Here is a 72,089-nt window from a genome sequence, read left to right on the forward strand (position 1 = left end):
CCATCAATCTTGGCGAGGGTTGGGCAGAAGGAGATGAGTTAGCTGTGGCAGTGGAGGTGTGGTTGGAGAAGGTGGTTGATTTGATGGGTGAGGAGGTGGCGGTGAGGTTTAGGGTTTTGACTGGTGGCTGCTTTGGGTGGCGTTGGGTTGGGTGGTGGTTGTGGTCTGATGGTGAAGTTAGGGGAAGGAGAGGGCGTAGAGAGACTCAGAGAGACGAAGAAGAAGATTTTTTTTTAAAATTAAATTTTCCATTTAAATTTCATTTAATTAAACAGTAATTACATTATTTTTATTTTTATTAATATGTTATTTCACTTCAACAAAAAAAGTGGGCCATATACATGACACATCATCACTTGCGGTAAAAATACAAAAATAGTCTTGCCACGTCATCAAAATTGACTGAGTTATGAATGGAATAACAGACAAAAGTGGAACACAAAACCATGGTTAAGTGGACTTTGACCAAAGTTTTAAGGAGCGTTACAGTAAATAAGCCTAAATATTACAAGATGAAGATATAAACACAAACTCAGCCGTAGTGAGTTGGATAAAGCGCTGTGGTTGATTGAGAAAGGGAGGGGTTCGAATCCCTTTGTGCACAAGAGCGAGACTTTTCAACATTTTTCATGTATTTTTCAGTTTCATATCGCGAGATTATCGATAATATCGCCATATATTGCCCAAATACTTATTCTTTAAAGCAATGGAACTTCTTATTCTTTGTTTCTATGACAACTACTGAAATTTTATGGTTGTCTACATTGAAAAAGAACTTGCTGATAGTATCAATTCATATATAATAACAAAAGATTTCAATTCTCTTAAGGATCGCTGGGCACAACTTCAATAAGTACACTTTTAATTATGTTGTTGAACATATTATTAATACATACTTTGCATGGTTTATACTTTTATTTTATTTAATGCATACTTTACATATGATTTAAAGCAAAGTTTTATTTTAGTTAAAAAATTTAACTAGCCCACCAGTTGAAAAATTCTTAATTCCGCCCTTGGGTGCGAGCTAATCTGCTCTTTTCTTTTTGGATTGTCAGGATCAAGAACTTCGAGTCTGGCGTCTTTCTAGGCCTCCATTCTTTTTTAAGAGAAGCCTCAAGGCGAACTTGTTCTTCTTGATATTGGTTCAACAATTGTGATTGAGAAGTGGCTGATTCTTTTCCCTTATGGTCTGCTCGACTTACGGGAATGAACTCCACCATCTCCTCAACCTATTCTTTTCCCTTCTGGTCTGCTCGTTTCTCTAGAGTTTTTCGGATTACTTCATGTGTGGTGTGTACCTAAACCAAGGAGATTTGCTGGGAATCAGATCCTTGGTTTAGGGAGATATTTCTATCACAATCAAAGATAATTGGTTAATGAAATCGAGTTTAATTAACACAATTATTTAATCTAAAGAGTCTTCCTCTATTCACGTGTCACCTTGTGATTAGTTGCCAAAATTCATGTTCCCACAACAACCATGTTGTTAGTCTGGTTTTGAAATTATGTTGTTTTGTAAACTTAACCAAAGGTTAAGACCGAATCGATTGTAACCTTGAGTGTGCCTTTTATGCTTTACTAATAAATTACTAATCTAACTCGTATCTAATTAAGAAATAATAAATAAATAAAACTTATTTTAAGGAATGTGGGAATACAATGCTATGACAATTTTAAGGAACGTGTTGCCTTTGTGGAATCCTTAGATTGTTGCTATTATGTATCCGGATTTTAGGGGTTGATATAATGTAAATATTATTTTTATACCATTTATAAATGTTGTATGTGTGTAAGAGGAATTTGAGCTTTCCATGTATTGAAACACATTTACTTATTATAAAAGATCAAATTTTAAAATAAGAATTATATAAATAAATAAAATCAAGCTGTTAAAAATGAAATTTGATCTTGTCTAAAGTATTTTTTTTGGCCATCTTGTCTAAAGTCTTAAAATAATCCAATAATAATCCCATCCCATGCTTGTCTAATGTAAATTAAAGTTATAGTTAACCTTAAAAAAATTTACCAAAAAAAACTTTGAAAAAAAGCTCCCATATTACAGTCTGAATACGATCCAAATTTAAAATCCAGATTCGGAATTTTATTAGGCTTAATCCCATCTGTTTATAGGTGTCACACACCCATGTCAGGATTGACCAATTGGTCTAAGGGAGAGAGGAGAGAGGAGAGAGGAGTTATGGAAATTAGAATTAAATTTTTACTTTATTTTTATAGAAGATGGAAATAATGTTAGGTCTAAATGGAGGAAAAAAAATCATGTTTTCACGTGTACCATTCATGTCTCATCCCTGAGAGAAATTATAGAATGATACGGTAGTATTACGTCAGTGTATAGTACTTCTATTCAAATATAGCCATATGTCCATTTTAAAAAAGAAATTAATTATCATTTCACAGCTGGACTTTTTAGTTTAATTCTTAACTTTTGAAATAAAATTAGAAAAATAAAAATAAAAAAAAGAATTTCCTAACAGCCAACTATCTCCTAACCCAACCCTTAACCCAACTACTTGCTATGACGTCCACCCATCTCCTTCCACTATCTTCACCCCTGATACTAATTGTAGACAGGGGGTTTTAGAGGAAGGAGGATTAAACTGGTATTGATAATGATGAAATGGAGTAGTCTTGATAATTAAAAATTGGTTTGTTCTTGAGGGTCTAGATCTGGGTCTGAAAATATTCCAAGGTGGCAGTGGGTTGAAGCTGGTGGTGGAATTAACATTGTGTATAGTGTCATGAGCGAATTCAGGAAAAAATAAATATACGGGAATTAAGGAAGATGATGATATTATTGTGTTTGGATGTTGATGGTCTTCATGAGAAGCGGCGATGGCAGTGGTTTATAGAAAGAGAGAGGGGAGGAAGAGGAAGAGAGAAGGGTGGCTGCCATGATTGACTTCGTTTAAGTTTTCTTTTTTCTAATTTTATTTCAAAACTTAAGAATTAATAAAGTAAAAAGTCTTGCTGTAAACTAATAATTAATTTCTTTTATAAAATGGACACATGGCCATATTTGAGTGGGAGTACTATATACTGACGTGGTAGTACTCTATTATTCTATAATTTCTCGTGATCATCCAAATTGTAACTACTTTGGTCTGGGCCCTAATTTATATCCGTGGGTCCCTTCAAGATTGTACGAGGGCTAAGGACTTACTCTAATTAAATTCTTATTTCATTATAATATTTAGGGATGGTTGCGGTTTGGTAATCGTGAATTTTTCCCTAAACCGCAAACCAACCGACTATTTGCGGTAAGGTGATTTTTGAAACCACAAACCGACCGCTTTTTGCGGTTTACCGCAATAGTTGGTTACCGAACCAATTTGAATATTTTGGGCCTAAATTAGACAATTTTAGATTTTTAAGTGTGATCTTTTTGTGTCATAAAAATTCAATCTTCCACACTTTTAAGCCTAGGTTTGATGCTTCTTTGAAGTTTTTTGAATTCAAACATACTTTAACTAAAAAATATAAATTTACAGCCTAAAGAAATAAATTCACAACCTCAACTTCTCAAGCATATATAAATTCACAACCTCAACCTCAACTTTTCAAGCATTCACAATCTAAAGAAAAATCCAATTCAAAGTTAATTAAATTTACAAATCAAAAGGAGAACTCAAGTGTAGGTGGTGGTGAATGGATTTTATTATAACAAGAATCCCTTTTTTATGAGTTGGAGTGGAGGTTGTGTTTCGGGTGCATCGGTTTGTGTTTGGGGGATTAGAGGCATTAGGTGTGTTAGAGTGGCTAGACTCCATCTATAACACAACACAACACAAAAGCAACAACATAAAAGCATATTAATAATAAATTAAACTCAATCAAATTAAAACACAACATTTAACTACTAAAATGCAATTTTTAAAAATATATATTTGCGGTTTGCTGTAACCGCGAGTTGCCAAAATCACATACTGCAATCGCAATTGTAATTCAGTTTCCAAAACCGCAATTTTCGGTCCATTTTTAGCTATTAAAGTTTCAATGCGGTATAATATCGGTTGATTTTTGCAGTTTTTCAGTCTAAAATGCCACCCCTAATAATATCCTTTGTGAACTACAATTTAATTATGCTTAGCAAATAGTAATACAAGTACTTTTCTTATGGCAAGTAAACAAAACCATGGTTGCAACTTGTAAATTACCATCCATGGATATACTTAACCTCACCATTCTCAAAGACTTTCTAATTTTAATTTTTTTTTAATTTGTAAAATTAATTATTATTTACGGAATTTAGGAATCCGAGGCGAATTCTTTTCGTAACGTTTTCTTTTCACATTGCCATTCAATCCAACTCATCGTAATCTCTTTCAATCATATTTCCCACGCACATGTAATCTACATGTGGCTCTTTCAATCATATTTCCCACGCACATGTAATCTACATGTGGCAGCCTATGGGTGCAATGTAATCACAAATTTGAATGTCTTATTATGTATAAGCCAAAGTTAGTTGGAAGATGGGGAGGAGCAAATCACAAAAGTACCATGACTTAGTGGAGTTGTTGCTGCACACACAGTTGTCATTATGATCATACATTTATTTCCTTCACTTCCCCACCTACCTATATGAACCAACCCAATCTCTTTTCACTTCAATTCAAACTCGAAAACACACGTACACTATACACACAAGAACTGCCCTCTCTCTCTCTCTCTCTCTCCTCATTGATTGCTCATAATCCTCCTCCAAATTCATAGCAGGGATAGCAGAGAGGCAGCATTGATAGGTAGTTGTTTGGTGTCTGTTCAACCATATTACATGGACATATGTCAAAGATATTTTCCTTCTTAATGTGATCTCCTTTTCTTTTTGTTTTGGGTTTGTGAGGCCTTAAGCTAAAAGGTAGCTGCAACAGAACAAATAGAAATAGAAATAGAAAATGGAGATAGAGGGAGCAAGCGGTGGGCATATTGGTGGTGGAGAAGGAAGTGGAAGAGGTGCATATTTGGTGTGGGAAGATCTAAGTGCGGTTCTACCAAACTTCAGTAAAGGATCACCCACAAGAAGGCTGCTCAATGGGCTCAGTGGGTATGCTGAGCCTGGTAGGATCATGGCTATTATGGGTCCTTCTGGCTCTGGCAAATCAACCCTCCTTGATACTTTAGCAGGTACTCTCTCTCTCTCTATCTCTCTCTCTCTCTCTCTCTCTCTCTCTCTCTCTCTCTCACATCATGAAACAAAAATTTGTATTTCATTTCTTTGTTTTTATCATCCCTGTTTTTGTTATATATATCAGTAGAATGTATCCTTTCTGTTTTAGATAAATCCAAGCTTTTCACTTTTGGTGCTTATTAACGGTGTACTTTTTGCATCCAAATACTCCTTTAGCTAATTTAAAGACTACCCATGATTAAGAAAAGAGAACCCATGACATGATTTGGCAGAACCCAAAAGTGAAGTAATTTGGGCAAAACTAGTTGTTTTTTGTTTGTTTACTGAGCTCCATTTGTTCTAGTTCAAATGAATCTTGTTCTTCTTCTGGTAAAAAAAGATTATAAAAAAAAAAAAAAAAAGGGTTTCCTTTGTAAAACTAATTTGGCCAGCTTTTGGAAAGTTTACCCTGAATTTGAAACTTCTATTTAGTCACTTAATTCTGCTATTTTTCTATTTGGAAAAGGACAACTCAGCTGCTCAATTTTTGGGTGTTGAGAAATTGACCAATCAAGAAGAAAAAATATTTTTTATAACTCTCTTCCCCTTCGTCTCCAGTCACCATTAATCGGCAGAAAAATATCCAATCCAAGGCTGAAATCTTGTCCCACATTTATCTTACTGCCTTTAAGAGCCACCCATCAATTAGATAGCAGTAGCCAATGAGGTATTGGACTTCAATGGAACAAGGCACAGCTTGAATGAATGGGAAAAAAAGCCATTAACAGCCACCAAACTTTTCCACAACTCTTTTATTTCTTTTGATGTGGAGGCAGAGTGACAGAACGAAAAGTAAATGGTGAATGACTGGTTTTAAAGCCTCCATAATATCAGAATTCATGGGCAGGGACCATTATAAGCATGGGCTGCTCAGGTCCAACTCAATTTTTAATGCAGAGGACCCGGCAGGTTTTGTTTATGTTTTTTTTTTTTGGGGGAGTTTCACTAAAACACCCAAAATGGAGGTTGAAATTATAAAAAAACCCAACACCCAAAACACTTTATAAACACACCCAAAACCCATCATTACACACACTCAAAACCCATTTATAAACACACCCAAAAAGTTGACTTTGGGGTTGATTTTGGGTGTGTTTCTATGTTTAAATAGTGCTTGGGTTTTTTTATAAATACATATCTAGGATTGGGTTTATTTATAAATTTGTATTAAAAATATAGTCCAAGACTTAGGGGATAAGGAGTTTTGCATGGGTATAGGCAGATAGTCAATTTAATAATTATTGCATTAACTTTGTAGCTGCTGAAAAAACATTTATCTTATTCTTCTAAATATCCTTGTTTTGGAAACAGGCAGACTCTCAAGAAATGTTGTCATGACTGGAAATATTCTGTTTAATGGAAAGAAGAAAAGACTTGCATATGGTGCTGTTGTAAGTAAAGGATTTTCTTTCAAATCAGGGGTTTGCTCATTTGTTGTGAATTATATTTCTTCTAGATTTCTTTGTGATAAATTAAATATTTATATAAAAAATAAGATAGAAAGAACTTAGAATTTAGTAAGTGGTCAAATGCTCTCGTTGAGAGTTGAACTCAAGACCTCCCGCTTACTAAACGGGTGCTCTAACCAACTGAGCTACGAGAGCCTTTATGTTCCTCTTTCTTGAAAAGAAAATTACAGAAATGCCCTCTGTATTTATCTTTTATTTAAGAAAGAATAGCATAAATGGCTCTCGTAGCTCAGTTGGTTAGAGCACCCGTTTAGTAAGCGGGAGGTCTTGAGTTCAACTCTCAACGAGAGCATTTGACCACTTACTATATTCCAAAAGTTTATTCTATTATAATTTTTTTAATAAATTATTTAAGAAATTCTAATATAAAGTCTTTTATTTTATTTTTGATATAAATATTTATCCTTAAATTTAATTGAAGCAAGAAGGATGGGATCGAAACTCCACATTGTAATCGAAATTCTGATATTGTCCATATATAGGAATTGAATTCTCAGAAACCTTTTTCTTAAAATAAACCAAATCAATTCTCACTATTTTGTTACCAAATCCTTTTCTCAAACTAGAAAGGCAAAATGGCATGTCACATTATCAAGTAAAAACACGCTGAAGAGAATTTTGTTGCCATTGCCACTTCTTTAAGCATACATGCTCCTAATTCACTATAATTGTGTGCAATTCCAGGCCTATGTCACACAAGAGGATGTATTATTGGGAACACTCACAGTCAGAGAAACTATAACATACTCGGCTCACTTGAGGCTTCCAAGTAGTTTTACAAAAGAAGAGGTTAAGAACATTGTGGAAGGAACAATTATGGAAATGGGCCTCCTGGAATGCGCCGATCGATCAATCGGAAACTGGCACTTAAGAGGTATTAGTGGTGGTGAAAAGAAAAGAGTAAGCATTGCACTTGAAATTCTAACAAGGCCTTGCATATTATTTCTTGATGAACCTACTAGTGGCCTTGATAGTGCCTCGGCTTTCTTCGTTACTCAAACTCTTCGAAGCATTGCTCGTGATGGAAGAACGGTTGTTTCATCAGTTCACCAGCCAAGTAGTGAAGTGTTTGCACTCTTTGACGACCTCTTTTTACTATCTGGCGGTGAAACAGTTTATTTTGGAGAAGCAAAGACTGCTATAGAGGTAAGCCTGGGAATCTGGTAGCTTGATTATAAGGATGGTTTTTCATTTTTGGTTTTGGAGGAAACTGAAAACTTAATCCCAATTTGCTTTAGAATTTTTATAATTCGAGGTTCTAGTTTGTTCTTATAGTGTCACTTTAGGAGATCTTTAACCTTGTTTATGAGTATTCCTAGGTCAACAATTGAATTCTTAAAGCACAATTTTGTTTTACTCTGCGACTAATGTTAGTTTTTGTTTTCACTTCTGTAGTTTTTTGCTGAAGCGGGTGTCCCATGTCCTAGTAGAAGGAATCCCTCTGATCACTTCCTTCGATGCATAAATTCAGATTTTGATATCGTGACTGCCACCCTGAAAGGATCTCAAAGAATTCGTGTGCGTATAATTCTAACTCAATTCTTTATGTGCAAAATGTTCAACACCCTTTATTCCTTTTCATGTTTCAAATGAAATACAATGCAGTACCTGCTTCTTTGAATCTCATTTGTGTCATACTTTAGAACTAATTCCTCAACTTGCGCAAACCGCCTCCTCCAAAAACACACACTTCCTTTTTCTTTCTTTATTTCATCCATTCTTTTCTCGTACTAATTCTAATTCTTTGTCTGAATTATATAGGATGTCCCAACATCATCAGACCCTCTCATGAATTTGGCAACAGCAGAGATCAAAGCCAGGCTTGTTGAGAAATACAAGCGTTCAAAGTACGCAGATAAAACGAGAGCTAGGATGCAAGCAATATTAGCAATTGTAACTTTTCCAACTTGAGCTCTGTAGTCTCATTACTTTCTGTGAAGTTAGAACAGCAAATTCTTATGCATTGACTTGGTTCTCCTATTTTTGTGTTAGCTGTTGCCTATAAGAAATCAAAGCATGATGTTACTTTGAGAATTTTCTAGATATACATGTTAACTTCTTTTCATTATGTTTGAACTTTCCTTTGAAACCTATTTGAAATTGTTTTGTTGCCATTATGTCATCTTAACAATTAATTCTTAAAGGGAAAGTCCCCTCCCTCTTTCATCTTAACAATTGACTGCATCCATAGGTTGGCAAGGATCATGTTCCTTGTCAACTAAGGTTTATGTATCGGCACAAATAATCTACCAGACATGATAACTAAGCTACGTCTGTTAATCCCTAGTCTTTGGCATGGTTGGCAAAAGGGGTGCCGGCTTAAAGTAGGACTGAGGCTTTTAAATATTTGCAATGAAAAAGGAACAAAGTAAAAGATGTGAACTATGCAGTTTTTGCAATATGTATGAAGCAGTCTTTGTTTGCAGGAAGGACATGTAATTGAAATGAAAAGTGGAAGTCAAGCAAGTTGGTGGAAGCAACTTTCAACCTTGCTGCGAAGATCATCTCTGAACATGTCTAGAGATGTGGGGTATTACTGGTTAAGGATAATCATCTATATACTTGTATCAATATGCGTTGGAACTATCTATTTTGACGTTGGCAACGGCTATACTGCAATCTTTGCCCGGGCAGCATGTGGAGCATTTATAACAGGCTTTATGACATTTATGTCTATTGGAGGTTTCCCATCTTTCATAGAAGAAATGAAGGTAAACAAATGCACACACAGAAACAAGTATACATATGTATATATTTTGTTGTGTGTGTACAAAGGGTTACACAGTAGAAATTTCTGTTAGTTATTGGCTTCTCATACTTTGTTTTCTTCTTGTAAATAGGTGTTTTATCGAGAAAGACTCAATGGGTATTATGGAGTTTCAGTGTTCATCATATCCAACTTCCTCTCTTCATTCCCATTCTTGGCTGTAGTTACTCTTACCAGTGGAACTATAACTTACTATTTGGTGAAATTTCGGACAGAATTTTCACATTATGTGTTCTTCTGTCTCAATATATTTGCCTGCATTTCTGTGATAGAGAGCCTCATGATGGTTGTAGCTTCTCTGGTTCCCAATTTCCTGATGGGCATAATTACAGGAGCTGGAATCATGGTAAGGAGATAAATTCAAATGTTTGATAAGCTTTCATTTTCTGTTTCCGTCATCAAGTCTATCCTTGCTGATATATCCTTTTCAACTAAATGTGTGTGTATGCAGGGAATCCTGATGATGACCTCTGGATTCTTCCGCTTGCTGCCAGATCTTCCCAAGCCATTCTGGCGCTACCCAGTTTCATATCTCAGTTATGGCTCATGGGGAATACAGGTAACACTTTGTTAATCATCTATATTTTTCAAGCCGCTTGTGGAAATGATTTTGTCAAATGGATTTTCCCCTCAAAATCATAAAAGTCCACTTAATTGCAAAGTATTCCTTTTCCCTAAGAACTTATGCAGTTAAAAACCTTTTCAAGATCCAACTAATGGACAAAAAGAAATTCATTTGTCTTATAATTAATCATTGCAGATGCAAAAAGAAAAAAGAAACACAGTAAAGCTTCATTGCTTTGTCAGATGAATGCATTCCCAACAACATAGAAACAGAATCATTTTAAGACATTTTAGAATCTCAACATTTTCATAGAGATGCAATTAAAGCAGCCTAACTACATTGAGTAAAACTGCTGAACATAAAGGAAGATAGTCTATATTCTGATTGAAGATATAAAAGACAAACCACCCCCCCCCCAACCCAAAAACCACAAAAGATTTTTTTTATTTATTTATTCAAAAAAAACTACTCTATATCATAGATGTAGGCAGCTTAACTTCCATAATGCCACCATGCAGGCCAGGCTAGGTTTAACATATGATGTATTAAGCACCATATGATGCTATAAATCAGGTGGTATTAATTTTTGTATCGTAATTTGACATGCAGGGCGCCTATAAGAATGATTTTCTTGGCCTTGAGTTTGATCCAATGATACCTGGTGATCAAAAACTGACGGGTGACTTCGTCATCCAACATATGTTTGGGATACCAATAGACCACTCCAAGTGGTGGGACTTGGCTGCTATTGTAGCGATTCTTGTGTCGTACCGGGTTCTCTTTTTCGTAATTCTCAAGTTCAAGGAGAACGCATTGCCATTGTTTCAGACACTCTACGCAAAGAGAACACTACAAAAGCTTGACAAGAGGCCTTCCTTCAGAAAAGTACCCTCTATTAGTTCCAAGAGGCACCAACCTCTCCACTCACTGTCTTCTCAAGAGGGCCTTAACTCTCCACTGCAGTAGAAGAAGCATTATAACTGTCATGAGGGTTTATGAGCAACCACTTTTACAGTGTAATCGCTCCATACGGTTTGTGTAATTAGTCACTTTTGCTCAGAAAAGATCAGATAGAAAAGTAGAGAGTTTCTGTTGGAATTTAAAATGCAGAAACTGTTTTAATTTATCTTTTTGTTTTTCTGATGGATATCATAAAAGGAATAACACGATACAGGGGATATTAGCTGGTTTATAGTATTTCTTTTGCCAAATCTATATGTCACTTCTCATTACATTTATGGGATTCGTTGCATACACTCTGGTTTGGGTGAAATTGCACTTTGTTACTTGACATTCAAAATGTTGTATTCTTAACATACATTTTTGCAAACATTGCAACGTCTTCCTTCCTTCAGTTTGTCAATCATTTCATAGTTTTCCCTATATTGCATTGCGATGCATTTTATAGGTCCCTTTTTTTTGTCTTTTTTTCTATACCAGTGATGGGAGGGGTATTCGAACTTAGGTGTGAGGGGGTAGATTCACTGTCATGGACAACTAGTCTATCGGTCTCATTCTTAAATGGACTTTAATATCAGCAATGTCTCCTGAGCTTTACCTAAAACTCAAATTGGTACTTATCATTTAACTTTGTTAAAACCGGTTAGGATCAACCCGTATGACAAAAAAAATCCAAGTCAAATCCGAGTCCACTCGCTAAGACACGATAAATGAGTGGGTTTCAAACCCTTTTATTAACATGCTGAACCCATTTAATAAATTATTCGTGTCAACTCGTTTACCACGTCACATTCAACAGGTTTAATTTTGTTAGCTTTAAGTCTCAGATTTAAAATTCTATGACACCTTGGCATTGTGTGTGAGAATCACACAAGTAATATTAGACGATGGAATTTTCTCATACATATACACTGTCAAGATGTCATAAGGGTTTAAACCTAAGACCACTATTCTGCATCTGCAAGTCATTAAATAAATGGATTACCTAAATCGTATTGTATTATCCGTTTGACAAATGAGTGGTATTCGGGTTGGAAACTTTTTATTTTGTACCAAGATGGTTCATCCATCAAAGTCTGTGTATTATTCTGTGAAATAGAGAGACAAAACCGTAATTTTAAATGAGTATCCTCTTGTAAAACGACCAAGCCAACGTAAGAATACATTTCCTCCCAAAAATCCTTTATGATCCACTGCCTAGACGACGGCGTTACGTCGACTTGCCTTTCGACCAATTAAAAAAACTCTATGCGACCAACACTTTCTCCTAACCCCACCGCTGTACACTCCTCACATACTTGTTCCTCCAAATTCACACTTGGAGCCTCCAAATTCGGGGTAGGTAAGGTGAAAGTCGCTCGCACCATCGTAGCCAACCACTTGGTCGTGAACCTCACGCTTGCCGTAGAAGAAGCAATCGAAGGTCAGCAGAGTCGGGAACATTGAAACGGAGAGACAGGTTTTGCTTGGATCCAACGACTAGGGGAAATTTCTTGGATAAGGGCATACGACGTCGTAGGAATTAGAGGGGGCTGGAGGCAATGGCGAAACCCATGGCAGCCATGGAAATGGGCTTGAAGGTCCTTGTTTGTTGGTGATGCAACTTTGAGTTCCCACCAGCTGCTCGACGAAAGTCCAGAAGGAGAGAAGGGTTTTTGTTGGGATCTAATGGACCAAAATCTTTGGAATTCAGCCTCTTTGTGAGGCCATCAAGTCATTGAGGATATGTGCAGGGTAAGGAAAGGGGAGGGGTTGCATTTTGGGGATGGTCGGGGAAGACTAGATTTGGGTGGGGTGGGTTATTTTTCTTTTTCTTTTTAGCTTTTTGTTATTTTATTTTTGCATTTATCTGATTTTTTAAATTAATTTAAATAATTGAGAATTTTTTATATTAATTTTTAAGTCAATCTCAACATAAAAAAAAAAAGAAAAAAAAAAGAAGAAGAAGTCATGTGACTGGTGAGTGACAGTTGGTGGTGAGATTCAAAATTTTTAATTTTCTAAGTTTTTTCTAAGTTTTATAATAGGTTTCTAATTTTTAATTATTTAGGCAATATTTTAATTTATATGGACAATTTTACCCTTTGATTTCACATAATAATACAGACTTTGAAGGATGAACCATCTTGGTACAAAATAAAAAGTTTAAGGACATTTGAAATGAAAATTTTAGTTGGTGGACTAAAATGATACTGTAGTAATAGTTGAGAGACCATTTAGGTCATTAATCCGTCCATTTTATATAGGATTTATTTATAATTTAAGCTCATATATTGAGTATAATAGTGAATCTTCTTTAATTTAACGGCTTTTGTGGCGTAACCGCGCAACACTAACTATTGGCACCACGAGGACAGGCAACCAACGAACCCCAAACATTCTAAAGACATGACGACGTCGTTTGAATCGTCTTGTCCCCTTTGTTATAATTCTCTTAAACCCTAGCAAATAAACAAAACAGACAAAACCACAGACTCTTTAACCTCTCCCCTCTCACTCACTCCTCGCTCTCTGACTCTCAAATCCTCCAATGGAGCAGAGATTAGCAAACACATGGCGCATGTCAGTGAACGAGAAGAAGTTCATCGAGACCTCTTTACTCTCCGACCTCCGAATCGATGGCCGTCGCCCCTTCGACTACCGTAACCTCACCATCAAGTTCGGCAAAGACGAGGGCTCGGCGGAGGTCCAGCTTAGCCAAACCCATGTAATGGCTTTCGTCACGGCCCAGCTTATCCAGCCTTACCGGGATAGGCCAAATGACGGCTCTCTCTCCATCTTCACCGAGTTCTCTCCAATGGCCGACCCCTCCTTTGAACCTGGCCGCCCCGGCGAGTCTGCTGTTGAGCTCGGCCGCGTAATTGACCGAGGTCTTCGGTTAGTTCCTTTTCCCGTTTCTACTACCAATTTGTTTTTACTTTTAATTTTAGTTGAACCTTGTGTGCTTTCCAAATTTGGAATTTTTTCCCGTCATTTATGCATATTTGTATAGGAAAAGTGAGAGATTCAGTACCAAATAAAGCATACTCTATGAATCCATTTTTACTTTTGTTTTAAAATTCAATTTTTTGTTATATTTAGTCATGCTCTGGATATGACGTGCATGGTTAAATTTTCACATTGTTTATAAATTTTTGGGACTAATGAGCTGAACAATATTGTCATTTGAGTAATGAGAAACAAGAAAGAAGAGATATGTGACAGGACAGTGTTGTTGTGCATTGAAATGAATTAATATGCAGGGAAAGCAGGGCGGTTGATACAGAATCGCTTTGTGTTCTTTCAGGGAAGTTAGCATGGGCTATCCGTGTTGACCTCCATATTTTAGATAATGGAGGGTAAGCTTTACTTCCTTTCTATTCCGACATTGTATTTTTTTCTTTACGTTTTCCCTGCTATATATTGAAATTTACCTTTTTAGAAATAAAATGTGGACAGAAACCTTATTGATGCTGCTAATATTGCGGCATTGGCTGCTTTGTTGACTTTTCGGAGGCCTGAGTGCTCCGTTGGGGGAGAAGATGGTCAGGAAGTGATTGTACATCCACCTGAGGTTAGCTCCTGTTGCTCTCGCTCTCTCTCTGTACACAGATTCTCACTGATCAAGTACTATTAAATTCTTATATGAAGCATTTGCATGTAGAACTCAAATTTTCCTGAAGTCCTACTTGAAAATGGATGATATTGTCCACCAACGAACTGAAACTAGATCCAAAGGAAATAAAAATGGATAAATATTCCTAACCAAAAAAACACAATAATCTGAAATTATAAAGTTACCAGAAGACCTGTATGTTGTGGCCAAAAACATTAATTTATGCTTTTGACACTGGGTGATGAGCTTTGCAAATCAAGACACACACTGGAATAACCCTTTTAATTTTTATATGTATGGCATTTTGACAGGAGAGGGAGCCACTTCATCTAATCATACACCATCTACCTATAGCAGTAACCTTTGCATTCTTCAGTTTCGAGAGCAGAGTGGTAAGAAAAACTTTCTTTTCTTCTAAATATGATGTTTGCATAAAACTTGGCTGAAACCATTGCGGTGCGTTTGGATGAGGGAAATAAACTTGGATTTTGACAAAACTCAGAATTTCTAAATTGACATGAACCAATTCCCGTGTTTGGATAAAAAAACATAGAAATTTAGAAATTCCGCATGGGAAAAAACATGAAATTTGGAGATCATAAATCCCAACTTTAAATTCTATCTAAAAGTCGTCATTTCTAAAATCCCAAGAGAGATTGAGTTTTTAAAAAAGATAACTTTACAAATAAAGGTTAAATTCCGTGTTTTAAATCCATCATCCAAACAAGAAACTTTACAAATTCTAGAACATTAATTTCCATCATTTTAAATTCCGTCATTTATGAAATCCTTTGTACTATTAAATTTCCTCATCCAAACGCACTGTTAAGTTCTTTGTCTGACTTGATTCGATGCCACATAGGTGATTGATCCAACCCATCATGAAGAGGCTATTATGGGGGGACGAATGACTGCAACACTTAATGCAAATGGAGATGTTTGTGCCATTCAAAAAGCTGGAGGGGAGGGTGTCTTGCAGAGTGTTATAATGCAATGTTTGCGAATTGCCTCTGTCAAGGCTGGTGCTATGACAGAAAAGATAAAGAAGGCGGTGAGGTTTTCACTCTATGAAACAGTCTTTTAATACTTGATTTGCCTCTCTTTTACTTGAAGAAAAATGATAACCCTTTACGAAAAATTCTAGAATCATGACATGAACTGGCTAATCTAGAAGGCAAATGGCAGATTCTCTTTTTTTTTTTTTTTTTTTCTCTCAAGTACATATCAGTGACATTTTTCATCAATATTGCTTGGAAGGTCTCTTGGAAAAGTACTCATGATCAGAAGAGACTAAATAAGTGTTTACTTCAAATAAATATTTGGATATAACAATCAAGATGTTGATTCATTTGGAAAAGCTTTATGTGGTCAAATGTATTCTCATGTTTCGGCTATTCTTAGTCTTTCTACTGCAATTCAAATGTAGGTTGATTCATACAACACAGAAAGAGCATTACGCAAGATCAAGCGCCACACTTCTTCTGACCCCATGGATGTTGATAGAGGTGCTTCTAATACAGGGGTGACACAAAACTCTTCTGTTGATCATATGGAGAGATTAAAGCCGGTTTCTGAGGAAGGCATTGCCAGTCAAAGTGAGGATGTTGAAGGTGAAACTCAATTATCAGGCAAAAGGCAAACTAACAAGGTTAATGATACGAAGATTTTTATTGGGGGGCCCTCAAGTTGGTAAGTTTCTGATTTAATGAAAATTTAGGGCCTCGCTCCTGATTATCCTTCCTTTCTGATTTTCAAGGTGAGTTCAGAATATCCTGGCTCACCATCTGTTTCTTATCCACAAATCCTCAGGATGGGAATATATTGAGCAGTGGATGGGTTAAAATTAGGCTTCCCTATTTTCTCCTAAAAACTGAACCAAAAATAGGCCATCAAACAAGTGATTGGGGAAAATGAACATAATTTTATTCTTGAAACGGGTTCTGTAGGCACATGCACACTTATTTCTATGCTATGAAGAATAAATTTATTCTTTGTATAACTAGTTTCAGTAAAAAACATTCTTGATAAGCCCAGGCCCAGCAAAAGTAAATAATTGAATAAATTAGGAAGGTTAGACCTGTATCGATTTATTTAATTCTAGTTTTCTTATTATTATTCATCTTTCATTTTTCCTCAGGGATCCATACTCAAAGGGTGTTGATTCGGATTTCTTAAAAGCTTCTCTAGCTTCCCATGGTACTATTTTTTGTGATCACTTATAAGAGCAAAGGAAAATGACCATTTACCATTTGCTGCTCCTTGTGATGACTTTAGCTCATTCCAGAGTTTTTAAGACTAATGATCCTGTTTATTTAGTTATTCATCCTTGTGGAAAGTGGAATTGACTCATAAAATGGGGAAATGCATATTGGTTATGACTTACAAATGAAAAGAAATTATGTAGGTTCTTGGTTTTTACCCTTCTTATGCGACCTAATGGTTAAGAATCATGCTTCCATTTTTGAAATTAATAGTGTTGGCCCTGCTGATAGCTTTGAAGTTAGTGGATCTGTAGAGGTGATGTGATGGCCATAGTAGCAGTGGGACAAAGCATCGCAACTTTCATGTTTGTTTAGAAATTCCAACATTGTGCAATTGTTTCAATCTTAGATGATTGTATCTAACTTCTCAGTAAAAGAAAAAGAAGAACTCAAGGGGCAAATTGACATTGTATTACTGTAGAATTTATTTAACAATGAGCACCTTTCTTTTGGCCTGATGTAATGAGCATGCTTAGTAGTCTATATTTGGCATGTAAGATGTTTGTTCATACTAGTTTCATTCATGAAATGTTCAACTTAGAATGTAGATATAATTATGCATGATTGTGCATACTTATATGAGATGGAGAGAACTTTTGTTTACATGCATGCACTCCCAGACATGCACATGCACATTTATATGAGATGGAGAGAACTTTAATCTACGGGCATTGACTGCAGATGCATGATATGTGCAGGAATGTCAATGACTACTAAGAAACAAAACGACTCAAAAGGTGAGGAAACAACCAGTGGAGCCAAGCCAGAAGAACCTCCTGAAGATATTAATCCAAAACCTTTACCCATTAGCCCAGCTGAAACTGCAGAACAAACAAACGGAGAGAAAACCTTGAAGGATGCTGTGAAGCCCAAAAACAAAAGACCCAGGAGAAAGAATCGCTCCTCTACGGGTCCAAGCTAGATGGTCTTGTCCTCATGGCATGTATGGTGTTATTCTGTTTCTTGGACTTATTTTCATATGTGCTTCTCTGTGCCTTTAAGTGTGGATAAATCAATTTTGTAAAAGAAAAAAAAATCATTATCTTTAAAAAGCAAGGATATCTTGTCTTCTTACTCACCAATCTTAGAAAAAGATAATTGATCTGTTTTTTATCGTTCTGAAAAGTGAATATGTGCTTTCAAATGCTTGGAGTGACAGAAAATTTCATTTGGTGATATTTTACTGTGCACGTTGCTTTCTCACCATGTTACTTGGCAGATACTTGTGTGCTGCAGTTCTCTTTGGAACTTATGAAAGGCAAAAGGAGTTAAACAAGTCTGCGATCAACTGCAAATTGATTTGAGGGGGATCGGTATGGCTAGTTAATTGAGATATGATAATAGATCGTCTGCAACTAAGTCTGGCTTGACCAAGTTGCTTGCAACTGTTGACCAGAAAAATGAAGCATTATCTTGTTCTTGTTGTTGGTTAAAGCTGCTAAGTCGCTTCTCATGCAGTTGTGGTGACTCACATCTAACTGTTTAGTTGACATTTAGGATTTTATGTGTTGCTCTGTCGTGTACTTTGCGTTGTCATGTATGCTTGTTTTGTTTACCCCTTCAGTTTTGGTGTGCAAATTGTACATGAACGAGGTTACTAAAATTACAAAAAAATTTATGTTGCACAAGAAATGATAACTACCTACTTTCTACTATTTCATCTTCAGCCTCCTGAATGTCAAAATACTTAAGGTAAAGGTGACGTCTAATTTCATTTTGGCAAAAATAAATAAATAAAGAAATCAACATTAGGTAGGAATTGATAAAAAAAATTCTTTTTCCATTCCCCTACAGCATCGTCACTGCAGTGGAGTGGAGTTTAACCAACAAATTCAGGATGGATTCGCGTCCTCTATGCCCAGGACAGTTTAACCACCAATTCAGGATGGATTGGTGTGACCTCTATGCCAGGGAGAAATTATATAATACTACAGTAGTATGACTATGTAGTACTACTACGTAGTACATTTTGTACTTGTGTTATAATATGAATGGACAACATGGTTTATTTTTTCCCTTTAGTATGAATATATATCCACTAATATTACCGTACTTCTGTAGTATTCTATAATCTCTCATGTCGAGGACACCAAAATGTCTAACCATGAATGCAGAAATGCATGAGAGAAGCATATTAGCTAGTGATTTTGAGGCCCAAATTCTTGACTGGAGGGGGCACCAAAGACCTCTGCTTTTCCATCCATTCGACGGAGAGTAGAGGGCAGAACTTTTCGTTTTTCATGTTGTTAAAAGAGTTGAACAATCAAGATAGATGACGAGTGCCTGATCAAATTGATCAGGTCATTTCTTCAAGTCTACCGGTCTGTCAGGATGCCTCAGTTGCATACATCACCACATCTCCACTTGCCACCTATTGTAATTATAAAAGGTTCGTCTTGTACCTACATATCTTTAGTAGCCCTCCCAAAATTAAAATCAATTAAAACCTATATGCCTTTTGCCTAGTTGACTTCATATCTCTCCTCTTCTCTTAGCTTCTCCCCTTGGGTTTCTCCTAAATACATGTATGTGTCTTTAACTTTAGTTTTAATTTGAAATTGAGTATTCTAGGGTTTAAGTTAGGCATGAATTATAATTTGGGGATTTTGTGAAATTAGGGCTTTGATTTTAGGAATTTTGTATAAAAATGCATTTGAGGTGTAGGCTCATTATGTCCCTCTGATGAGGTGTATTATATATATATATATATATATATATTTTTTTTTAATTTTTTAATTTTTTTTAAAAATAAAATTCACTCGTATCACTAAGAAGTATGTAAGTTTTTCCAAGCCAGCTTTCAAATCTTGAATCCTCAACTAGTCATGACCTTCTCCTGAATGCTCAAAACCTTTGTTGCTCCACCCTTATAGGGGCAAAAAAACCATCATTCATGTCAAAGTTAAACCACTTACATTATAATGAGAAATGTTAGCGAGGCCACATAATAGTACCACACTGTGTATTACTTCTGTAATAAAGGTATGTCCAACCAATATAAGTAGGTCACACAACCATTAGATATGTAGTACATAATACTGTATAGTAATGAGGTCTCTCTAGCATCTATCTTTGAAGGTTCAACTAACATCTAGGGAGGTCGGCTACCTCCAAGGATGGACCCATGTGTAGGCTGAAGTGGGCTTCAGCCTAGGGCAAAATTTCTAAGTTGGTGTAAATTTTGTAAGGTTATTTCTACTACAATAAATATTAGGCCACCACTGCAGCACATAAATATTAGGCTGTTAGCCCAACCATGCATGTCTTTTCTTGTTTTAATATTAGTACATTCATTCTGGGTCTCTCTTTAACCTAATAAAATAATAAAAAACATGAGATATTTAGTACAAAAGAAATGGTGGGAATTTCAATCAGGAAGCAATTAAAGTCGGCTTGGCTTCTCCGTTATCTTTTCTCTCTGCTACCAAAACTCTCTATTTTCATCCCATTGAACTTTATAAGGAGGCAAGAGGGAATCATAGGCTCTCCTTTCACTTCACTGTTGCACATTTCATCTATTTTTCTTAGAGAACGTGGAATCAATTTATAAAAATCGTGACATTGATGTGCCAAATATGAATGCTTGTTATAAAGTTGGATCCGTCTTTCTCTAAAGCGGACGTCCGCATGCTTTGAAAAGCCAGTCGTCCCTTTCCGGCTTGCTTTTTCAAGTGGATTGGATTCTTGAAATTCCAAGTAATCCACAATTTGCCTATATAAATAATTTATATAAAAGCAATCATGGGTTTGGGAATGTGCAGATGCAGAAGAAGAAAGCACTCCCATTGGTTGCTCTCATGTCTCTTGCAACATGTTTTTGTTTATATATACAAATTGTGGAACACTTGGAATTGAAGGAATGCAATCCAACTGCAAAAAAATAAGATGTAGAGGGGAGGACCGGATTTTAACAATATGCGGACGTCCGCATTAGAGAAAAATAATATATATATATATATTTGTTTTAAAATAGGGTTTATAATTGATCATCAAAAAAACAAAAACAAAAACAAAAAACCCACCCGTGTAAATATTCTTGGGTCTGCCATTAGCCACCACTAAATTTGACCAAAAATGTAAGAGAGGACTAACGGTGCTTAACGGAAGTGGAGCACAAATTCAGAGACATTACTCCTAAATAGCCACTAACAATAAAAACAATTTTGAAAAAGAACAAAAGATAAAGCTTCATTAAAAGCGGACTTGACAATGTTAGTCCACCTACCTAGTAATTTTGGGCGGTGGATGTAATAAAGTAAAAGTACCATTGTGATTTGTTGAATTTTGTAAAGAAGCATAGACAGTGTAAATAAGTAAAAGAAATCAAAGTGAAGGGGACCTAAGGATGGCGTTGGTTACTTACTACACCCCCTGCGTACCACTTTTTCAAACTTAGTTTTAAGAAAAATGCGGACATCAGCATTATAAATTATACATAAATAAATGTATATAAATATTTTAGTGAGAGATCTCTCAAATAAGCTTATTTGAGGGACACCATTGTAAGGCCCACTTTGCATTATATTTCACTAATCCAAACCATCTATTTTTTAGATAATCATTCAAATATTATCTCTACAAAAATTCTCTTGAATCTGATATCATTTGACAACGTAATTGAGTTATTGAAATTTTAGTACTTTCTTGAAGTACTGTGTTCATTGATTTTGTAGGACACAATTGGATGTCGAAACGGTTTCCAATTTTTTTTTTTTTTTTTTTTTTGCAAGGGTTTAAGAAATAAGTGGTTTGGATCGTTGAAAAAAAATTCATAAGGAACCCTAAAAGATGTCCCTTAAATAAAATTATTCTCTAGTACAGACGTCCGAAAACTACTTAACGTTTGGACTCATTTTGTTTTTTCACTTGATCTAAATGAATTCATTCATTCAATGGAAAGGAAACCATTTCCATTTTTTTTTGGTGCATCTTTCTTTCTTTTCATTAAAAAAAAGGCTTATTTTTTTATATACCCCCTAAAAGTGGATTTCAGTTTCACTTTGCCCCTTGAAACTCATTTTGTCTCACTTTATCCTATATTTCACACAAACTTGTCTCACTTTACCCCATTTTCATAAAATATTAATTAATAATTTCAATTTCAATTTTAAAACTTAAATTCCATAAAATAAGAAAAAATTGTAAAGAAAATTAATATTTTAGAAAAAATAAGATTAAAACAAAACAAAAATGTTTTTGGAGAAAAATGATTCCTAGTATTGAAGAAAGGGAACAAATAGCTTAGAACTTCAAATTACAAAAACAAAGCGGCAAAGGATCATAGGAGAGGCAACTGGTGGTGATGGGAGTGGCAGATTTTTGTTTTGTTTTTAATCTTAATTTTTCTAATATATTAATTTTCTTTATAATTTTTTTATGGATTTTAAGTTTTATTGAAATTTTAATTTTTAATTAATATTTTATGATAATAAAAATGAAGTAAAGTGAGACAAGTTTTTGTGAAATATAGAGTAAAATGAAACAAAATGAGTTTCTAGGGGCAACATGAGATTGGAATACACTTTCAAGGTTATATCAAAAAATAAGCCTTGAAAAAAGGGCACTAAGGCACACATAACAGCCTCCAACTTCTCTCCATAGTCCACCAATGAAGGAAAAGCCCAATCTAGAGGTGATGCTTCTATTCTACCTTTACCAAGAAAAGTGATAAAAGTGTTTGGGTTGATTTATTAGTACAAGAAGGCAAAAAAATGAGTAGTCCGCACGTTAGAAAAAATACAGACATCCATAGTAGAGAGAGAGAGAGAGAGAGAGAGCTTCCGTTGATGGACAAATAACCTTATTTGAGAGACATCCTTGTAGGGCTCACTCCGCATTGTATTTCACTAATTCAAATCATCGATTTTTTAGATAATCATTCGAAGATCATCTCTACAAAAAATGACTTGAATTCGATATCATTTGACCACTCAATTAAGTTATTGAAATTTTAGTACTTTTTTGAAGCCCTGTGTTCATTGATTTTGTAGGACACAATTCGATTCCGGAACAGTTTCTGATTTGTCTAATTTTTTGTGAGGATGATCTATGACCTAAAGACTAGATAGTTTAGATCATTGAAATTTTTTTTGTAGAGGACCCTAAAAGGTGTCCCGCAATAGAAGGGGACTGTATATATATATATATACATATACATATATATATATACATATACATATATATATATACATATCTACAAAATAGACGGTTTGGATTAGTGAAATGCAATGCGGAAGGGGCCGTATAAGGGTGTCCCTCAAATAAGTTTATTTGAGAAATCCCTCAATGGAAGCTTTCTATATATATGAGAGCATTTTTACTCACCACTTTAATCCAAGGTGTACCCTCACCACCCTTCTTAAAATTTGACACATGTCCATTTTTGTAACCATAGTTAACTCTTTGTTTTTGAATATTTAAAAGTATTTAAAACTAAAAAAATAAATTTAAATAATAATTAAATGACATTAAAGCCTCCCTCCTTCCCTTTCCCCTCATCTCAACCCACCCCCGTTAAATAATAATTAAATAACATTAACCCCTCACTCCTTCCCTCTTCCCTCATCTCGACCCGCCCCTGCACCCCATCCCTAGTACCATTCCCCAATAACTCCCCTCGTTCACCCTCTGCCATCCTCACCCAACGAAGTCTGCAACCAACAACAACCTCACACCCTCTAATGTAAAACCAGTATTCAATCTTTGTAAAACTTACTAAAATTTTCAGGCTTAGTTTAAGTCGTTGATTGGACATAGTGTTCAAGCAAAATTTCATATAGGGAATATTCGTGGGTTGATTCCTCGACCTTCGATCTTCCTTCTCTCTCTTCCTCGATCTCTGCAAAATAAATAGGAGTAAATAGACCACACCCGAAGGGTGTTGGCCAAAGGCTCTTCGATGCCTAAGTTAGTTCAATTGGATCTTGATAAAGATACGACAATAAATAAAATAGATGGAGTTTTCTCTCATGGGGAGAGTCGAGTGGCCAAAGCCTTGTGTGGTGGCACTTAGCAGTATGGGAGAGAGAGGAGAGAGAGTGGCTGCAAGAAAGGGTTTTTAAGGTGAGAAAGAGTTACCTTGAATTGTCTTGTGTATTCATGTCTTTATAGGCTCCTTGTGTGCTAGGGTTTGAAGAATAATCCTTATTTCTTAAGGATTATTCTTACCCATAAATAGAAGATTGGAATTAATCAAGGAGATTTGATGGAAATCTTATCCTTGATTTCAGGAGATATTCCCATCTTAAATCAAAGATAATTTCCCTAATTAAATAGGATTTAATTAAGGTAATAAGTTGACCTAAGGAATTATTTTTTTCCACATGTAGCCCCTCTATTGGTTGTCAAAATACATGTTCCCACAAATGTCCCCCCAGCTTCTGCATAGTGCTTATGTGGCACGGAGGAGATAAGAAATATTTATTGGGCTTCCAATTTTGAGTTGGGCTCCTAGCTGGAATAGACTTGTGACTCCTTGTTGGTCAAGGATACATAACTGCTATAAATGCAAAGCTTTTCTTCACTCCTCTTCATATCTCAAACTCGCTTTCCTTTACTTTCTAACTTGTGAGAGAGATATTGGAGGATTGTACTAATTGTTAAGGAGAGGAGTTGCCGTGCACACCAAGGTAGGTCACACTTGGGTTTTTATTTTTCTTCAATTTTTCTTCGTGGCAAGGACCAGGTGGCTGGTTGTTGTTGATTGTGGCCATCACCGGATGTTGTCGGTTCTTTGTCGATTGTGGCCGTCACCTACCGTTTGCTTGTCGATGTGGTCGGTTGCGGTCGTGGGCCTGCTAGGGTTACAACCTCTTGCCTTGTGCTACTTGGGCTGCGGTTTGCCTTGTGCCACGTCTTGGGTTGTGCTGGCCGACTAGAGCAATGTCTTGCTATGATTCTTGTGGTGAACCGACTTCTGTATTCTTCTTGCAGTTCACAAGATCAGTAAAACACTTGATCTCAAGCCGTACATGGCCAAAGTTTGTCAGGCCATGAAAGAAGGAACGTGGTCTGCCCCTAGCTGGTGATGTTTAGAGATGGAAATGTTATGGTCTCGACTCAGATGATCAGCTCGATCTTCGCTTGAGGTGAGCAAGATATTGTCATGGACACAGATACAGCTGAGGATGTGGTAGCTGGTGAGGCGATAGCTAATGAGTCTGCGATCGAGTAGAATAAAGACAAGAAGGGCGCAACTTATGAGACTAAGGCTGATATTGTGAAACAGGTAGTCAAAATTGACGCGTAGGGGGCTGCAGATAAGCATGTAGTTGATCTTGATGAGCGGTGGCTGCAGTTGATGAGTAGGTAGCCGAGGCGGTTGAGGCTGGAGCCGAGGAGCATCCCATAGAGAAGGAGTCTCATGCTGAAGTTTCAAAGATGAAGATTTTTCTTCTTTGTAGATTTGTGGCTTTAATTATTGGTCTAGGTTAACCACTTCATCTGATCTACTGAACTGGGGCATGTCGACTGCTCACTTATATTTTTGAACTTTTGGATCTGTTGATCGCTTATTCTTTGTTAAACTCTGGCTAGTTGGTCACTTTACTATGAAAACTTCGGTTATTTCTTTAACTTCAATTTGCACTATGTCTTGTGAACTGTTTGAGTGTCCTGCTTCAATATTTACTCACCACCTACTTGAGGGGTGTTCTTCTATTTTTCCTTTAGAATGTTTTGAACGTTGTCCTACGTCTCTCTTAGGAAGTTTTTGGATAGATGCCTGCGTTTCTGCTATGAAATTTATTGCAAGCGCACAATTTGCACAAGTAATACAATGATGAGTGAAGTGTCGTTCCCATGAAGAGTGATTTAACTTACTAAGTACCGATTGTGATTAACCCAAGACTTTATTTGAACAATTGATGATGAGATTTGATTGATTAATTAACTAAAACAATGAATAAAAGCAAGCGTAGAAAAATAAAGCAGTGAGATTAAAGTTATGAGAGCACTAGAGCTTCCGATTTCACCATAGCCAATTCTACCCAATTCCCTTAGCATGTTAATCCTAATTATTCTCCCTGTTGACAGTTGATTTTCCCTACTTTATTCGATACGCCATCCTTGGTTATACCAAAAGTATTCTTATTACCAACCCACTTTATGCCTAGTAATGGAATTAAGATAAAAAGAACCCATTAAATTCCTTGGAAAACCTACAAAACAACCACATAAGTCATGACAAACATCCCTGTCTAATCATATAACTCATGGCATCTCTTACAAGAAGCAACCCCAAATTGGATAACCCTATCATCAATTTAGCATAGAATTTTGTTTTTGTTTTGTTTTTTAGGTACTTCACCTAGTGCATGAGAGTTGGGAGACATTCGCAGAGTCTTACACTTATACCATTAGATCCAGAGATCGAACGAATGCTTCACAAGCTTAACAAGCTCAAAAGGAGGAAGGATGCAATATTGGAAAAGCCATCACTTATGGCCGAGGAACCGAAACCAGTACGGGACTATGATGTCCCATCTGTGGTGGCATCACCATCGAGCATTCGTCGTCCAACCATTGATGCCAATAATTTTGAAATCAGACCAGCCATAATTTCAATGATTCAGCAATCCTCCATCTTTTGTGGTTTACCTCAAGAAGACCCTAATAGCCATATCTGATTTCTTAGAGATATGTGACACATTTAAGTGTAATGGAGCTACCAACGATGTTGTTTGCTTAAGGCTTTTTCCTTTCTCATTAAAGGAAAAGGCAAAGTCATGGTTGAATTCTCAACCACCTAATTCGATTACTACCTAGGACGACTTGGCCAAGAAATTTTTAGCTAAATTCTTTCCTCCTGCAATGACTGCAAAACTCGAGAATGACATCATGTCATTTTCTCAAAATGACATGGAGCCTTTTTATGAAGCATGGGACAGATACAAGGATATGCTAAGGAAGTGCCCACATCATGCGCTACCTACTTGGATGCAAGTTCAAGCGTTCTACAATGGTTTGAACAATACAAGCAAAACAACAATTGATGCTGCAGCTGGAGGAGCTTTGATGGGAAAAACTAAAATTGAAGAGTGTAACTAGTTGGAAGAGATGACGTCTAATAACTATCAAAGGCCTAGTGAGAGATCAACACCAAAGAAAGCTGGAATTCATGAGATTGACGCCATATCTGCATTAACTACGCAAATTTCTACTATGTCTAAACAACTTGGTACTTTAAATGTTAATGATATTCAATCTACTAACTTAAGTTGTGAATTTTGTGCAAGACCTCATCATGGCAATGAGTGTGGAGCTGGTCTATTCACATCACCATTCGAACAAGCGAACCAAGTCTTTGATTTTAACCAACAACGAAATAACCCTTACTCCAACACTTATAACCCGGGATGGAAGAATCATCCGAATTTTTTTATGGAGTAATAACCAAAATGTACAGGGACCTCCACCTGGTTTCACACCTCAAGAAAAGAAGCACGGATTGGAAGATATAATTACTCAACTTGCTGGAAATGTCAACAAACTCTCCGTCAATACAAATCAATTTATGAGCAAAATCGAGACGACCCTTCAGAACCAACCTGCCTCTATCCAAAATTTGGAGGTTCAAATGGGCTAGCTAGCTAATGTATTGACAGGAAGAGTAAATAGGTCTTTGCCAAGCAAAACTGAGATTAATCCGAAAAGCCAAGAACATGCGAAGGTGATAACTCTTTGGAATGGGAGGCCAATAAAAACAGCAGTAGACTTAGATGAAGAAAAGAATATCCAGCAGCAAACTATAGAGAAATTAGAAATTACTAGCGTGCCGCCGTCGCCGTCTACCACCGCTAGAACCGCTACACAACTTGATGAAATTTCTGCATAAATTGAACCTACTACTGTAGAGAAATTTCCAATCTGTTGCCCCTGTAAAGCCATATGTATCGCCAATTCCGTTCCCGCAACATTTTCGAAAAAACAAAGTGGAAGCCCAATTTTCGAAATTTCTTGATATCTTCATGAAATTACAAATAAATATTCCTTTTGCTGATGCTTTGGAGCAAATGCCGAGTTATGCAAAATTCATGAAGGATATTATATCAAAGAAGAGGAAATTGGGCGAACATGAGATAGTGAAATTATCTAAAGAATGCAGTGTTATTTTGCAGAGGAAGCTACCACCTAAGCTAAAGGATCCAGGGAGTTTTACTATACCTTGCACTATTGGAACCACTTACTTTGAAAAAGCTTTATGTGATTTAGGATCCAGTATTAATCTAATGCCTTCTTTTGTTGCTAAACATACTGGGTTGGGTGTAATTAACCCAACCATTGTTTCTTTGCAGATGGCGAGCAGGTTCATAACATATCCCAGAGGCATAATTGAAGATGTGTTAGTCAAAGTTGATAAGCTCATTTTTCCAGCAGATTTTCTGATTTTAGACATGGAAGAAGATGCCGAAACCCTTATTATTTTAGGCCACCCCTTTCTAAAACCGGGAGTACATTAATTGATGTGGACAAAGGTTTATTAATTTTGCGAGTGGCTGATTAGTAGGTGACTTTCAATGTCTTTGAAGCAACAAAGTACCCAGTAGAATCAGACTCTTGCTTCCGAGTGGATATAGCTGTCTCTAAAAAATTTAAAGCAGAACATCCAGGTGATCTATTAGAGGCTTGCCTTGTCCATTCCGTTACTACTGAGCATGAGGATCCTTAAATTTCTGAGATGGTATACTTTTTGGAAGCAATGAAACCGCGGCCTCCTAAAAGGTGGTGCGAATTTGAGGAGCTTGGCCTCACAACCTCCAAGCCACAACCTAGTGTCATTACTGCACCAACCCTCACATTAAAGCCCCTACCTTCCCACTTAAGATATACATACTTGGTAATTCTGAAACTCTTCCGGTGATTATTGCTACAAATCTGAGTAAACTAGAAGAAGAGAAATTACTACGAGTTTTGAGGGAACATAAAACAGCAATAGGGTGGACTATTGCAGATGTTAAGGGAATTAGCCCTTCCATGTGTATGCACCGAATTCTAATGGAAGATAATTTTAGATCTTCAGTTAAGCATCAGCTCCGATTAAATCCGAATATTAAAGAAGTTGTGCGAGCTGAAGTATTAAAGTTATTAGACGATGGAATAATTTACCCGATTTCATATAGTAGTTGGGTGAGCCCAGTTCAAGTCATACCGAAAAAAGGGGGTATTACAGTGGTGAAAAATGATAAGAATGAGTTGATCCCGAAAAAACAACTACAGGATGGCGCGTCTGCATAGATTACAGGAAATTGAACATTGCGACAAGGAAAGATCATTTTCCCTTGCCTTTTTTACTGATAAGATGTTGGAAAGAATTGTTGGACAGTCATATTATTGTTTTTTGGATGGATATTATGGGTATAATCAGATTCCAATTGCACCTAAAGATCAGGAAAAGACGATGTTCACATGCCCATTCAGCACTTTTGCATACAAGCGCATGCCCTTCGGATTGTATAACACCCTTACTACCTTTCAACGTTGCATGATGAGCATCTTTTCAGACATGGTGGAGCACTTCGGTGAGGTTTTCATGGATGACTTTTCTGTTTTTGGCTCATCATTTGATTCTTGTTTACATAATTTGGCATTAGTTTTGGAAAGATGTGAAGAAACCAATTTGGTTTTGAATTGGGAGAAATGTCATTTTATGGTGCAAGAAGGGATAGTCCTGGGGCATAAAATTTCAGCTAAAGGCATAGAGGTTGATAAGGCAAAAATTGATACCATAGAGAAATTGCCACCGCCAACTACAATAAAGGGGATTGAAGCTTTCTGGGTCATGCTGGATTTTATCGGCGGTTTATCCAAGATTTTTTCAAAATCACGAAGCCCTTATGCAATCTCCTTCTTAAAGATGTAGAATTTAATTTTGATTCAAGGTGTTTGGAAGCATTTAATGTCTTGAAAGAGAAGCTTACTTCTGCACCTATCATTGTTGCACCGGATTGGGACTTGCCTTTTGAGATTATGTGTGATGCTAGTGACTATGCGGTAGGGGCAGTTTCGGGTCAAAGAAGAAATAAATCACTTCATATAATTTATTATGCGAGTCGTACTTTGAATGACGCCCATTGGAATTATACCACCACAGAGAAAGAATTGTTAGCAGTAATCTTCTCCTTGGATAAATTTCAACCCTACTTGATTGGAGCAAAGATGATAGTGTATACCGATCACTTAGCTTTAAAGTATTTACTTTCGAAGAAGTATGCAAAACCAAGATTAATTCACCGGGTACTATTGCTCCAATAATTTGATCTTGAAATTCGAGACAAAAAGGGGTCTGAAAATGTGGTAGTTGACCATCTTTCGCGGTTGGTCAGTGAGGTAGAGATGAGTGATGATGCCACACCCATTATGGGGATGTTCCTGGATGAACAATTGTATAGCATTATATCATCTGAAGCTCCCTAGTACGCTGACTTTGTGAATTATTTAGCTAGTACTACCATTCCAGTTGATTTATCGTTTCATTAGAAGAAGAAGTTTTTCTCCTTGGTTAAACATTATTATTAGGATGATCCGTATTTGTGGAAACATGGTCCTAACCAAGATATACTGAGATGTGTGCCTGAGGAGGAGATGGAAGACATATTACGACATTGCCACACATTTGTGTGTGGGGGACATTTTGGTGCCTCCAAAACAGCAGTCAAGGTATTGCAATCCGGATTTTTTTGGCCAACTTTGTTCAAGGATGCCTATGCATTTGTAGCTGCCTGTGATCGATGCCAACGCATTGGAAATATTTCTAGTAGAAATAAGATGCCTTTGAATAATATTTTAGAGGTTGAATTGTTCGATGTCTGGGGAATAAATTTCATGGGACCTTTCCCTGAATCTTGGAAGAACAAGTACATATTTGTGGATGTTGATTATGTGTCAAAATGGGTTGAAGTCGTTGCTCTCCCTACCAATGACGCCAAGAGTGTTGTCAAATTTCTCTGAAGAAATACTTTCACCATATTCGGGACTCGTCGTGGCATCATCAGTGACAGAGGTACACACTTTTGCAGTCATTAATTTAATTATCGTTTAGCTAAACATGGTATTACCCACAAGGTTACTACTCCCTATCATCCACAAACTAGTGGACAAGTTGAAGTTTGCAATAGAGAATTAAAACGAATTTTGGAAAAGACGGTGAGTGCTTCAAGAAAGGATTGGTCACTGAAATTGGATAACATCTTATGGGCCTATCGAACGGCATTCAAAACACCAATTGGCATGTCTCCTCATCGTCTCGTTTTTAAACAATTGATGATGAGATTCGATTGATTTATTAACTAAAACAATGAATAAAAGCAATCGTAGAAAAATAAAGTAGTGAGATTAAAGTTATGAGAGCACTAGAGCTTCCGATTTCACCAGAGCCAATTCTACCCAATTCCCTTAGCATGTTAATCCTAAAATTCCCCATGTTGACAGTTGATTTTCCCTACTTTATTCGATACTCCATCCCTGGTTATACCAAAAGTATTCTTATTACCAACCCACTCTATCCTTAGTAATGGAATTAAGATAATAAGAACCCATTAAATTTCTTTTGGAAAACCTACGAAACAACCACATAAGTCATGACAAACATCCCTGTCTAATCATGTAACTCATGGCATCTATTACAAGAAGCAACCCCAAATTGGATATCCCTATCATCAATTTAGTATCAAAACAATTAAATGTTGGCCAAACATTCAAAGCATTAAGCATGGTAATAGATACTGAACACGGAAAAATACTTGGAATTAACATTGACTAAAGTAATTGAGTATTCACGGCTAGGCTATATCGTAGCCCTAGCAAAAAGAAATTAGTTCATGACAACTTTAATAAAAACCATGATAAATAGTATCATATGAAAGAAAAAAAAAACCAATTGAAGATTTGATCTCTACACGACAGCAACTCTAGCTCCAGGTTGTCTTCTTTGTCTTTCTAAAACTCTCTCTCTCCTTCGAGTGTTTCGGCTATAAGCATGAATGTGTTGGAATTTGAGGGTAGATAATAGAGGATGCGGATGGATGATTTGAACAATGACCTAAACTCCCTATTTATAAAACTCCTAGAAATCCTACCTAAGGTATAATTACAATTGTTATAAAAATAGGATTCCTTCTAATATAAGGTCTTCTTTATTTCTCCTTATTTGACTTGATAAGATTTGAACCATTTTAAACTAGGAAATTTGACAACATTCCTTGCAACAAAAGGAATGACTTGGCTTCTTTTTAATTAAACTCCAATCTTCATCTTCTCCTATTTCACAATTCCTCACAAATCTCACAAAACTAATTAGAAACAACCAATTTAATCCAAGAAAATTAACAAATAAATAAGCAAAGGAGGCATAAAATATAGCCTTATCAGTCTCCCTTAGGACGTTTATGGCGGTCGTCCCGCGACTCCCTTAGGAAGCTTTTAGTTGGCATGCATCTCCCTTAGGACGCTTTTAGATAAAAGCATAGATCTCCCTTAAGACGTTTATGGCTGAGCAAAGAGCAAACTATCCACTGACCCTTATGTTTTCTTTGTTACCAGAATAATGTTACCTAGCCATTTTGCGTGTGAGACTGCTTAATGAAGCAGACAGCTAGGAGGTTGTCGCTCTCGGCTTCAATGATTACAACTCGCTCAGGTGCAACGTTGCATCTCTTTTGTGCCACTGGCTTACTGGTTGGGTTGACATGTAGTAGGTGATTGATTATTTGCTAGTCAATTTTAGGCATGTAAGACGGTGACCATGCGAACACGTTATTATTGTTCTAGAGGAAGGTAGTCAATTCCACCTTCTAGGCTTAGGCGCAAGAAGATCCAATCTTTTCTCTCTAGCTTGTCAAGATCAAGGGGTACTAGCTCAACATCCTCTTCGGGCTTCCATCCTTCTTCAGAATAGGCCTCTAGAAGAATTCCCCCAACTTGGTCCTGACTATTTGATTGCTATTAGAAAGGTAGCTACTCATTTTCCTTTTTGGTTTACTCGACTATTAGGAACGGGATCTGCTTCCTCATCCATTTATTCTGTCTAGCTTATTGGTATGAACTATGCTTGTTTGCTCTTCTTCAACCTTTGGGCGGAGTATCTTCTCGCCATTACCTGAACACTATTGATCTGTCTGATACTGCCTCCAGGGATTGGTTAATGGATTTTCGGATGAGTGGAAGAGGTGATAGCTTTGATCTTGCTAATCCAAGGCCTGCCTAGGATGCCATTGTAGGGGAGACTTCACCAATGATCATAAAGGTTTGTGAGTTGATTACCGATGGAGAGTAGACGTTGAGGTTTATTGTGCCTATGGTAACCGAAGTCGGGCCATTGAAGCCAGTCAGTGACTTGGCTGACTTGTTGATCATTGTCTTCATGCTTATCTGCTAGATGAGCTGACAGTTGTAGGATGTTAACTGCTCTACCTTCATTTGCATGGGTTCGGTCAATCACGACTTGGGCAATTTGAATGCTGATGACGAGGGCGTCATTGTGCAGGAGATCAAGGTCAATCAAATCTTTCTTCTAGAATCTGATCATGGAATCATCTTCAATTGATGAAAGGCTGGTTAAGACTTGTGAGATAACAGTGGTCTGTTTATTCTTCTTTTTCTTTTCTTTATTGGTCAACCTGGACTCCTTAGAATCGGCTATGATTGTGTTAATCATTATGACTTTCGGTAGAGGTTCCTTGGATGCATTGTGGTCCTTGGTTTGCTGGATCACCTTCTTTGCTGTGAACTCTACGCATTGGCCTTCTCTCACCAGTTCTCTGAGGTGCTTTTTCCAAGTAATGTAGCTGTTTGTGTATTGCCCATGCGTCTTAAGGAAGGCACAATACCATATGGTATCCCTCTTAACTGGATCTCGCTTCAAGGGTGGTGGTCTCTTCACCCAAGGCTTATCTTTCACTTAGGCTAAAATTTGATGTATGAGGATGAAAAACTTGGTGTAGTTCTCATCTGCTAGAGCTTCTCCTTGGGGCTGCGACTTGCACTTGCCACTGCTCTTGTTGTTGAATGTGTCACTCCTCTGACCTACATGTTTGGTTGGTTAGTCAACCTACCTAGTAAACTTTGTTGCGGTAATTCGATCGTCATCCCAAAACATGTAGTGTTCTGCAGTCGCGAAGACCTCTGCCAGAGTCTAGCTGGGAGCTATAGTCAGCTTGCGGTATAAATCATGCTCGATTGGCAAGCCTTTCTTGAAGGCAAATGACATGATTTGGTCATCGTATCCTACGATTTTGTCTTTTTTGCCTTGAATCTCTTGATGTAGTCTTAAAGGGGTTCAATGTGCTTTTTGTGCCAATTAACAAGTAGTCAGTGTTCTTTTTGATAGTCCAATAAGAAGTGTAATCTTTGGAGAAGACGAGGATAAGCTCCTTGAAGCTACTAATTGACCCAGATAAAGGGGTATGGAACTAGTCTTGGGCTGCTCCTCGCAGGCTCATTACAAACAACTTGCACATCAGTGCATCTTTAGCTTTGTATAGAATCGACGTCTTCTGGTCATAGTGCTTCTTGTGCTTGTGAAGGATTTTTACAACTCGTGGTCGAGGATTTGCTCTTCGGTGCGGACTGGTGAAGGTCTTCTTGCACGTTCTCCATGAGGATGGCCATGAGGCTGATTTCCTTGTGGGCCTAGGGGCGTGGATATCAGACTGTGCCCTGCGTGAACGTGGTTCTTAGACCTAACCTTGAAGGGATACTCGATCTATTATGGTGCCTGCATGTTGAACAACATTTTCTGTCTTCCTCCTTGCTTGCTTGTTCTTGCTCGACCTACTTGGGACATCTCAAACCGTCAGCCGGTGCGTTCGTCCATCCTTCTCTCCTCACCATTGGATCCACGACCAATGTCTTGGACCAAGTCAATTTGCTAAGGAGCTGTCCAACCAAGTTGTTTTGATTGTCTACTCTTTGATTCCGCTAGTCAACTCTAAGACTAAGGTCTGCTTGACTGCATGAATCAGGAGGAGAGAATTGTGTGGAGCCCAATTGCATGCGGGCTAGGGTTTCGTTGGAAGTATATGCGGGAGCTGCGAACGTCAAGCAAGGTCGCAAAGGAAGGAATGGTCGCAATTGCCCTAGAAACGGCCGTAGTTAGGGGCAGCAGCAGGATTGTCGTGACAGGAGGTTGTGGCTATGCCACGGTGAAAATCCCAACATCGGCCATAAGGCCATGAGTTGGATTTTCAGCTTTGGCCACGATGCCCAACTGGAGGTTGTCGGCCTCGTTTAAAGGATCCTGCATCAACCTAACTGACAAATCGTGAATCAAGTTGATCGGAGAATCATTTATCGGGTTGATCGAGGATTCGCAAGTTGGTCACCAAGTCGTTGGATATTTTCTTGATCATTAGTGAAAAAATATAATTAGTGGGCACGATAAAAGCATTATTATATGCCAATTATAAAATCACATGTGCCTTGACAAAATAATTGAATTATTAAATAACGCATGTGCAATAATTTTATAATAAAACATTAATTTTGAATATCTATTAAGAATTTGCATTGATTCAAAATTAATATCAAATACTAATAATTATTAGGAAAGTGCATTAATTCATAATAGAATATTAAATATTAATATTTATTTAAGAATTGTAAATCAGGAAATATGGAACATAAATAAAGGCTTTATCTATGTCTTTGACCACGGGAGGAGCCATTTGCAACTACTGCGTACGGACTTAGTCGCGGTCGTGGTGGAACCCGATTCTTTGGAGACGCGACAACAAGGCTTGATGTTCCCCAAAGCAGATAGACTCAAGTCTCCAAGTTCCACTTGTGGTGACGGTGTCGCAAGGGGAGGAGTGCAACGTCATCGACGGAGCAAAGCAAATCCGACGATGTTTTTCACAAGGCGTCGGCGAATTTTTGGACACGAATGGCAATGGACTTTCTGGGTTTTACATATCGGAGGCTGCTGGTTTCGATGGCGCTAGTGGTGTCACAAAACGATATTAGGATGGATCTCCAAGAAACTTGGTCGCCACTTCTAGTTTTTCTAGAGATACTTCATTAGCGAGTTGCTGGCATCAGGTGGTGGAACTACGTGCCGGCGTCTACTGTTCAGATCTCTAGGAATGCGATGGTGTGGTCAGGGCCTATGGAGAATTTTCCAACGCCGCCAGGCTATTTTCCTGCGACTAGTGTTGTGAATTTTAGGCAACCTAAAAAATGGAGATTATAAAGATTAGTTTAAACACAAATTATACTTGCAAGTGCATAAGGTCAATCGTAATATAGTATGGCAAATACGAGGTCATTTCCATGAGGATTGAGTTCAACTACCAATTAGTCTAACCTAATTTACTTCATAAAATACTTTAGCTACTATAATTATATAAATAGAAATTAAACACGTAGCATGCTCACGTAAACACAAAAGGGGTTTTTGAAAGAATGATTTAATTACCAACGAAATTAAAAGACAAAATAAGTAGGAAGTCACGAAACAGAAGAATGAGATATTCAAATTGATAGAAGCACTAGGACAATGAATTCACCACTAGTAATCTGATCTAACCTCTTATTCACCTACCTATTAACTAACCAATTGATGTCACCGCTTAGTTTTCCTTTTTCATGAATTACCTATGGTATTTAGGCTAACTCGTATATTCCTACATGCAATTCGCCTATGGTATTTAGGTCAAATATCAACATATAGAAATTCATTAAGATCAGTGAAAACCTCAAACAAGCATGTGAACCTAGGAGTATGGTATTTTACCCTAGACGAATTATAAATCCTAATCACAAGAACCAAGCCTCAAATTAAATATGATATTTACTCTAATTTGCATCCGATTAACTCAATTAAAAGTCCAGATGGTGATCAAGCATCAAGATAATCAACCAAGTTATTAAGCACAGTGATTAAGTATCCAACATCAAATGGCAATCAATAGATAGGTAAAATAAGAAAACTAGATTATCATACTAGGGTTACATCATGCCCTAGCAAAAGAAAATTAGTTACACATAATCATAGAATTCGACATAAACAAAAACATAAGGAAGAAACAATCAAACTTAGCCAATTGCGGTACCCTTCCAATGTCAACAATTTCTCCTAGTCTTTGCGTGTCCCCCCCTCCTCAAATGAGTTGTTTCTCATCATTAAATAGAACACCACACCTCTATTCCTACCCTAGCTGGGATTTTACAGCAGCCCAAAAATAAAGAAAAACCTAATTAAAACATAAATCCAAAATGGGTAAGTAATTGACTCCTCTTCCTACTTGGACTGGGATAACACGCAGTTATTTTGCACACACGTTTGGGGTCGTTCCCCCTTTAAGAAAATTTGAGAAAAATATGTAAATTGTAGGTTTTTGTCTTATCTTTCCAGCCATATATTGCAGGCCCACTACTACAAAAATCGAAATAGACGACGGGAAACCACCGTCGTGTAAAAGGTTTTCGCCCGGTCGTGAAATCGACTGCCGTCTATTTGAGTTTCAAACTACGACGGGTTTTCACCGTCGTTGTTTATCAGTAAAGATGACGGTTTTTAAAGAAAATCGTCGTTGTTTAGAGGTAAAGATCGTTAATTATAGGAGGAAAGACGATTGTTTTTAATAAAACCGTCGTGTATTGTATGTAAAGATGACGATTTTTTTATGAAAACCGTCGTGGATTGTTTATAAAGACGTCATCTTTACATACAATAGACGACATTTTTTATAAAAAGCGTCATCTTTACATACAATAGACGACGGTTTTTATAAAAAGCGTCATCTTTACATACAATAGACGACGGTTTTTATAAAAAGCGTCATCTTTACGTACAATAGACGACGGTTTTTATAAAAAGCGTCATCTTTACGTACAATAGACGACGATTTTTATAAAAAGCGTCATCTTTACGTACAATAGACGACGGTTTTTATAAAAGCGTCATCTTTACGTACAATAGACGGCGGTTTTTTTATAAAACGCCTCATCTTTACGTATAATAGATGACGGTTTTATAAAAAGCGTCATCTTTACATACAATAGACGACGGTTTTTATAAAAAAGCGTCATCTTTACGTACAATAATGCTTTTTGATTTCCTATAATGCTATACAACGATTTTAACTAGAAAACCAACCATAATGCTTTATCAAAAATAGTTTCTTTCATAAAACTTGAAGATTCAATAGTTATTACATAGTTAACCAATCTTTATTCTACAACAAACATAATTCCTAACAAGACCTACGTACTCCTAATCCAAGCATTCCTCATCCAAACATACAAATGATGCACAACTGAAGTCTCCTCCATCATCCCTGTAAATAAATCAAAATGACAAAGAGAGAAAAAAAAAAAAAAGCTAAGATTATAAACATAAAAAATTAGGTGGAAGAGAAATTTTACCATTGGTCCATATTTCCATAGAAAACTTGTAAAATGAGCATAAAAAAGACCATCAAGAACCTGCAAATTTTCAATAACAAAAAAACATACGACTTACATAGAAAACCTGCAAAAGAAAAAGTTATAAATCTGCAAGCTTCCTCCTCATCTCATGATAACCAAATCAGAAAATCTAAAAAGAAACCAGAAATAATAATAAAAAATATGTAAACAAATCAGACAAATCAAGAGGGACAAAATCTGAAATTAGGGATACAAAGAATGTGGGAGCAGATATTTTCGTCTCCAATCACAACGCGCCACGTGGAAAAGAAGATTATCTCTTTTAATTAATTAATTGAACTAGTTTATCTGGCCAATTAATTAATTGGGATAAATATCTTAATTAACATGATATTATCTTTATTTAATAAGATAATATCATTAATTAAGATATTATCCTAATAAAGAGAAGATAATGTCATTATCTCAGATATTATCTCCATAAAAAGAGATAATATCATTTAATTAAGATATTATCTCCATAAAAAGAGATAATATCATTAAATCAGATATTATCTCAGTCCGACTCGATCCCTACGAATTTGGGTAGAGAATAAACTCAGCATATTCCCTACGAAATCCTAGCCCCGAGGCTCCTATAAATAGATGACTTCATTCATCATTCAAGGTACATCAAAACCTACTCCTAATACCCGAGAAAAATACCCGAAGCTCTTTCTCCCTCTCCACTCTCCATATTTTCTCCACACGGCTCCGGCAACCACACACGGCTCCGGCCGCCCGGTTCACACCCTACATAAACACTACTCCGTACCATTTGCTTAGCTATTGTTTTTCTACAAACACTCGAACTAACTTAGGCATCGGAGGGCCTTTGGCCAACACCCAGGTGTGGTCTATTTACTCCAATATGTTTTACAGGAATCGAGGAAGAGAGAGAAGGAAGATCGAAGGTTGAAGGATCTAGAAGCGAATATTCTCCCGTGAGATTATTTGCACAAACAAAGAACATACTAAAAACGCAAAGAGACTAATCCAGAATTCACTAGCAAGATATAGAAGGGTATTAAGAGATTAGGTGACTTTCAAATCAAACCATTCAACCAGCTTTGATTCTCAAATACAGAACATCCCTCTACATCTTATGGATTTGCTAAGACCTCAATCTCTCAACTCCTTCATTGATATCGATCTTTTGATGATTTTGTAGAGAGTTTCATGAGGGTGTTTTAGAGAGTGCGAAGGGTTTCAAGGAGGAGAGATAAGGTTTTGAGACGGAAGAAAATCTGAAAATTTGACAAGCGAATTCACTTAAGTAGACTTTTTTTAGCGTGTTTTAAAAGACGACGCTTGTTAATGAGAGATAAGATTTTCAAAGACGGGTGAAAATTTGAAAATTTATCGAGCGAATTCACTTAAGCGGCCAGTTTTAGCGTGTTTTAAAAGACGGCGTTTTTGAAAAAAATTTGTCATCTTTACATATAATATCGGCGGTTTTTATAAAAAGCGTCATCTTTACATATAATAGACGGCGGTTTTTATAAAAAGCGTCCTCTTTACATACAATAGACGACGGTTTTTTTATAAAAAGCGTCATCTTTACGTACAATAGGCAGCGGTTTTATAAAAAGCCTCATCTTTATGTACAATAGACGACGGTTTTTATAAAAAGCATCATCTTTACATACAATAGACGTTTTTTTCCACTACACTCCTTGACCCTATATGAATACAATGACTGAATTTGATCTTCAATTTAAAATATTTACACTAGTGGATACCACAAAATCTTATGTTATATTTAACGAAAGTATAAATAAACTCTTAATTCTTAGTGAATTTTTTTTTATGGCATACGCATTTTAAGAAACTAGTTTCAACGATCCAACCGTCAAACTTGTTTGTTTATACTTCGAGATCATCTACACCAAAAATCGAAAAAAATAAACATTCAGAGATAAAGTAACGGGAAAAAAAATTTCGATGGTTATAAATGAAGAACCATGATTTCACGGTTATTTTAACTCCAATTTTGATGATTTTTTACCGCTACACTCCTTGACCCAATATGAATACAATGATTGAATTTGATCTTCAATTTAAAATATTTACACTAGTGGATACCACAAAATCTTATGTCATATTTAACGAAAGTATAAATAAACTCTTAATTGTTAGTGAATATATTGTTTTGATGGCATACGCATTCTAAGAAACTAGTTTCAATGATCCAACCGTCAAACGTGTTTGTTTATACTTCGAGATCATATACGCCAAAAATCGAAAAAATAAACATTCAGAGATCTAAGTAACGAGACAAAAAATTCGACGGTTATAAATGAAAAATCATGATTTAACGGTTATTTTAACTCCGATTTTGATGATTTTTTACCGCTACACTCCTTGACCCAATATGAATACAATTATTGAATTTGATCTTCAATTTAAAATATTTACACTAGTGGATACCACAAAATCTTATGTCATATTTAATGAAAGTATAAATAAACTCTTCATTGTTAGTGAATATATTGTTTTGATGGCATACGCATTCTAAGAAACTAGTTTCAATGATCCAACCGTCAAACGTGTTTGTTTATACTTCGAGATCATATACGCCAAAAATCGGAAAAAATAAACATTCAGAGATCAAGTAACGGGACAAAAAATTTCGACGGTTATAAATGAAAAATCATGATTTAACGGTTATTTTAACTCCGATTTTGATGATTTTTTACCGCTACACTCCTTGACCCTATATGAATACAATGACTGAATTTGATCTTCAATTTAAAATATTTACACTAGTGGATACCACAAAATCTTATGTTATATTTAATGAAAGTATAAATAAACTCTTAATTGTTAGTGAATATATTGTTTTGATGGCATACGCATTCTAAGAAACTAGTTTCAACGATCCAACCGTCAAACTTGTTTGTTTATACTTCGAGATCATCTACACCAAAAATCGAAAAAAATAAACATTCAAAGATAAAGTAACGGGACAAAAAATTTCGACGGTTATAAATGAAGATAAAGTAACGGGACAAAAAATTTCGACGGTTATAAATGAACAATCATGATTTAACGGTTATTATAACAAACCATCATCTTTACATATAATAGACGACCATTTTTTATAAAAAGCGTCATCTTTATATATAATAGACGACCCTTTTAAAAATTAAAAAAATCGTCATCTTTACATATAATAGACTACGGTTTTTATAAAAAGCGTCATCTTTACATATAATAGACGCGGTTTTTTTATAAAAGCGTCATCTTTACATATAATAGACGCGATTTTTTCGGTTTTTATAAAAAGCGTCATCTGTACATATAATAGACGCAGCGGTTTTATAAAATCGTCATCTTTACACATAATAGACAGCGGTTTTAAATAAAAATCGTCATCTTTACATATAGTAGACGACGGTTTTAAATAAAAATCGTCATCTTTACATATAATAGACGGCGCTTTATAAAATCGTCATCTTTACACATAATAGACGACGGTTTTTATAAAAATCATCATTTTTACACATAATAGACGACGGTTTTTATAAAAATCGTCATCTTTACATATAATAGATGACGTTTTTATATATATAAAAAGCGTCATCTTTACATATAATATGACGTATGATAACAAAATCAAAGAAATAAATTGATAAAAAAAATTCGTATTAAGACGACGGTTTAAATATAAGGTATGACGTATAAAGGGAATAAATACGACGTTAAATTTTATAATACGTCGTTAAATGAAAAACAAACGTGGTGAGATTTAAAGATACCGTCGTAGAACTATACAAGAAAGACGTCAATATATTTTTATTTTCCGTCGTTGTACATTAATTTAATACGGCGATATTTTGTATTTTACCGCCGTGGATTTATTTGTAATTATATGGCGCCTTATACGAAAACTTGGTCGTGTTATTTTCTGCGTAAAAACGGCGGCTTTTTTTGAAATCGTCGTCTTTACTTTCTACGTCGGTCGATTCATAACTTCTGCCGTTCTTTATTTGCTTTGATTTTACACTGCGAAATCCTGTTTCAAATAGACGTCGGTTTTTTAATTAGGTGCGTCGTTGTTTATGAACAACCATTTGAATCTCCATTTTTTAGGTGTCTAAGGTGTTATTACACGGCAGTTTTATAGAACCGTCGTCTTTTAAAAACGACGACGGTTTTCACTTAGACCGTCGTTTTTTTTTTGGTCGTCTTTGTCACTTTTTGTAGTAGTGGCCTTGAGAATAAATCAGTAAAGTATTCAAATAATCATTCTTCCACAACAGCACAGTTTTAACGGGATTGCACCTTATGCTGACTTAACTTCAAAGACTGCTCTCATTGGCTGCTCCAAAAATTCTAGAAAAATTGCACAATCATCTTCAAGATCTTAACTTTCATCTTCAACTAGTCTTGTACTAAAACTCCACCCAAAATTCGTATTTTTGTTGAAAACAAATTATTTGCTCTGGAAAGTTGAAAATTGAGAAAATAAAGTAATAAGTCCTTTTTAAATAAAATTCTCCTACAAAAACTAAGTATAAAGAGTACATAAATGTGTAAATTTATGGACTTATCAGCTAGTGATGACACGAGTCTCTAGGCATGGAGGTCAGAGATCCCTGGTCATGATGAGATAGATTGGGTCGCACGTGGTAGCTCGGTGGTTGACGTCGGTGAAAGAGCAGATCCATAGTTTTCTCCTTGCTAAGCTATTTGTTTTTTTTTTTTTTGTCGTTATGCATTTATTGGGTGGCTAGAGGAAATTCTGCTAGATTGTGGTGATTATTCTCACTATGATGATTTTGAGGGTTTCGGATGAAACCGATGATGGAAAGGAAATGGATTTCCCTTGACCAATATTTGAGAGCATCGCATTGAGTATATTTTGAATCTCTCAATGAAAGCACCAAAATGTTTGAGCAAAATTCCGTACTAGGAATATTCACGGGTTGAGTCCTCAACCTTCGATCTTCCTTCTCTCTCCTCCTTGATCCTTGCAAAATAAATAAGAGTAAATATACCACATCCAGGGGGTGTTGGCCAAAGACCCTTCGATGCCCAAGTTAGTTCAATTGGATCTTGATAAAGATATGATAATAGCTAAAATGGATGGAGTTTTCTGTCATGAGGAGAGCCGGATGGCTAGAGCCGTATGTGGTGGCACTTAGTCGTGTGGGAGAAAGAGGAGAAAGAGTGGTGGCAGGAAAGGGTTTTTTGGGGGAGAAAGAGTGGGCTAGGGTTTGAAGAATAATCCTTATTTGGTTAGGATTATTCTTACCTATAAATAGGAGATGGGAATTAATCAAGGAGATTTGATGGAAATCTCATCTTTGATTTTGGGAGATTTTCCCATCTTAATAAATTTCCTAATTAAATATGATTTAATTAGGGTAAACAGTTGACCTAAGGAATATTCCTTTTTCACATGTCGCCCATCTATTGGTTGTCGAAATATGTGTTCCCGCACATAGGTAGCAAGAATTGAAGAAAATCATACACTTAAAGATGCCTTTCATGGGTCTTGTTGGTGTGGGTGGTGGTTGTGGTTGGGGGAGGTGACTAGAGTTGCTGCAAGGGAATGGTGGCTAAGGTTGTTGAGGGGGTGGCTCATGGGGCTAGGCTGAGATGAGGGGAGAGAGGAGTGAGAGTTAATGTTATTTAATTATTATTTTTCTTTATTTTTCTTTAAAATATTTAAAAATAAAAAGTTAACTATGGTTACAAGGATTGACATGTGTGAAATTTTAAGAAGGGTGGTGAGGGTACACCTTGGGTTAAAGTGGTTAGGAAAAATGCTTCCGTGTGTATATATATATATATATATATATATATATATATATATATTTGATCTCTAATGTGGATGTTCACATTTTCCTTAACATTCAGACATTGTGATTTCCTTACCTTCTTGTGCTTATAAATCAACTCAAATAACTTCCTCACTTTTCCTATCACTGTATATCACTACACAAAAAGTGTAACACATGTTACATTGTTTCCATAAATCAACTCAAATAACTTCCTCACTTTTGGTATTACGTTGATATCTAGCTAAATATCTGTATATCAACACCTCTCTCAACAACTTTTTAATGTTGAACTCCTACGCGTTTCTTTCAACTGAATGCAAGTTTTTGAGTTATCTTATTGCATTTTTTTTATTTTTTATTTTTCATGATAAGACTCCTAAACCAACACATCCGCATATTAAGAAAAATGAGCACGTCCAAATTAGAGAAGACTATATATATACGTCTATCTTAGGGGGCGCTTTGAATTGCTGAGAGGCCCTGGTGATTGTCCAATTTGGTGAAAGGTTTCACTCAGTTAGCTCAATCATAAATAGATAAATTGACAAGTGGGATAGGAACCGGATTTCCATTGATGGAATGGGGACATAGGAAATCAGATCCTAGAAATACCAACACCAGTTTTGTCGAAATACTCTGACGAATTTCCTTTGCGATACGGATAGGGAGCGGGGCCGTGGTTGGATGGCCCAGCTTCCTGGGAACTCGCTGGATTCATGGGCGGCACAGCTTCCCAAGAACCCCTCGAATTCGTGGGTATATATATATTATTAGTTCCCCATGTATTTACCATAAGAATGAATTATGAATGCATGAAGGTCTCCCTGTCAAGTTCATCATATGCCAAAAATTAGCAATTTATGGTAAAATTCTACACCAAGGGAATCCCAAAAATTTATATGTGCATTCTGTAATTGAGTAAGGGAAATAGTTGTTTTCTTTTATTCCTGAGGGTATGTTTGGTACACCACATTAGACTCTGGATATGAGTAAATTGTCTATGTCAATTGTTTGGTGTCAACTTATATTATTTAATTACCTAACTATGTTAAACGAATTGGGCTTTTAATTCAATCCTTACCTGACTAACCAATACAATCCACACACTCTGGTTTAAATAATATACACTTAATTGTAAGGCTAGGGAAAAAGAAAACACGCTTACTACTTGAAAAATCATACACTCTTTTCATCTTCTTCTCCCTGGGGTTGCGCAGCCTGGTGACAAGCACTATTGTCATCTTGGTAGTAGTAGTCTCATTAAGAAGCTTCTAGAAGCTGGTAAGATGGTCATCCCCGTCGAGATTGACGAGGATGACCCTCTTACCTAACTAACTAATATAATCCATACACTCTAATTTAGATAGATGCACACTTAATTATAAGGCTATGGAAAAAGAAAACACGCTTTCTACATGAAAAATTATACACTCTTTTCATCTTCTTCTTCCTAGGGTTGCGCAGCCCAATGACAAGCATTATTGTCATCATGGTAGTGGGAATCTCACCAAGAAGTTGGTAAGAGGGTCATCCCCGTCGAGATTGACACTCGCATGGTCCTCGAGATGCAGAGACGATTTGAGGGCACTCCTTTCTCCAATCACTTGCAATTAAAAACACAAAAAAGTTATTTTAGGGAATCATAAATACTATAGTTATTTTTGAATTTAATATGATTGGTCCATCTCTATACATAAAAAATAAAAATAAAAGTTAGCATCAATTGAGAGTTTAAACTACGCATAAAACAAAGCAACATTAAATTATAAGAAGTCACTAGAGTCATTTTTCTTTTATCAGATTTAGGAACTCCTAGAGGTCTCCCTATTTTATGAGGTGGATAGAGAGCATGGTTGGACATGGTTGGAATTGTATTTTTCCAATTCCTCTCTAAAATTTGTCTAAGAATGTGGTTTAGAAGAGTGGAAAAATCAACGCCTTTCTTTGTTTTTGTTTTTTTTTTCCCTGTTAGCCTTATAAATGGGGACTAATTTGCTTCACGAAATTGTGGAGTTTTTTCTTTTCTTCTTTTGTCCATAAGTGGACCTCAAATTGTGATAGGTCTTGTGTCTAGAGAAAAGACCCTAATGGCATGGTGATATGTCTACTTCATCGTGGAATTTAAAGACTTCCTTGTTTTTTTGCTCTAACTTTCTTTAGCATGTTAGATTTAAAGTATTGAAGAAAAACAAAAGTTCTTACATATCTCAACATCAAAATTTTGTTAGCTATATGTGATGATGCTGGTGAGGTGACTGGGATCTAGCAATCCTGTTTATGTTTTTTAAAAGTATTGAAGTATCCATCCATCCAACGTTGGATACTGCCTTTATACCTAACACATAGGTGTACTCAAGAAAAATCGTGGACCAAGGTAGAAATGAATACACAGACGGAGAAAATAATGTAAAGTCGTCATCGACATTTTAACAGTCAATATTAATAAAATGTTTTACCTTGATCTGACAATCTGTATTAATAACGTGCTTATGTTTATTTATACGTGTTAAATCCCCGTTGCAATAATTTTCGTTTTGTTTATTAAGTCAAGAAACTAGAATCTTGGCTCTTGGGAGATATGTTAAAAGCAGAATCTCTAAAACAAATTTTGGGACCCATCACCAGATTCCACTGGGCCAAGAATCTGAATCTTCTACGTGTCAGCTGCAGCAATGGATCTTATTAATTTGTTTTTCAGAGATAACAAGTTTTCCCATACTCGCCTTGTATTTGTCCATTACTTTATTCCACAAACACAGATTTAACCTTTTTCTAAAAGATCAATTTGTATGTGCATATCATATAGATTTATAATGAAAAGTTGTTTCCCAAAGAAAATTACTTTTTGAATAAAATAAAATAAAATAATGCGCCTCTACCTATCTTTTTAATAACGCAATTAAATGTATGAATTATTATTATAGATATTTAGTGATATACTTATTTTTAGCACTAATATTATAAATAAACTCTACACTATTGAATTTCTATAAACAAACCCAAAAAATGACAGCTGGCTTTATTGAATTTAATATTGATTATTAAATTACGTTGATACCCTATTGAGTGTTTTGGGTATTTTTATGAGATTTTAGGGTTGGGCTTGTTTTAAGAAATTGATGACAGTTTTGCAATTTATAAGAAGTTAAAAGCCTCTTTGTTATGTTGTAAATGAATTTTGAGTGTGTTTCTAAAGTCCATTTCATATAGGGTATTTTTATAATTTGGGCCTATATATTGGGTATAATAGTAAATCTCCCTTATTATTACTACTCTCTTAATTAGTGGAGTTTTTTTTTTTCATTTTATCTTTATTATTTATAAAGAATTGGATATTGGACATGAACTCTTATTTCTTTTTTGTTTTTTTAATAGAATATTGTGTTACATATGAAGTAGTGTGCTTAAATTTTTTTTTTTTCCTTTAATGACGAAAATTTTGAATTATTTAAAATTTTAATTACAAGGGAACTTTGATATATATATATATATATATATATATATAGTCCCTTTTATTGAGAGATTCCTCAAATAATTTTATTTGCAGGATGCCCTTTAAGGTACCCTACGAATTTTTTTTTCCAACAATCAAAACCATCTACTTATTAAGTCTTCATAAATAGATCATCCTTGCAAAAAAACTAAACAAATCAGAAACCGTTTAGATATCTAATTGTGTCCTACAAAATCAATGAATACGGTGCTTCAAGAAAGTACTAAAATTTCAATAATTTAATTGAGTGCTCAAATGATATCTGATTCAAGTATTTTTTAGAAGATGATCTTCGAATGAATATCTACCAAATAGACAGTTTGGATTAATGAAATACAATGTATGGTTGGCCCTACAAGAGTGTCCCTCAAATAAGGGACACTGTTGTAGGGCCCACCACATAATGTGTTTCAACGATCCAAACCATTTAATTTTGAGATATTCCCTCAAAGATCATCTCTGCAAAAAATCACTTGAATCCAAAACCATTTGACCACTGAATTAGATAGTTGTTATTATAATTTTTTCTTGAAGCATCGTGTTCGTCTATTTTGTTAGTACCAACTAGATGCCTTAAAGATTTTCAATTTGTATGCTTTTTTGCAAGGATCTATGAATAAAGACTTGAATAATAGATGGTTTGTGATAAGTCCATAAATTTACACATTTATGTACTCTCCATACTTAGTTTTTATAGGAGAATTTGATTTAAAAATGACTTATTACTTTATATTTTTCAATTTTTGGCTTTCCAGAGAAAGTAATTTGTTTTCAATGGAAATACAATACTTTGGTGGAGTTTTAGTACAAGGCCAGTTGGAGATGAAAGCTAAGATCTTGAAAATGATTGTGAAATTTGTCTAAAATTTTCGGAGCAGCCAATGAGAGCAGTCTTTGAAGTTAATTCAGCATAAAGTGCAATCCCATCAAAACTGTGCTGTTGTGGAAGAATGATTATTTGAAGACTCTCCTGATTTTTCCTCAAGGCATGTGATATATGGCTGGAAAGATAAGATAAAGACCTACAATTTACATATTTTTCCCGAATTTTCTTGGAGGAGGAACGATCCCAAACGTGTGTGCAAAGTAACTGACGTGTTATCCCAGTCCAAGTAGGAAGAGGTGTCAATTACTTGCCCATTTTGGATTTATGTTTTAATTATGTTTTTTATTTTTATTTTTGGGCTATTGTAAAAGCCCAGCTAGGGTAGGAATAGACATGTAGTGTTTTATTTAAGCATGAGAAACAACTCCTTTGGGGTCACGCAAAGACTGAGAAATTGGAGACGTCGAAAGACTACCGCAATTGGCTAAGTTTAATTTTTTTTTTCTTCCTTATGTTTTTGCTTATACCGAATTCTATGATTCTATGTAACTAATTTTATGTTGCTAGGGCATGATGTAGCCCTAATATGATAATCTAGTTTTCTTATTTTACCTATCTATTGTTTGCCGTTTGATGTTAGATTCTTAATCACTGTGCTTAATAATAACTTGGTTGATTATCTTGACGCTTGATTACCATCTAGACTTTTAATTGAGTTAATCAGATGCCAATTAGAGTAAATACTATACTTAATTTGAGGCTTGCTTCTTGTGATTAGGATTTGTAATTTGTTTAGAGTAAATACCATACTCCGATGGTTTATATGCTTGTTGGAGGTTTTCACTGATCTTAATGAGTTTCTATGTGTTAATATTTGACCTAAATACCATAGGCGAATTGCATGTAGGAATATACGAGTTAGCCTAAATACCATAGGTAATTCATGAAAAATGAAAACTAAGCGGCGACATCAAATGGTTAGTTAATAGGTAGATGAATAAGAGGCTAGATCGGATTACTAGTGGTGAATTCATTGTTCTAGTGCTTTTATCAATTTGAATTTCTCATCCTTGTGTTTCGTGACTTTCTACTTGTTTTATCTTTTAATTTCGTTGATAATTAAATCATTCTTTCAAAAACCCCTTTTGTCTTTACATGAGTGTGCTATGTGTTTTATTTTTTGTTTATATAATTAGAGTAGTTAAAGTATTTTGTGAAGTAAATTAGGTTAGACTAATTGGAAGTTGAACTCAATTCTCGTGGCAATGACCTCGTATTTGCCATACTATATTACGATTGACCTTGTGCACTTGTGAGTATAATTTGTGTTTAGACTAATCTTTATAATCTCCATTTTTCAAGTTGTCTAAAATTCACAACAGTTTGGATCTTTGAAAATAAATTCAGAGGGTACCCTAAAAGGTGTCTTATGCTGACGCCTAGATGCTATTACCGTGCGTACGCTATGTATTTTCTACTACCATTCCTTGTTTATATGTCCACACGATAATAACATCCAAACGTTCACATAGGAGAAGAACTATATATATACCTATAATATCAAAGAGGTATGTAATTGTTATCATATTTTATAGGACTACAACAAAACACCCCTTAGATGTTTAGGATCATTCTCAATTTGGGCCATGGGGTTTCAATTTCATCAATTTACACCCTCCAACGTTTTAAGATTTGATTAATTTACACATTCCGTTAATTTGATTGTCTAGGCTTCTATTAAATTGGCAGGGGAAGTGAGGGACCCACTTTTGTGCTGATGTGTCAATAAAATTAATCAAACGAATCTTTAAAATGATAAAATATTAATATTCTTTAAAAAAATACTAATATTTTTAAAGCATAATTAATACAAACAAACAAAAACCAAAGCCTTTCTCAACCAGTCATCCTCTATCTCCGCCCAACAGACCCTTCTTGACCTCAACGGTGCCCTAACCTCAACCCACGACGACTAGGGGATTGAGCTTCCCCCAAAAATCACCCAATCAAAATTTGCTGAAAACGAATGAGATGACATAGCCCAATGAATTGGCAGCCCCACGACTACGTCGTCGCCTTTGCCATGGCCTACGCCCAATAGCAATGCCAAGCATCGACCAACATCCAACATCGATCATTTCTAGTTTTCTAGGTTGAGCAGAGGAGATCTTGAGGTGAGGCGCAATTGTTTGGGAGGCAGTGACTGGAGGCTGACAGGACAGAGGGTGAAGGGTAGATTAGGAAAGGAAGAAAGGGATAGTGGGGTCAAAGTTGAATGGTCAATTTAGACTAAATGGTCAAATTAACGAAATGTATAAATTAATCGAATCTTAAAATGTTGGGTTGTAAATTGATGAAATTGAAATTTTGGGGCTTAAATTAAAAGTGACCCAAATATCGGTTAACCCTATGACATGTAATTGCACACACACAGGCCATGAAGATGACGGACGCGACAAGTATCCAATCATTTTATACAATAAAAGTTAGGGTTAATTACAGTTTAGTACCTTGTACTTACAACGTTAAGGTATGTCAGTACCTAACTTTTTAATTTTTACAATAACATATCCCGAATTTTTAAATTTATTCTGATGTGGTTCCTTCGTTAGGATTCCATCAAATTTCTCTGTTAGTTCTTACATGTCCCATATTTTTCAATTTTTATTAATTTTCAATTGATTAAAATATGAATAAAATATTAAAAACAAAAAAAAAACAAATTTAAAAATAAATCTCCCCCTCTTCTCCTGCGTTTCCCACCCCTTGCGATTTGCTTCTTCCCCCAACCTGAATGCTCCACTGTACCCTCAGACCAAGACAACGTGTACTCGGAGTTCCATCGGATTTTCGAGCTTTTCCGAACGGCTTTTGCAAAAGGGCTCCAGCGTTTTGACGACGTCGACGTTTTGGACCCGGAATCGAGAGCAATTGTCCCAGTTTCTCAAGAACACCAGCTACTGGGCCCAGATTCGCGATCAATTTATGCAAGAGATCTATGCCCTTTCTGTTTTCCTTCTTTTTATTATCTTTCCATGAGATGTCTAGAAACAATTCTCTTGGTCTGAGGGTACGGTGGAAGATTCAGAATTTTTTTTTTTGGGGGGGAGGGTTCTGTGGGTGTTGGGTTTGTGGGGTTAGGGTTCTGGGTTCGTGGGTTTTGAAGGTTGGTAGTCATGAGGAATGCAAGGAGAAAGGGAGGGGGGACTGAGTCTCGATTCCGAATTACCGAAGCAAATTATCGCATGTAGATCTTTTTGGAGGATCCTATTTTCCTGGCATTCAGGAATTCTGTTAAGAAAATTTAGGTCATGTTGCAGACAAGATTCTCGCTTTAAAATTTGCATTTCACTTCTGATATTAGTTTAAGATTTTGCACATACAGATTAATCAAATATGGATTTTTTGTTTTGTTTTGGGAGAGGGGGGTTGAAGAAAATCGCAGGGGGTATGAGTTATGTGGATTATGGGTTCGTGGGGTTGGGGTTGTGGGTTCGTGGGGTTTGAAGGGTGGTGGTCATGAGGAATGCAGGGAGAAAGGGAGGGGAAGATGAAAATCGCAGGGGTGGGATGGGTTCTGTGGGGTCTGGGGTCGTGGGTTCTGGGTTCGTGGGGTTTGCAGGGTGGTGGTCATGGGGAATGCAGGGAAAAAAGGGAGGGGAAGAAGAAAATTGCAGGTGGGTTATGGGTTCGTGGGGCTGGGGTTCTGGGTTCTGGTCATGGAGGGAGAGAGAGAGAGAGAGCAGTTGGGTTTCAAGATGGGTTTGTGGATTTTGACCCCAAAATCCCAACTTTAACAGAAAAATAGGACAAAAGCTAAGATGATGAAAGATGGATCAAATGGGTTTCTGGACTGCAGAAAGACCAGCCAAGATCAAAGGAACAATGGAAGCGCGAGAGAGAGAGAATACAGAGAGAGAGGGAGAGAGAGAGATTTATTTTTTAATTTTTTTTTATAAATATTTTAATCAATTTAAAATTAATAACAATTTAAAAAATATGAGACCCACAATGCCACGTAGGCAATTAATAGACAGATTTGACGGAAACTCTAACGGTGGAATTGGATTGTAACAAATTTACAAGCTCAGGATATGCGATTGTAAAAATGAAAAAATCAGATACTAACATGCCTTAACCTTGTAAGTACAAGGTACTAAATTGTTATTAACCCTAAAAGTTATAAAGCTATTATTCTAAAAAGGTTGGAAACTGAATCAATTATTTTTGGGGTTCTCTGAAATGTCACCGTTCTCATGTAAATTTTATTGTTGTTTATTGAGCAAGAAAGTATTAAACAACAATAAAAACCCACTTGCTCTGCCTCCTTCCCGCAGTAATTGTCTAATGACCTCATACAGATAATTTGTGTAAACATCTGGGCTAAGCTGAAACTTAATTACCTTTTCAAAATGCAACTCATCACAACCAAGTAAAGGGTGGTAGTCATGAGGAATGCAGGGAGAAAGGGAGGGGGAAGATGAAAATCGCAGGGGTGGGATGGGTTCTGTGGGTTATGGGTTCGTGGGGGCTGGGGTCATGGGTTCTGGGTTCGTGGGGTTCGCAGGGTGGTGGTCATGGGGAATGCAGGGAGAAAAGGGAGGGGGGAAGAAGAAAATTGCAGGTGGGTTATGGGTTCGTGGGGGCTGGGGTTCTGGGTTCTGGTCATGGAGAGAGAGAGAGAGAGAGAGAGAGCAGTTGGGTTTCAAGATGGGTTTGTGGATTTTGACCCCAAAATCCCAACTTTAACAGAAAAATAGGACAAAAGCTAAGATGATGAAAGACCCAGATGGATCAAATGGGTTTCTGGACTGCAGAAAGACCAGCCAAGATCAAAGGAAGCAATGGAAGCGCGAGAGAGAGAGAATACAGAGAGAGAGAGAGATTTATTTTTTTTTATTTTTAATATTTTATTTATATTTTAATTAATTTAAAATTAATAAAAATTTACAAAATATGAGACCCACAATGCCACGTAGGCAATTAACAGACAGATCTGACGGAAATTCTAACAGTTGAATCGGATTGTAACAAATTTACAAACTCAGGGTATGCGATTGTAAAATTGAAAAGCCAGGCATTAACATGCCTTAACCTTGTAAGTACAAGGTATTAAACTGTTATTAACCCTAAAAGTTATAAAGCTATTATTCTAAAAAGGTGGGAAACTGAATCAATTATTTTTGGGGTTCTCTGAAATGTCACCGTTCTCATGTAAATTTTATTGTTGTTTATTGAGCAAGAAAGTATTAAACAACAATAAAAACCCACTTGCTCTGCCTCCTTCCCGCAGTAATTGTCTAATGACCTCATACAGATAATTTGTGTAAACATCTGGGCTAAGCTGAAACTTAATTACCTTTTCAAAATGCAACTCATGACAACCAAGTAAAATAATAGCAAACAATATCTTACATTTTATATTGTTGATGGTGAGAATCATTACTGTATCAGAAAATCATTCATGAAAATATAAAATTATGTTTTAATGCCATGGTGAGGTCAGATGAGTACTTACGTTGGCATGTATAAAAAATCAACATGATCATCGATCAAAATTCAGGGTCTGACGTTTGCAACGTGGCATTTCTTCTCACCCAACATGTTGTGTCAACACAACGTATCAGACGGTTTAGTAAGAAAATATTACCTTAGAGATACTCAAAACGATCAACGAAGATCGGACGGCTACAATGATCGAATGATTATATGATTTTATTGGGTCTTCATCCAGCAGCTACGTAGAAATTCCTTGTGATGAAGGAGTTGGTGTGAGTTGGATCGTCCTTACAATAAAGTTGAAATTTGGGAAAGCAGAAGACTTGTCCGAAAGTGTATTTTTCATGGTGGTAGTGTGGTAACTCCTTCTACAAAGGAATAATATATTGACAAGAAGTCATTAGAATTAGGTAACAAAAACTGGAAAACGTTACAAACTCCTACAAATGACGATGCAGTTATTATAAAACAAACAACATAGCTGAAGTTACCAAATGCGTTCGCTAAATCTATTCACCAAATGATATGTCAGTATATAGGAAATATTGTATATGAAGGTTGTTTATTAATGTCATCTCTCTAGAGTGTCTCTGTCAATGTACGTATTATCTCGTCAGTATATACGCTAATACCTTACTTATTAACAATAAACACCCTATAAAGTAAAACCTTATATTTGAATTAATCATACACCACAAGATGATTTTTTCATGAATGAATAAAAAAAATTGGCGAACAACATTGATGGTGGCTGGTAGGACTTTAATATAAGGTAGAAAAAGAGGCATGAAGCTATCTCACATGCTTTGTAATAACTATTGTTGGGCTTGAAATTTGATGCAAGATTCTCCATCTCCTATAACTACCCTCCTTCCCACCATATGTGGACCCCCACAAGCACAACCTTCCATCTCTCTCTCTCTCTCTCTCTCTCTCTCTCTCTCATGGTCCTTTGGATATGGAGGCCATGGAAAAGAGCAGTTGTGTTCCAAAATTGGAAGTTAGTCCTTTAAGGAGTTCAATACTGTAAGTCTTGTTTTTTTGTTCAGATGTGGTCCATATGCGCCACCACAAAAGATTCAAACCAACCAAACTTGTACTTGGCACCACCTATATATCTTAGTTTTGAAGCCTCTCTGTTTAATATCTGCCTCTCTCTCTCTCTCTCTCTCTCTCACCTTTTTAAGGTTCTCAGGACCACCATGTCCATATCTCATTTGATATTCTTTATCTGGATCCTTTTGATAGTGAAGTGTTTTGTGGCTCTTGGCTCTGCATCATGGTGCCAACACCAGTTTCTTGCCCAAACCAATAGACAATTTGAGCAGAAGACAGATAGGTTTTGGGAGTTCAAAGAGCAAACCAACAGCTGGGTTGAAGTTCAATTGCCCTATGATCTGGTGTCTTGTCTTAATGATAACTGTACTATAGTTGGTTCAATTGAGGGAACAAATAACAAAGAAGAGCACATAGAAAACCAATCGGATGATGTTCCAGGAAAGAGGGAGAGGGTAAAAAAGAATGATGGTTATGGAGGAGGATTGGAGAAGGAGAATAATTCTGATGTGGTTTTGCCTCTGAGAAAGAGAATTTCTTTGACCAAAATGTCTGATATGTCCATCTGGGTCACTGGTGAAAGTGGGTCAATCTATGAGAGGTTTTGGAATGGGGTCCAGTGGGTGATGGCACCCCATGATTTGCCAATATCAGGAGCTCATGCAATCTCTGTTTTTATTGTCAATCATACAGTTCTTGCTCTCTCTGAATCAGGAAATCTATATCAGGTACTATAATTAACCCACCAGATGCACAAATTTATATCAGTTTAAATTCATCTTTCTGAAATATATCAATATATATATATATATATATTTTGCAATCTTCTTCCTGCTTGTTCCAAATTTTACTTGGGTGGGAATCTATTTTTAGATATGAACTGGCAAACCTTTGATCAATTCATTTGTGTAAGTAGATTTTCCCACTGTATTCTAAACTGATCACCAGAAACTGTTTGATTTACTAGCTATGTTAGATGAAAACTTGGATCCTCTGTGGATGTATTTTTTACTGATGTTGTGCTCATGTCCAGTTTCGGACCAGGAAGTCTGAAGAATTCATCATAAAACAGTTCTAAATCATCTTTCTCTTTATCTGCACGTGTCATATTCTTGCAGTAATATCATATCCAGGCTGATAGAAACTCTAATTCATGGAAAGGGGCTTACTTAACTGCAAGAGTGTTCTAGTCTTTTTGTACTAGCTGTTTTATCATATACCTTCTTCATCATATGTTTCATTTCTGCACTTTCAGATGAAAATCAGTGAGGGCTCACAGCCTATTTGGGTAGACTTTACACCTACACTCAGTCAAAGCACAGATGAAGAAGGAGAACAAAGTTCTGTGATCTTAATTAAGTCTGGTCTTGTTTCATATGATGGAGAGTGAGTATAATTTCACTTTTGGAGTGAAACTTACATACTAAGAAAGCTTACCCGAATACCTTCACCGAAAAGATTTAGAAAGTTGAGTATCACCTTATAACACCTTGATTTTGCTACATTGCTGCCAGGAGAGTCTATTTCTGCACGAAAAAAGGGACTCTGTTAGAACTTAGAGAAATTGAGCCTCCAAGGTAAGAATCGCATATACACAAGTGAAAGCATCACACCCAATGCTGAGCCTTAAGTTTGAATTTCAGTCTCGATTTATACTGTAGATGTCGATGGGGAGACTCTAATTTCACTTGGGCGTTTGTGCTATAAACATAGAACAGATGGGTAGATCATGGACAACCTCCTGGTGCAAATGCTGCAGCAATAGCTGATGCTGCTGGTATTAGAACAGATGTAATTTATACCATAAGGTAACTCCTCTCTTTTGCATTTGCTCATGCGCTCGTATCTTCAGTTAGTCAAACCATCATACAAGTCAATTAAGCCCAATGAAACCTTAACCCCGAACTCTTTGCTATGTCCGTGGTTACTCAAAAAGAAAGGATAATTTTGAGGTTATCAAATACAGCATAACATGTAATTGTAAATTGCAGTTCTGCAGGTGATCTTTATGAATATGATAGGAGCTCAAAACCATCATGGAAGAAGCATATATGGAGAGAAGGAACAGCTTATGAAGCTTCTCTAATACCATTGACGGGGAGTACTTTACATGGCGCGAGTGGAGATCATTCTATTTCCCTGTTTCTTCTAACAAAGGTACTCCTGCATTTTCATATTTATCACTTCTAAGACTGACATTCAGCATTGAAGTGAAAAATAATTTGACAGATTTTAAGTGTATAGAAGGGAAAAAAACTAAGTAGAGTTTGGTGGCCAGCTGTAATGGATACCCTAATAACAATCTGGGAACAACTCAAGCTAATTAACTCTAAAACTTATATAACTATTAGATTGAGTATTGAACCTCTGGATGAATCTTGAAGATCTGAAAAAACATTTGTTCATTAGCAACTATATAAACATGAACTACAATATGCTGATCATATTAATTTTTTCTTTTAACTGAATGCTCAAACTATTCGAAGCTAAAAGTTACCTTCCATTTAGAGAAGACAGAAAATTTGTCTCAGTACTATTATGTAAAAGCATTACCTCAGTGCTGTTTGTGTGTTACATTTTCTTTCCAAATTTGAAACAAAACTCTCACAACATTTTGCGTATAAGCAGGATGGTAAACTGGTAGAGAGACGACTGCACCAAAGGAAATGGAAATGGGTAGTTTATGGAAGTCCAAAGGATCAGCGCCTGACCTCTATCACACCAGTGCTGCTGCAGGATGACACAAACGGAAGATTATTCTCGTTGTTTTTCACCACCTCCACTGGATCAGTTTTCGAATATCAAATACCAAGACAATCAGGTCAGTTGAGGAATTATGGAAAAAATCAATTATTCCAATCTTATAAACCGTACAACTTGAACAGAGTTTTCCCAAATTCAAATCTTTCCCTCCTGTGATGTTCAAAAATATACCAATGTGATAACTGAAAATGTATATTATATTGTTTGCCACATCACATAACAGAAGATTAACTTCAATTAGTTATGCTTCACTGAGGATCATATTTAGGAGGAACTTTAAAAGCGAAAATAAAACAGTTCCTTATTGGAATGAGCTGATAAACCAATTTCAAGGCGAAACAGTCAGCCTAATTCTCGATATAGTTTGCTAGCAAACGAGATGCACTCATCTGTTCTATGGAAGTTTCATCAGAGGTTGCAAGGAGGTTATAGTTTAACATAAGCTCCACAAAAACTGTGCTTCCACATCCTAGTCATTCAAGAGTCTAAATAACATCTCATGACCCCCACCCCAAACAAAGTATGAACATACAAAAGAGCTACAAAAGCAAACCAGACAAGAAAAGAAAACCAAAGTAATTTGCCTATCAAAGTTTATGTGGCTTTCAAAATCATACTTCAAAATCATACTTCTTCAAAGTTGCTTTAAGACATTGATTAGTTACTGTTTAAATTTATTCTTGAGATTGAAAGATGGTGAGAAAAGAAAGGAACTAGACCACATAAACACTATAAGCAAAAGTGATGTTTTGCAGGGCCTGATAGCAGCAGATAGTTAATAAGGCTAAGAAATTGCAGAATCAAGTGATCACACAGCACCAATCATACTAAGATCCATGCAACTGAATTACAGTATAATCTGTACCTAGGAATCTTAACTTATTCATCAGGCCTATTCGACCAGGAAAAATAAGAAAAAGATAAAAGAAAGCAAGCACTATGTAATAAGAAAAAGATTATTCCATTACTACTTAGGCCAAAATTTTAAAGCAATGTGCGATTGTACCTGTTTAAGAAATTGATAATCATGAGATCTATTTCTTTGTGAAGCATATTATAGGCATTCATGACCAACTGTACGTTGAATTTTAATAAGATTAACTATGAAGCACTTCAAATTTTGATTTATAGAAGAGAAGCTGATAGACTTATGATGATACAAAACTGAATTCTGAATGTGCACCTTAGATCTAAGAGTTTCCCACATTAATACAGGTATTGCTCAAGAGAACCAAATTCCAGAAGCATGGGTAAGCCATATACATCCCCTACATGCAAAAGTTGCCAGAGGTATTAGTGGACTACAAATTCACATTGGTAGGATTCTGTTTCCACTGGATGATGGAAGACTGGCAGAACTTCATCTATCAGGCTTAGGTGGTGAAAACTCTGGTCCATCTCATCCAGTAATGTTCCGAAAGAAAGCAGCAGTCAAATATTTGTGGTCAATATTAGATGCCCCAGAATCGGAAGGCTGGAATGCAGAATACTGCGTAGAACAGCGTGGACCCACAAATTGCATCACAGGCGTAAAAGATGAGCCAAATGATTTAGGAATTGCAAGAACAATGACACGAAGGCGAAAAGGAAGCCAGGCACAGCAGCATTACTTAACTCCAGGAACATCAGGTAGTGCCCCAACAAAACCTCTGGAAGAATACAGTTTTCCTGACAACTGGATTAACACAAATTTCCATTTGAGAGCGATGCATGGAGGCAGATCATTTTTCCTCATAACAGATGGTGGTTTTACTTTTGAATATCTTTATACTGAAAATGTATGGATGTGGCTGAGGCATGAGCACTCAACAGCTATTAAGGGTGCACTAGGAAACTACAATGGAAGCTTGTATGTCGTTGACGCATATGGCAGTGTGCTTCTAAGGGAAAGGAACAGCAATGATCTAGCATGGATAAATTGCACTGCCTTGAGGAAAGGAAGGCAAGTTGTTGGAGGTCCTCCATGGGATGGAATTCCTGGCAGAACTATGAGAGTGACAGCAGAAGACGCCCTCTTCTTTGTGAGCAGAAATGGCAGATTACTACAGTTCACGGTAAGTTTGGAAAGGAACAAAAAAGGAAAATATCTACTTCTGTGAAGATTCGATGACCTTAAATTTTAAAAAGAAAAGATCACAAACATATTTACTACGGCATTATCTTAAGTCTGATGTATACCTCACTATGCAAGCATGAAACGAAAGCAAGAGCTTTCATCATAATTGATAACATGACTGTCATACATCACATTCATATCACCATTACCATCATCATAGTTGCATTTGAAAAAAAGTCAGTGTTATACTGGATTTGTGACTACCAATGGTCATGAGCTTTATGAGTTTAAAGAAAAGGTTTTATTCTTTTCCAGTTATGCTAAAGAAATGTATTAGAGGTATATGTATACTGGAATATATTTAACAATTTGTGAACATTAAATAAAAAATTAGTTGTAAAGGGAAATAATATTGTTATAATTTCACAAATGATGATATCACTACAGTTGGTGACAGACTGACAACTTATATTCTTCCATAGGTTGCCCTGAGGAAGTTCAAATGGAAAGATTGCCGAAACCCTCCAAATACCAAGATTGCCTCTATAGTAGATCAGGAACTGCTCAGGGAAAACATAGTGTTTGTTGTTGGAAGGAATGGTCGGCTATATCAGTATAATAAAGTGACTGAACTGTGGCATGAGCACTACCAATCTCAGCATTTGATTCTATCAAGACTGCCTGGAACTGCTATGAGGCCATCATTGCTTTCACTAACAAGTTCACTTTTCATGCTTTCGGTAGATGGAGGACTAGTTGAATACCACTGGAACACATTCGATGGATGGAATTGGGTAGAACATGGAAGTCCGCATAAAGTTGTGACATTGGTTGGTTCACCCGGTCCATCCTTCGAAGGTAATCAACTGTTTCTTATTGGCTCCAATGGAAATGTTTATCTGAGGTATATGGATGAAATGACATGGAGGTGGAAGAACTGCGGTTTCCCTTTTTCGAGAAATGCGAATGTTGAAGGTCAAAGAGGTGAGGAAGGAAATGACAAGGAACAATTCTGTACTGACGTAGACTTTGCAGCTAGTTCAAAGAAGGATTATGAAGGAGTTAATGAACTAAGCAGTGACTGTAATCAAGAGGTTAGTAATGAGCTGCACTAATTGCTAATACATTGCTGATGTGAAGTTATTAAGCTAATGCTCATTGGTTTCATTTTATGCAGGTGGCACCAATACGACCAATTCCCTTGGCTGAAGATTCAATAATCTTTGAGCTAAGAGATGGCAGAGTAAGAAATTGCTATCTTAATTTACTTGTGTTAATCATTTTCCTAGTAGAGAATAAAAAAGAATTCCAGCATAACCATGTGAACATATTCTGTAGTGGGAAAAGACATATAACCTAGAAATGCCAAACAATCTTCCATGATAAGAGCAATTTTGACAAACATTAACTAGGAGTCACAGAAATCCATTGCATCATTTTAAGAACTGTGATGAAAAAGCCATATCCATCTGCTAGATCCTTAATGATGATGTCATTTATCAACACCTTTACTTATGAGCTCTTTAGATTTTCCTCATTTTCTTCTTCAATTCTAACTTAAACAACACTCATTAGCGATGGAGCATCCTTGTATTACCACAGATGTATATAATTTTATTTCAATATACATTCTTGTATTATCGAAAACCTTCTTGCAAAATGTCATTGAAAAGAAAAAAACAACCCCACAATCTAAATACCATTGTGAAAATTAATAAGGATATTGCTGAGTTTGATATTTCATTGCAGTTGGCAGAAATGCGACGAATAGAAGGCAGGCATTGGATATGGTCACGTATAATAGGCACACCTACAAGCTTATGCACAGCAAGTTACTGGACTGCCTTGGCATCATGAAACAGCAGCACAACACAGCTCTCTATGTACAAATCACACATCATGTACAGACTACTCTTCTACAATATTGCCCTTTTAACGTAGACAAGTCACAAGCCACAAGCTACTGTAAAGAAAATTTACACATTACCAACAGAACAGTTGTACAAAGCTATAACTCGATAGTAAGTTGAAATAAAACTTTATATTCAATAAATGAAGGCATTTTCATTGTATCTCATAATGTTATACATATACCTCTCTGAGCTACTTATCTATCCAAAATACCCTACTAATGGCTGTTTCCATTGACATTTGTGAAAAATTGGCATGTTTTACACCATTTAATAGCTTTTTCTTTTTCTTTTCTTTCTAAAACTGGATTTAATTGATAAATAGGATTAAAAATATTAAACTCTGTTTCTAACATAAATAATCAATCAGCGTAGGCTCTCATTATTAAAAGAACTAACCTGTTTTGCACTTGAAATGACCAAGATGGAGTCAAAATGTTAGGCAAGAGATGGGGTTGAGATCTCTAATTCTCATCGAATACCAAATTGAGATGGTTGGTTAAATGATGAAGATTAGGTTGACAATGCAACGGCTCCAAACATCCACATGTTTATGCATCCTCACGATTTCATGCTAGTAAGAGAATTTCTAAGATTAGGTAAACTCTTGACTTTAAGTGCAGTAGAACATTGAGTGTTTCCATTATGATCTTTTAATCCCATGATTACTCCTCATGGCATATAGGACATGCGTGCCTTGGTTATGTGGCATAGGACATGCTTGACTTGGGACATGATGCCTTGTTCATCAAGTTTCACTAACTTCATAATTTATATATGATGGGACCATTGGTAGAACGGTGGATCATGCCGGTGTCCTTGTCTTTTAGGTCTGTGTTGCAAAAATAGGCTCGTTTGGGCCTCATAAGAAAGGGTTAATCCAACGGCGTAAAAATTTGTGATTGTAAAGTTGTTTTTGCCAACTTTAGAAAATAAAAACGAAACTGTTACGAGCCTAAAAGCACAAGGGGTGTGAAATGTAATTGAACCATACATCCAAAATAAGAGAATCTCTCATAGTTTGATAGAAACTTATTCATCATATGTAAGTAAAACTTTCATACAAGAATTCTCAATTGATTGCATTTAGTAATCACTCTCTATTGAGCACTTATACACTTTACAAATTATCAATGTCAATTGACAATCCTATGACTAAGAACTATTTAGAGGAATGTCTCTTGAACCTATTTGATTACTTTCTCTATTTTTGATTTTCTTTGGACTATTGTTTAAGCACATAACTATAATGAGACATTTGCTATAAACAATAAACTTGCCTTTTAATAAGAGTGGTGATTTCCCCACTCATTTTTCTCCTATTTTATCCACTTACACTCCTTTTTTATAAAAAAGGAGTGTAAGTGGATAAAATAGGAGTGGGGAATAAAGCTAAAGAAGTTTAAGATATAACATATTCATAAAATATTATATCACATAATCGGCTTTTAGGTCATATTTCCAACATTGGGCTCCAAAGTTCATGTTCCCTTATTTATCCCCAAATGTGCAAGTATTCCATGACAGGCATGGTAGGCGATGTAGGCTTTAATAAATGGGGCTTATGACATGCTTGCCTTGGTTATGCGGCATTAGACATGCATGCCTTGGGCCATGATAACTTGGTCATCAAGGCCTCACGCTAATTGCTTAATTTCATACAAACGATCATGGGTAGAATGATGGATCATTTTGCTTGATTGTAGGTTCACTGTCCAAATTTAGGGTGCTTGAGTAGTGACTTGATTTCTTAAGGAGTAACTCACACACCTACTTAATTCAATTCGAAGTGTTTTTTTAAAGAAATGAAATTCATTCATAGAGTCGAAGTAGCGTATATAGAACGACATAAAACAGTGGCTTCGTTAAAACCTTCTTGAGGTACAAACCCCAGTTTAGGAAAGAGTACCACACATATCATTGACTAGCAAGAGAGTCTGAAATAGTCACTCAGGACCAATGCTAGAGCAAGATAAAATAAAATAGTAAATTGACACATAGACCTCTGACGCATAGACCTCCAATCACTACAACACAATCCAACTATCAAAAAATTCCTGCTATGAAATCATAGTCCTTTGCACAGTCACAAGACATTGAGAGCATCCGACAAAGAACACGAAGAAAGAAAACATCCACTAAGTGTTGGTGAGTACACTAAGCACACCATCTCCAGCCACCTCCAATAGTAATTGGCGATGAAAGAAGAGAAATTTGCAAGGAACAACACAAAGAATAGACTAACCCCGCAATCAAGCTAGGAAAGAAAATAAAATAAAAAGCCCCCAAGCACGCCATATCATCTCAACACTAACAAAGAAGCCTCCTATGAAAACACAGTCATTAAAACAGGCGGAGAATCAAAGATCAACTAAGGGGAGAATGAAGAAAACACCATGCAACAATAACAAAACTGGCTTAGCCACTTAAACTGAACACGGGGATCAAACACAAGAGCATTCGGCGGATGCCAAGCCCACGAATGCTCCAAGAACACATTAAGGAAAGCACCCAGGAGACTCCACTCAGCCAGTCTCCATAGGTTTATTAGGAGGAACACCAACGTTACCCAAAATTCGCAGTCCCCATTGTAAAGTAACCATCCAAACTTGTAAAGATGGGTAAATGAATGGTACCCAACAACTCTAGTTGCCAAAAATCTTGCCCAACACCTTGAAAAGGAGGACCAAAGCTATAGACCCTAGGTGAAGAGCCACCCACGCCAAATCTCTAGACAACGGTCATCTTCTCATGAAGGTAAGGCTTGAGATCGCAGATCGGTCGATGAAGAGGGCATGAGGAAAGCCACCTTCACCTTAACCGTTAACCCCAACGAAGCAACTTACACCATAGTTATCGTTGACTTGGAGACTATCTGCATAATAGCAGTAGCAGACTCGTTGAAACCACCGTACCAAGGCAACCATCAGAAATGCGAACACACAAAGGAGAAAGTGAAACACAAAACTAATGCACAAGTCTGAGAGAGAGACAACAACGAGGCCAACACCCTAGAATTGAAGAAATGAGTGACGGTAGCGACTCGACGTGGAAGAGAAATGGCAATGACTCAACATGGAAGAAAAGTGACTCAACGTTGTCAAGTCGAGGAGGGCAATGATGGCTGAACGTGGATGAAAACTAGAGTTGTTAGGCCGAGAAGGGGATAATGGCTGAACGTGAAAAACTGAAACCCTAATATTTGAAACACGTCTTTCCTCGAGTAATGAGAGAGCAACCCAAATGAGAATAAGTTTGTGGGCCCCTTTAATTCAATTCAAAGTTACTAATTAATAAAATCTTAAACTGGATTGAATTAGATTCTCATGAGCAAATCCGTGAACTAATCAAATCATGTTGTTTATGATTTACATGTCCAATATAACTTGCTAGAGTCATCCAAATATGTGATACATGAATCTCACATTTGAACTGTGTTAGGAAAATGTCGAATACTTTAGTAAGATCTAGGAACCAAAAAGTCAACTTCGGCTAGTACTTTTGGATGAAGTCTTGGCTTGTTACAAATAGTATTAAAGGACAACCCAACCTATATGTGGTACTCATGGGTCATGGTCATGACGATGAGAGAAAGGAAGTCCCTCACTATGAGGTAAAATCTTATGTCTTATGTCTGAAAGGCCAGCCTATTAAATAAGTAAACTTGATGAGGACACCAATTCCTAAAGGGTGGAGATTTTGATACCTTAAATCCCAGGTTAGACCCATGGTCTTAGGTTCGAACTCCCATGACACCTTGGCAGTGTGTGTAAGAAAATTCTCCCCCCTTCCCTTTCATAACATTGGCACACAAAAAAAAAAAAAAATTGAATGTTGAAATGTTCCTGAGAAGATCTTAGGTACTTATAGAGTGTTTGGATGAGGAAATTTAAAATAATGTAAATTAATGTTCTGGAGTTTGTAAATTTTCTTCTTTAGCTAATGGATTTAAACATGGAATTGTAAAACTTAAAAACCACAAAAGAATGATTTGACTCAATTGATCCATCAGTATGATAGAGCCCTTGTATTTATAATTGGAAAGTGATATACAATACAACCATTACAAGAAGTAGGGTAAATCCCTATTTACATGTGAGTTCTATCAACACTTCAAACACAACACAACAACTTATATAGAGTTTGAAAAATACAAACAACGGATAAAATATGGAGTTTGAATTTGAAACTATAGATAAATTTTTGTATAACATCCCCCCGCAAGCAAAAAGGTTGAGGAAGAACTGGAAGCTTGTGGTGGACAACCTTTGTGTGAACAAATCTACAACTTGATCCTCGGAGCATATAAAATTAACAACTAGTTTACCACGAATCACCTTCTCCCTAATATAATCGTAGTCATCCTCAAGATGCTTGGTCCTGGAATGAAATACATTATTGGAAGCCATAGCAATAGAGGACACATATATCACACCATATACTTGGGCAAGATAAAGGCAACTACAAATCATGAAAAATTATCTAAGCCAAGATATCTCTACTGCTGTGTAGGTTTGCTTACAATACTCACCCTATGTGCTTGACCTAGAGATTGTGCGTTACTTTTTGGAGCTCCAAGACACCAAGTTGTTTCCCAAATACACACAATAGACGCTAGTAGATTAATGACAATTTGGATCACCAGCATAATCTGCATCTGAAAAAAAAAAATAAGCTGTAACTCACCAAGTTTATATACAAGACCATGATCATAGGTGGACTTGAGATAACGCAAAATCCTATTGACAACTAACCAATGCATGGACTTGGGAGAGTGCATGACTTGGCAAACTTGATTAATTGCATAGGATAGGTAATGCCTAGTAATAGTGATACCTTATTTATTATGGGAGTTACAAATCATTTAATTTTCAGTTTTTATTTTCTATTCATTGCTTTAATTTTTCTGGTTAAATGTGTCTGGAGGTTACAAGTGTTGGATGCCTATAAAAGGCCACTCCTCCTTCACATTTGAAGACACCACAATCAGATTTCTCTATTCTTATACTTTCATATATTCCCTACTTTTCATATTATTTTTGAGCAACGATTCTGTGGCTTGGAGATTTCTATCCGACCGTAAACGTGCTCACATCGGACCTTAAGTATGCGTATTGGGGTCGTATCTTGGAGTCTTGTAGACCATCATTACCTGCATGTAGGGAGGCTACAAAGGTTTTAGGACAACGTCTTTGACGTGCTTTCACTATACCAGGCTTGTTTTCTTACTCTTGATTTATTTTATTTATTTATTTGTTTCGTTATTTTTACTTTACTGTTAAAGCTCTATTTTATATATTATTTATATCTAAAAGTTTTGAATATGAATTTTATAGAAAAGGAAAAAAACAATTTTTAATAAATAGTTACAACAAGGCATGTTCTAGTCACATGAATGGCTTGATCTGCCATTCTTCTTTCAATAGTTAGGAGAAGAGTCTCGAGAGTTGGATAAGTGATTAGCATATTCCGTGCTTGAGCAGAACTTACAACCACATCTCAAAGGCATGACCAGGGTTGTTAATAATAATCCGGACAAACTCGTCATCATTCACTAGCTATCGAACTAGGGCAAGGTAGTCAGATACAGAGAGATCACCTTTCATAGTACGCATTAATTCATTGCGTAAATGCAAAATCATAATAGAATGCATCAAGGAAACCTAGTTGAGTGAAATAGTGGACAAAATAGAGTGCGTCAAGGAACTGTTGATCAAGTTGAAGAACAATTGGTCCTGCTACACCTAAGTAGTGTAAGGAGGATTAACAATTGGCCCTGCTACACCCAAGATGTTTTGAAGGACACTAACTCGAGCTATCGACAAAACCCATCAAATCACGACTCCTCAAAATCGAAACAAATTGAGCCAACAAAAGCGAGTAGTTGGATGGAACAAGTTTAATAGTAACAACCACATTCATGGGAGAAACCATGGGACTAATGGGGAAGGGGTGGGTTGGGAGTTGTTGGTGCTTGCATAATTATTGTTGGCAATTTAGGAAAAGAGAAAAAAAAAAACTAGTGATTAAGTCATAAGACAAAGGGCTCGTGATACCATTTAAAACTTAAGAACCATAGGAGAATGATTTGGCTCAATTGATCCATCAGTGGAGCCATTGTATTGATAATTCAATAGTGATATACATCCGTTACAAGAAGTAGGGTAAATCCCTATTTACACGTGAGCTCTATCAACACTTCAAACACAACACAATAACTTATCTAGAGTTTGAAAAATATAAGGGCTCGTTCGGTATTGTTTTCTAAGCTCGTTTTCTGTTTTCCAAAAATAAAAATCTAATGGATATGCATTCGGTGCGCCATTTAAAAAAAACACATAATACGGTCTTTTGGAAATGAGTAAAACACAAGGCGTAAAAGTGAAAATGCTGAAAAGATGTTTTCTGTATTTTCAACAAATACGAAGCACACTGTTTTCAAAAGCACGAGATTCAAGCGTATCTCATGTTTTCTTCGTTTCATCACGAGCTCTCCATCCTACATGACTGATCTCCACAACTAGTGCTAGACTATTGTACCTTCCATCCTTTTCCTCTTCAAAAGTTTCTTTGTTGAAACATGTACAAATTGTTCATTAAGAAAAACAAATAGTTCCTTCTTTTTTTAACCAAATCTTTCCTAGTTCTAAATTTTATCTATAGATAATTATAGTAAAATTTGTTTCAATGTGTTTGGCTAATTTTTGGGCTTTTTTTTTTTGTGATTTGTTATGGGTTTCATATTTGAATTTTGTAATTGTGAGTTTGGTTATGTTCAACTTTGGGTTTTTCTTCTCTATGACTGTAGGGGTTTAGATATGGATTTGGTATATTTGTGTTTTACTCCATTAATTTTTATCTAAGTGCTCAAAAATTGATATGGTGCATATCTGGTTTAGAATGCTTTTGTTGTTTTCGTTTGTTAAATGTCTGCAAAGATGGTATCATGGTTCTTTCTCACATTAATAGAGTAGTTATTAATTACAAATGAAATAGCAAAAGTTTTTGGTATACCTAAATAGATCCATGACTATATGCATGCAATCCATTTGTTTCTCTATTGTTAATATATGACTAAAAGACCATTTGTTGTTCCTTTTTAGAGATGACCACTAAGAATGCTGTTAACGAAAAATCTTATAAAGCTAATTGGCCTTCAAAACACGAGGAAATATTTATACATATATTACATGACCATGTAAAGAAGGGTGACTTGCATGGATCTACTTTCAAAGGGAAAGTTTGGTTAGAAATACGCAATGACTCATGTGCAGAATATGGAAAGAGATGTACTACTGTACAACTCAAATCTAAATTTAATAGATTGCAATCAAAACATCGTGAGTTTTCAGATCTTATTGATCATACATGATTTCAGTGCAACGTGAGTTTTCAGTGCAGCCATGATGCCCTCTTGAGGAGCCCAAAAAAGACGAGTTGATGAACCACTGGCCCGAGACATTTGGAAAAGGCGGGTTGAAGAATAGCTGAGAAGAGATAGTGGAAAAAGACAGGTGGCATTGTCTGCCCAAGAGGTGGGAAAAAGGAAAAGTGTGGAACCTTTTAGCAGTCCGTTAGAGCCGTGGGTGGAAGCTGATCTTGTCCTAAGCTCATATCAGGAGGCGACCAAGAGGGTCTTGAGGCTAGAGGTCATTGAGGGACTATTCTTTGAAGAGATAAGATACAGTGGCATCACCCTATTGACCTTGGAAGATCAAATAAAGGTGGTGTATTCTGATGTCCTCTTGTCTGCAATCATTTTATTGTGATTGTCAATCTCACCGTGTTTCAATACAAGCTATAATGAAGTTATACGTTGCTACTCAGAATGTGGCTGCTCATTGCAAATTTGATAAGGGCAAAAGGGATGAGCAGATGGTGACCATAGTGAAGCTGAATAGGACAATCAGAGAGAAGACGCTAGTTGAGGAGGAGCTAGAAGTTGCGCGGGGTCTTCTTGAGGGGGAGATCAAGAAGAACGCCTAGCTATCTTCCGTCTTTGAGAAACAATGTGACTAAGCCTAAAGTTGTCCAGCGCACATAAAGAATTGGGTGAAGCTAAGCAGCAGATTGAAGCTTTTTCATACAAGCTGCGACCGAGCTATGACGATGCGGTGAAGGACTTCATCGAGTCGGCTGAGTATCAGGATTGGGTCGCTGGTCAAAGGGTTGAGGGGTACTTCGACCTAATTGACAAAGTTGGCGAAAAATACCCCTTCTTGGACTGGAGCTTCCTGGATGACAATGTTGAGGAGACCCCAGCAAAGCAAGGTGAAGGGTCGCGCACGGAGGTGGTAGCTCCTAAGACTAACCCAATTGCTCTAGTGCAAACCTAGTTGTTCAATATGTCGGCCTAGTTGGGGAGGTTAAGGTAGTAACTAAACCTATTAAGACTGATGCTAGAGATGCTTAAGTTTGCGTTGTACCCCATTCGTCTTATAGTTCCTCTAAAAAATTCTGAACAATATGTCAGCCCCTTGGTCGGCTTGATGTTAGATATTGTTTAGATGTTTGGTTTACCATACATGGATGTGTTATTCGTATTATTTTTGCAAGTCTTAAAGTTTGGTGTGTGAGGATTGTGTAAGCGGAGTCGACCAAAAGTTTTTGCAAAAAGTAAAAACATTCCATTAATCACATAGTAAGTAGGGTACAAGGATTTCAAGCCGAGCACAGCACTAAGTCGGGTGGTTCGCTGCCATGTGCACATGCTTGGAGGGAAAACATAGTAGATGGTATACAAAAGACAAAAATAGTGATGCGACTAGGTGAGGTCTCCTATTATGCATAAGGGTAGTATTTCCTTAGGTGCTCGACGTTCCTTGGATGTGGCTGTTTCTTGCCGCTTAGTTGCGCGAGCCGATACATTCCGAGTCAGGCAATATAGAGGACTTGGTATGGCCCTTCCCAGTTAGCTCCTAGGGTACCAGCTGTTTTGTCCTGGTCGCCGCAATACTCTGTGAAGAACTAAATCCCCTAATTGAAAGGTGCTTGGACATGCTGATTGTAGTACCGAGCGGTTAATTGCTAATATATGGCAAGACGGAGAACAGCGTGAAGTTTGTGCTCTTCTAATAAGTCCATGTTGAAAGTGAGTTGCTTCGTATTTTATTGGGGTGTAAAGTGGTCGACTCGGTGTGTGGGGATATCGAACCGACAAACAATGTTTTTCCAGACGAAGCTTTAGACCTTTGTTCTTGTCATGGTTGCTAGAGGTTTTGCCTCAGCTCACTTTGTGAAGTAATCCATGGCATTGACTGCAAAGCTAGTCTGCCCTTTTCCCTTAGACATAGGTCCGATAAAATCTAGCCCTCATTGTGCGAATGGCCAAGGGCTAGTCATTGTAGTGAGGCGCTCAGGTGGCTGGTGGGATATGTTTACGAAGAGCTGGTAGGCCAAAAGTATCCTCGTCGCATAACCTTATTTGTCATTGATTGGGTTGCAGCATGGTCACCATATATCCCTTCATGGATTTCTTGGAGGGCTTCCCCAATCCTTTCTCTAGAGTTACATATAATAATATGGGTAAAGAATGACCTTGCTTGTATAGCTTTTCCCCTATAATGACATAGAGAGTAGCTCACACTTGGATTTTTTTAGCTTGGACCTTACCTTGGGGTAGGATGCTGTTGGTGAGGAAGTCCTGCATTAGAGTCATTCAGTTTAGAGCTTCATCCAAGGCCATAATTGTGCAGTCCGTCTAATCGATTCTTTTTTCTGCCAAGTACTTGATTGGGATTTTTCGAGTGAGCTCCCAATCCAGAGCTGAGGAGAGTTGAGCTAACGAGTCAGCTTGGGTGTTCTCCTTATGTGAGATCTGGATGATTATATAGGTCCGAAAAGAAGAGAGAAGGTTTTTGACCTTTTGGACATAAGCGGTCATGTACTGCAACCAACTTGGTACTCGTTCGTGGCTTGGTTGACCACAAGTTATGAATTGTCGTTGACATTGAAATGAATGGCCCTTAGTTCTTTTATCAGACGGAGTTCAACGAAGAGGGCTTTCTACTCTGCTTCATTGTTGGAGGCCTGGAATCAAAATTAGAGAGCATATTCCACCGCGATCCTCAAACATGTGCTGCTTCCTTGCAAGTTAAATGCACTATTCACATATAGGGTCCATTGTGGTCGGCACGGGTCAATGGTGAGGGTGGTGTGCGACACTACTAGTGCTTAGGTTGGGATTGTATCAGGAGACCATGGTGCAGTTACGAACGCTGGTGGTGTAAATTCGAGATAAAGTTAGTAACGCCTGGGCCTTCATGGCCGTGAGTGGCTGATAGGTGATATCAAACTCTCCAATTCTATTTACCACTTGATTAGCCTACCAAATGTTTCAGGCTTCCGCAGAACGTGGCTGAGTGGCTGATCAGTTAAGATAACGATAAAGTGTGTTTGGTAGTATGGTCCCGTTTTCGAGCCTAGACGATCAGAGCTAGGGCTAGCTTTTCGATCTTTACGTACCGAGTCTCTATATCAACCAA

At 36.6% G+C, this 72,089-nt stretch overlaps 3 protein-coding genes, 3 non-coding genes and 1 pseudogene across 6 annotated transcripts; 5 read left to right on the top strand and 2 right to left on the bottom strand.

Moving 5' to 3' along the window:
* The first annotated feature begins 4,630 nt into the window (after positions 1 to 4,630).
* Positions 4,631 to 11,189, top strand: LOC103326741 (ABC transporter G family member 15-like). Its single transcript, XM_008228979.2, has 9 exons — positions 4,631 to 5,148; positions 6,503 to 6,582; positions 7,345 to 7,806; positions 8,056 to 8,178; positions 8,422 to 8,553; positions 9,087 to 9,371; positions 9,501 to 9,773; positions 9,879 to 9,986; positions 10,602 to 11,189. Exons 1-9 carry the CDS (start codon positions 4,920 to 4,922, stop codon positions 10,956 to 10,958), a joined length of 2,049 nt encoding a protein of 682 aa, XP_008227201.1. The 5' UTR covers positions 4,631 to 4,919; the 3' UTR covers positions 10,959 to 11,189.
* Positions 6,722 to 6,795, bottom strand: TRNAT-AGU (transfer RNA threonine (anticodon AGU)). Its single transcript has one exon. It is a non-coding gene; the product is annotated as a tRNA-Thr (tRNA).
* TRNAT-AGU (transfer RNA threonine (anticodon AGU)) lies at positions 6,879 to 6,952 on the top strand. The gene has a single exon. It is a non-coding gene; the product is annotated as a tRNA-Thr (tRNA).
* Positions 11,190 to 13,397: 2,208 nt separating the features above from the next.
* LOC103326742 (exosome complex component RRP45A-like) lies at positions 13,398 to 18,468 on the top strand. Its single transcript, XM_008228982.2, has 9 exons — positions 13,398 to 13,829; positions 14,195 to 14,290; positions 14,391 to 14,505; positions 14,859 to 14,939; positions 15,410 to 15,598; positions 15,974 to 16,236; positions 16,685 to 16,743; positions 17,507 to 17,751; positions 18,028 to 18,468. The coding sequence occupies exons 1-8, from the start codon at positions 13,483 to 13,485 to the stop codon at positions 17,728 to 17,730; spliced, it is 1,374 nt and encodes a 457-aa protein (XP_008227204.2). The 5' UTR covers positions 13,398 to 13,482; the 3' UTR covers positions 17,731 to 17,751; positions 18,028 to 18,468.
* A 7,654-nt stretch (positions 18,469 to 26,122) lies between these two features.
* Positions 26,123 to 30,755, top strand: LOC148919094 (uncharacterized; annotated as a pseudogene).
* Positions 26,628 to 26,734, bottom strand: LOC148919095 (small nucleolar RNA R71). Its single transcript, XR_016125748.1, has one exon. It is a non-coding gene; the product is annotated as a small nucleolar RNA R71 (small nucleolar RNA).
* Positions 30,756 to 54,748: 23,993 nt separating the features above from the next.
* On the top strand, positions 54,749 to 61,767 carry LOC103326743 (uncharacterized). Its single transcript, XM_008228983.2, has 10 exons — positions 54,749 to 55,604; positions 56,132 to 56,262; positions 56,391 to 56,453; positions 56,595 to 56,684; positions 56,868 to 57,033; positions 57,505 to 57,697; positions 58,855 to 59,693; positions 60,178 to 60,789; positions 60,873 to 60,938; positions 61,445 to 61,767. The coding sequence occupies exons 1-10, from the start codon at positions 54,870 to 54,872 to the stop codon at positions 61,550 to 61,552; spliced, it is 3,003 nt and encodes a 1,000-aa protein (XP_008227205.2). The 5' UTR covers positions 54,749 to 54,869; the 3' UTR covers positions 61,553 to 61,767.
* Positions 61,768 to 72,089: the final 10,322 nt, after the last annotated feature.

This window comes from Prunus mume, linkage group LG3 (assembly GCF_029339155.1).
Source record: "Prunus mume cultivar Tortuosa linkage group LG3, ASM2933915v1, whole genome shotgun sequence".
Classification (NCBI taxonomy): domain Eukaryota; kingdom Viridiplantae; phylum Streptophyta; class Magnoliopsida; order Rosales; family Rosaceae; genus Prunus; species Prunus mume.

Bases quoted from the DNA above. Each gene is read 5' to 3' on its own strand.
- LOC103326743 (XM_008228983.2), top strand. From the start codon at position 54,870: ATGTGGTCCATATGCGCCACCACAAAAGATTCAAACCAACCAAACTTG. The intron at 56,263-56,390 runs GTGAGTATAATT...CATTGCTGCCAG, and splicing joins CTTGTTTCATATGATGGAGA to GAGAGTCTATTTCTGCACGA. The intron at 60,790-60,872 runs GTTAGTAATGAG...CATTTTATGCAG, and splicing joins GCAGTGACTGTAATCAAGAG to GTGGCACCAATACGACCAAT.
- LOC103326742 (XM_008228982.2), top strand. From the start codon at position 13,483: ATGGAGCAGAGATTAGCAAACACATGGCGCATGTCAGTGAACGAGAAG. The intron at 14,291-14,390 runs GTAAGCTTTACT...AAATGTGGACAG, and splicing joins CATATTTTAGATAATGGAGG to AAACCTTATTGATGCTGCTA. The intron at 15,599-15,973 runs GTGAGGTTTTCA...ATTCAAATGTAG, and splicing joins CAGAAAAGATAAAGAAGGCG to GTTGATTCATACAACACAGA.
- LOC103326741 (XM_008228979.2), top strand. From the start codon at position 4,920: ATGGAGATAGAGGGAGCAAGCGGTGGGCATATTGGTGGTGGAGAAGGA. The intron at 6,583-7,344 runs GTAAGTAAAGGA...GTGCAATTCCAG, and splicing joins GACTTGCATATGGTGCTGTT to GCCTATGTCACACAAGAGGA. The intron at 9,987-10,601 runs GTAACACTTTGT...TTTGACATGCAG, and splicing joins ATGGCTCATGGGGAATACAG to GGCGCCTATAAGAATGATTT.